Genomic DNA, 72,089 nt, shown 5'->3' with positions numbered 1-72,089 from the left:
GTTATTGTCTCTATTTAGGATGTTTGACAGAGTAGAGAAGCAGCAGTGTTGTGTGTTATTCATATATATTCATATACTCTGAATAATATATTCAGATTTTCACACCTGATAGAGCAAGTCTTTGATTTAGGGTGCTGTCAGGGTCTTCAGTGGCCCTATACAATCAGTATTTAAGGATGATCACTGGCAAAGAACAAGTAGTTTGATACTAATTGAATGCTTTTCAGAGAGAATCATGAGCCCTGTGGGACATCATGCCTAAGAAGAAGAGAAATCATAGGGTGAAAAAAACATGACTGTCCCCAAATTACCCATGTGGGAATAGAACTGTCAAGCAGAGTTTCCATTTTATTATGTTTTTTCTTTCCCAAGGGCAAAGCTGTTTGGAAATGGAGTAACACTAGGAATATTTATTTAATTAGGTGCTTTGAGAATTCAACCCTGGATGCCCCTGAAAGGATAAATTCTCCTTGTCTGTCCCTGTGCTCCCAGCTCACTGACCCCAGCCCAAGAAAAATATTGTCACCTTGCTGATCCCAGGTCTATTTGGATCTTATACCATTTTTCATTCTGGAGATCTTGCACCATCCTTTATCCTTCCATCCATCAGTGCAACCAGATATTCTTCCCTGCTATCATCTGAGTGATCCATTTGGGCTTAGTAAGTGCTCAGAAAGAGGAGTGTGTATTCATGCACATGGAGGAGGCTTTTGTGAGCAGCAAAGTAACTCCAGGGACATGGACAAAGTAGTGGCTAAGAGCTTCTAGTAAAAATTCCTAAAGAGTTTAAGTTTGTGGCTTCTAAGAGGAATCCAGACTCTGGAGTGAATTAAATGATGCTGATAATGAGACATTTTCTTTATAACTTCCATGTAATCTGACTGCCATTTCAGGGCTTGTATGATACAGCCTGTTTTTTGAGCTAATTTTCCTTATCATTTAGGGAATTAGTTTATCTTTCTTATGTGCTATAAGTGTTCTCCAACCACACATCTTGTATTATAGCCCCCTGCCCATTGGAGACACATTTATTTTATTTATTAATTTATTTTTTATACTTTAAAATTTACAAATGACCTTAAATTTTGGTAAATGGTTGTGTCATCATTTTCAGAATATATCTGTTTGAGGTATCTATGTATACATTTACAATATTTTCTTAATTTTAAGCAGTCTTCACTGTGAGGATAAATGCTTCTTTGTCATGTTGAATGCATTTTGATATTATTGGACTATATTTGGCTGATGTTTGTATTACTGTCATACAACACCATAAATGGAATGCCTGGAAAAATTTTACTATGCTTGGATGAATTTTTGAAAGCCATAGCAACCCAAAGAAATCATTTTGTCACTCTACTCATTTTCTCTTCATTGTCATATTTTATTTATATCAGAATGAATTTTGATGCTTCCTATTTTTAAGGAATATAATCTACTGAGTTCTCTCTTGAATCAAGTTATAGAATCCCAGTGAAAGCAGCTTCCATGAAAAGTGAAGATTAACAGAAAAGAACAAGCATATTTAAATAGAATACAGGGTTAGAAGGTGACAGCAGTCTTGAAAGCTGCTTCCACCCTGGAAAGCATCAGAACCAAGATCATCACTTCCATCTCTTTCCATTTCTCTCTCCTTCCCATATTTTTTAGCCAAGTATCTACACTATCCCATTCTAAGAACTTGTGTCACTGCATTCAGCTCCACAGACGTAATTCCCAAATCCTAAAATGTACTGAGCCATGGTTTCTCTATGTTTCCATAATATTCAGGCACTGTCTTTAAAACATCAACTCATTTATTTCTCACAACAATCCTCTGGAGTAGGTATCATTATAATCCCGTTTCACCAGGTAGGAAATGAGGAAGTGAGAAAGCAGAGAAATTGGCTAAGATCAGTGAGGGGTGGAGCAAGGGTTCAAGGTGGAGCAGAGAGATTCTAGGAATCCACCTTTTGACATGATACTTACTACCACACCTTAGCAGTTCAGTACAGTGATTCTGAAGTGCAAGCTGCCTTCTTTGCAAGCATAGTGATGGACAGTCCTAACACCCGATTCTAGGTTAACGTGTCTTATCAAGTCCATCCCTTCAATTATTAACTAAAATATGAATTTTATTTGGAAGTTTCTCCAGTGAAGCTCTTTGTCCAGATTGAGTGAGACACCACTCTCTTACCAAATTAGTTGGTGTCATGGGGCAGCGGGGCCAGAGCACACCCAATTACACATGACTGTGCTAGAGTACTAAGTAAATGAAGGAAAAGGCAAAATCATCCAAGGGGCAAGTTTCAGCATCACCAAAGGAAAAATGTTCAAACGATTGATGTGCAGAATCTAAAAGGGGCTGATGCTGAGCTGGACACCACAGAGGTTGGTGGTCTCTTGAGACAGATTTTGAGGGGCATGACCAATTTTTGATAAAGATCAGACGAAGGGAATATATTATCCCTTAAAATGATAACTGTATAAGATACTGATATCTGTAATCACTCCCAGTGAATGAAAACTAATTTGTTATCGAAAGTGTAGTTTTTTTTCCTGTGTGTTGGCTTGGGGGAGGTTGATTGTATGATAAAAATCTTTAATATTTGGGGACTCCTGTTTGTTTGTTTTATGGCAGAATTCTCAGCTCCATGGATGCAGGAAACCAAACATGGGTCTTGGAATTCCTCCTCCTGGGCCTCTCAGAGGATGCAGAACAGCAGCCCCTCTCTTTGGGTTGTTCTTGTCCATGTACCTGGTCTCCATGCTTGGGAACCTGCTCATCATCCTGGCTGTCAGCTCTGACTCCCGCCTCCACACCCCCATGTACTTCTTCCTCTCCCACCTCTCTTTTCTGATATTTGTTCAGTTCCACCATAGTTCCCCAAATGCTGGTGAACATCCAGACAGCGAGCAAAGCCATCACTATCAGCTGCATTACCCAGATGTATTTTTCCTCAGTTTTTTTGTGCTTGGACAACCTCCTCCTGACCGTGATGGCTTTTGACCGCTTTGGGCCATCTGTCACCCCCTGCACTACAGGATCATGATGAACCCACTCCTCTGTGACCTGCTGGCTCTATTCTCTTGGTCTGTCAGTATCCTTTTCCCCCTCATCCCATGTCTGATGGCACTGCATCTCTCATTCTGCACACACACGGAAATTCCCCACTTCTTCTGTGAACTGGCTGAGGTGCTCAAGTCTGCCTGTTCTGATGCTTTCAGGAATTATATTGCTATGTTTCTCTGACTGGCCTGCTGGCTATTCCTCCACTGACTGGAATCCTTGTTCTTACTCTAAGATTATTTACTCCATATTAAAATGTCCTCATTGGAGGGGAAGTACAAAAGCATTTTCCACCTGTGGGTTCACTTAACGGTCATTTCCTTATTCTACGGGACAGGGTTAGGTGTGTACCTCAGTTCTGCCTTCTCCGCCTCTCCTCAAAGGGGCAAGTGGCCTCAGTGATGTACACCGTGGTCACCCCCATGCTAAACCTTCATCTACAGCCTGAGGAACAGGGACTTGCAGGGGGCCCTGAGGAAATTTGTCAGCAGGTCTTCCTTCCCCCTGTGAATGATCATGGATGCTGTGAGAGGGTAGTTACTATGACAACCAAAGAACAATTCCCTGGCAGTCAGAAATACCAAATCTTGACTTCATTGTGGTGGTGACTTTCCCTCTTTATCTGAAATATCATCACGGGTTTTTCTGCGTTTATACATCCGTGAGAAACTGCTTTCCACAAACTTCCTTTAGACACATTTATGCCGTCTTTCCTGTGCATAAATTTTTATCTTTGGTCTTGTCTGCATTAGCAATAGATATAGCGTATCAATATAGTCATAAAGTCATCCTCCCGAAGGACCAAAAACCTTCTATATATGCTGTCCGTGATATGAAATGATCTTCCTAACCAGGATGAGATTAGAAGGATATTTCCAGGACAGCCGATTACTCCTCAATTTACCCACAATGTTACTAGATTTTCTTTCATATATATCTTCATATTTCTCAGCATCTTCAAATCTTGTTCCCCTCTCTGTGTTCAACTTGAATAGTTCAAACAAACTGCCAGAAGTCTCAAGGCTGTACTATCAGCCAGTGAATAGTGTTGTATTCAGTGACAAAGATAAGATTTTCACCAGAATACTTTGTTTAAAGAAGAAAATTAATATTCACAAGAGGGTTGTCTTATGCTAGAACAATTGAGTATATGTCCATGTCTGTGTCTGTATATCTATATGCTAGATTTCAGATTAAGCCACCAATAGGCCTCTGAGATCTTTTTTCTCAGTGTCTTCAAGAATAAGGAGGCTTTCAGGGGATGAAGATGAAGGGGTCATTTCTTGGAGTATGGGCAACCTGTGGGGCAAGGTGGAACATTTTCAGGGGCCAGTGATGGTGTGGTGATGGGAAAAGAATCTCATGGAAATATATGGGTGAGAGATGTGGAAATGGTAAAAGTGTAACATGTCTGAACCACTGAGCCACAACAGGAACTCTGTGGGCATGTGTACCTAATTCACTTTATGGTTTCAGAGAATTATTCCATGAGTGAATTGAAAGAGGTCTCACCACAGTTCATGTGACAGTGGGCTTATCCTGTTCTAGGCCTGTGCTTATGCCAATGCTCTGATCTTCTTTTTTATTAAATTTTTAAATTAATTATAGTTGATTTACAACATTCCTTCAATTTCTGATGTACAGCAAAGTGACCCAGTCATACGTATACAACCATTTTTCTTTTTCATACTATGTTCCATCATGTTCTAACACAAAAACCGGCCATAGTGCCTTGTGCTATATGTAGGACGTCATTGCTTATCCCTTCTAAATGTAAGAGTTTGCATCTACCAATCCCAAACTCCCAGTCTAGCCACTCCTCCCCTCCCCCAGAAACACAAGTCTGCTCTCCACATCCCTGATCTGTTTCTTCTGTAGATAGGATCATTTGCGCCCAAATTAGATTCCACATATAAGTGATATCATATGGTATTTGTCTCTCTCTTTCTGATTTACTTCATTAGTATGAGAATCTCTAGTTGTATCCATGTTGCTGAAATGGCATTATTTTGTCCTTTTTAATGCCTCAGTAGTATTCCATTGAATATATGTGCAACATCTTCTCAATCCATTCATCTGTCAATGGACATTTATGTCATTTCCATGTTCTTGGATAGTGTGAATAGGGCTGCAATGAATATAGGGATGCACGTATCTTTTTGAATGAAAGTTTTGTCTGGATATATGCCCAAGACCGAAGCCCTGATCTCAGTCAGCTGCCCATCATCTCTGGAGCTGTCCCATAGTCTACCTCTGTGCACTCCAAGATGGTAACCTCCAGCTACACATGACTATTCACCACATTCCAAGTGCTCACTCACTCATGTGCCTAGAACCATATTTGGGCACTGCAAATATAAAACATTTTCATTATTGCAAAAAAATTCTTTTAGAGGGCATTATGCTACCCATTTGTAGGGAAATAAAAAATTCCAGGATTTATTGGTGCTCTTGCTGTGAGAGCCCTAGCCTCCAAACCACTGCAAATTTTATGAAGGAAAGACAGAGCAATTCCCATCATGCCTCAGCGGTTAAGGAGCCTGACTAGTATCCACGAGGATGTGGGTTCAATCCCTGGCCTTGCTCAGTGAGTTAAGGATCCAGCATTGAGCACTATTCACATTAGCCAAGACATGGAAACCACCCACATGTCCATCGACAGATGATTGGATTAGGAAGATGTGGTAGATGTACACAACGGAATACTACTCAGCCATAAAAATGAAATGACATAATGCCATTTGCAGCAACATGGATGGAACTAGAGACTCTCATACTAAGTGAAATAAGTCAGAAAGACAAATATGAATACCGTATGATATCACTTATAACTGGAATCTAATATACAGCAACAATGAACATTTCCACAGAAAAGAAAATCTTGGACTTGGAGAATAGACTTGTGACTGCCCAGCGGGGAAAGGGAGGGAGTGGGAGGCATTGGGAGCTTGGGGTTATTGGATGCAAACTATTGGGCTTGGAATGGATTTACAATGAGATCCTGCTGTGTAGCACTGAGAACTGTCTAGATACTTACATCGCAACACAAAAATGGGAGGAAAAAAATGTATACATGTATGTGTAACTTGGTCCCCAAGCTGTACAAGCAGAAAAAAAACATTGCTCCTACTATCACTTCACCTTTCTTCATTGCCATTCCATTTTCAAAGTCTTTACATTTGTATTTTCATTTTGATCATCCAAGAGAAGAGAGGTTGGTGTTATGGTTATTTTGGTGGTAAAGACAAAGAAATTGAAGCAAAGAAAAGAATTAAGACACTTGCTTAATGTCACTAAATCCAGTAGCTTACCAGTATAATTTAGCACCCCATGAATTAGTAGTAGTGATCGTAACAATAAACTGGCTTCACAGCCTTTTTCACTGTAAGAATTCAGTCATTTTGGTATATAACTCAGTGGTTCAATTCCTGCAGAGCCATGCCTGAGATTCTTGCCTACACAAATTCATCATACCACAATAATTTAGTTTGTGTAACTGAAGAGATTGCTTAATAGCAATTTCCTTGCTAATCACTTTCTAATGACAAATTACTTTAATGCAATAGATTATAATAATTCTTCCACTACCTTAAGCAATGAATACATTACTATTTGCATATCAAAAAAAAAGTATCCAGCATTGCCATGTGCTGTGGTATAGGTTGCAGATGTGGTTGGGACCTCACGTTGCTATGGCTGTGGTGCAGGCCTGCAGCTATAGCTCTGATTCAATACCTAGCCTGGGAACCTCCATGCACCATAGGTGCAGCCCTAAACACACACACACACACACACACAGGAAAGAAAAGAAAAAGATAATCTTAGATTTCACTTCCCTCAGAAACGTTTTGCTCTTGTTATGTGAATGAACTAAAGATGGCCTCTGTGTATTGGCCCCAAGGATGTGTATAGCTTCCTGTGGGTTAAGATGACTCTTCAGTGCAAAAGCCTGTCAGCACCAAACTTAACTTTTCAAATATCCAGTTTTTAAAATTAGCCCAATCGCATTTGAATCCTTTTAGATTTGCCTGCTTTGCACACCCTGAAAAACTCACTGGAGAGCTGTTACCAATGGATGATATAAAGACCTTATGGATTTAAGGCCCCAAGCAGCACTGGCCCTTCCTTTCTATGGCTCTCTGACCCAGGGACCCTGTGTTGGCTTGAGAGACAGTGGGCTCAGGGTTTCCCACTCTGTCATCTTGGACACGTTTTACCTATGATTTATTTTGTTCAGTGGGATGTAGAGATCTATTTTTACCTTGTGACAACCACTTTGTTCCAATTCTTTACCAGTCTTGTACCCCCACCATGTCATAAATGCATCATTTTATTTTATTTCATTTCAGTGGTATCACCTGTGGCATATGACAGTTCCCAGGCCAGAGGCTGAATCCAAGCCTCAGCTGCAACCTACGCCAGGGTGGTGGTAAGTCCGATACTTTCTCCCACCCCATCAGGCTGGGATCAACCTGGGCCTCTGCAGTGATCCAAGCCACTGATGTCAGGTCCTTAACCCACAGAACCACAATGCAACTCCTGCAGGCCCCTTTTATTGTCAAATTCCCCTATCACAATTTTCTATTTATTGTAAAGTCAGGCATCTGACCCAATTCTGACTCTGCCACTTCCAGCCTATGATTGCATCGAATTGATCATCTACCCTACTATGATATTCATCCCTAAAATAGAGATAATAACCCTTGGGTCAGGGTTATGATTAGATAAACAAATAATAATAAAGAGTGTGGTATTCACTGTTCTTATTCTTGTTAAAGGTTTTATTAACAGTGACCACCAGGCTCTTAATTATTATTTGTTCATTTAATAATATCCTGGAACTAAGAGCTATTGTTTCTATTTAGGGATGAGTAACAAAGTAGGGAAGCAACAGTGTTATGTATTATTCACATATTGATATGAATATGAATAATATATTCATATATTCTGATAAATAAATTCATATACTCTGAATAATATATTCAGATATTCATAACTGGTAGAGCAAGTCTTTGATTTAGGGTGCTGTCAGGGTCTTAGTGGACCTATACAGTTGCTATTTAAGGCTGTTGACTGGCAAAGAACAAGCAGTTCAGATTCTAATGGGATATTTTTCAGGGAGAATCCTGAGCTATGTGGGACATCCTGTCTAAGGAGAAGAGAACTCCCAATGTGAAAAAAAATGACTGTTCACAAATTTCCCATGTGGGAGTAGAATTGTCAAGCACAGTTTCCATTTTTATTATGGTTCTTTCTTTCTCAAGGGCAAACCTGCTTAGAAATAGAGTCACACCAGGAACATTTATTTAATTAGGCACTTTGAGACTCCAAATCTGGATGTCCCCAAAAGGATAAATGCTCCTTGTCTGTCCCTGTGCTCCCAGCTCATTGACCCCAGACCAAGAAGAATATTGTCACCTTGCTGATCTCAGGTCTATTTGGATCTCATACCAATGTTCTTTCTGGAGATCTCTCACTATCCATCCTTCCATCCATCAGTGCAACCAGATATTCTTCCCTGCTGTCATCTGGATGATCCATTTGGGCTTAGTAAGTGCTTTCAGAAAGAGGAGTGCATATAAGTGCACATGGAAATTTTTTTGTGAGCAGTAAAATAATGCCAGGGGCAGGGACATTAATAGTGGCTGAGAGTGTCTAGTAAAATATTCCTAAATATTTTAGGTTTATGGTTCCTAAGAGGATTCCAGACTCTAGAGTGAATTAAATGATGTTAATGATGAGACTAGGTATACTTTTCTTACTGATAACTTCCATGGTAATCTGCCTTCCATTTCAACACTTCATATGATTCTGCCTGTTTGATTGAGCTAGGCTGTCCATATCATTTAAGGAAATAGTTTCTCTTTCTCTACGTGCTACAAGTGACCCTCCACGTGTAGCACATCTTGCATTAGAAACATCTTGCATTAGAAACCCTGAACTTTGATAGCATATTTATTCATTTTATTTTATTTACTTAATTTACTTTTTTGGCTATACCTGCAGTATGTGAAAGTTCCCGGGCCAGGGAACAAACCTGAGCCACAGCAATGACAATGCCAGATCTATAATCCTCTGAGCCACCAGGGACCTCCTGGAAGCACTTTTAAATTTTCAAATGACTTTCAATTTTGGTAAATGGTTCTGTCATCACTTTCAGAGTGTATCTATTTGTGTGAGGTATCTATGTATTATCTACAATATATTTCCTAACTTTAGCAGTCTTCCCCTGTGTGGATAAGCACTTCCTTGTCGCATGGAATTCACTTAAGTTTTCTTTTTGTACTATCTTTGGCAGCTGTTTGTATTACTATCACATAACATCAGAAAAGAATGCCCAGAAAAGTTTTCCTATGCTCAGAATAATTTTTTTTTATTATTATTATTTTCCCACTGTACAGCAAGGGGGTCAGGTCATCCTTAGATGTATACATTGCAGTTACAGTTTTTTCCCCCACCCTTTCTTCTGTTGCGACATGAGTATCTAGACATAGTTCTCAATGCTATTCAGCAGGATCTCCTTGTAAATCTATTCTAGGTTGTGTCTGATAAGCCCAAGCTCCCAATCCCTCCCACTCCCTCCCCCTCCCATCAGGCAGCCACAAGTCTCTTCTCCAAGTCCATGATTTTCTTTTCTGAGGAGATGTTCATTTGTGCTGGATATTAGATTCCAGTTATAAGTGATATCATATGGTATTTGTCTTTGTCTTTCTGGCTCATTTCACTCAGTATGAGATTCTCTAGTTCCATCCATGTTGCTGCAAATGGCATGATGTCATCCTTTTTTATGGCTGAGTAGTATTCCATTGTGTATATATACCACCTCTTCCGAATCCAATCCTCTGTCGATGGACATTTGGATTGTTTCCATGTCCTGGCTATTGTGAATAGGGCTGCAATGAACATGCGGGTGCATGTGTCTCTTTTAAGTAGAGCTTTGTCCGGATAGATGCCCAAGAGTGGGATTGCAGGGTCATATGGAAGTTCTATGTATAGATTTCTAAGGTATCTCCAAACTGTTCTCCATAGTGGCTGTACCAGTTTACATTCCCACCAGCAGTGCAGGAGGGTTCCCTTTTCTCCACAGCCCCTCCAGCACTTGTTATTTGTGGATTTATTAATGATGGCCGTTCTGACTGGTGTGAGGTGGTGCAAATCAAAACTACCATGAGATACCACCTCAGAATAATTTTTGAAGGCCATGACCACCCAAAGAAATCATTTTGTCAGTCCACTCGTTTTTCTTCGTCATTGATATATTTTATTTCAAATAATTTTTTTTGGTCTTTGTAGGGCCACACAGCACATGGAGGTTCCCAGGCTAGGTGTCCAGCCTTCCCCATACCCTCAGCAACACAGGATCCAAGCTGTATCTGAGACCTACACCACAGCTCACAGCAACGGCAGATCCTAAACCCACTGAGCGAGGCCAGGGATTGAACTCGTGTCCTCATGGATGCTAGTCAGGTTCATTAACAGCTGAGCCATGATGGGAGCTCTGCAGTCAAATGAATTTTTGACGCTTCTTTTTTTTAATGAAATAATCTAGTGAATGCTTTCTGGAATGCAAGTTATAGAAAGTAGGGGAAACCAGCTTCCATAGAAAATAGAAGATTACCAGAAAACACAAACATAGTTATCCAGAATGCAGGGGAAGAAGGTGACCAGAAGTCTTGAAGAGCTGCTCCCCAACCTGGAAAGCCTCAGAACCAAGGTCAGCAACTCTATCCCTTTCCATTTCTCTCTCCTTTCCATATTCTTTTATGCCAAGTGATCTACAATATTGAATTCTCTGTAAGTACTTCCCTCACTGCCTTCAGCTCTGCAGATCAAAATTCCCAAATTCTAAAATGTACCAAAACATGATTTATTTTGATTTCCACATCGTTCCAGGTACTGTTCTTTAAAACATCAGCTCATTTATTCCTCTAACAATCCCCTGGAGTAGGTACCATTAATAATCCAATATCATTCAATAGGAAACCAAGGTACTTAAGAATCAGAGAAATTGGCCAAGAACAATGAAATGTAGAGCCAGGATTCATGGCAGAGCCATCAGACTCTAGGATCCATCTCTGACATGACACTTACATCCACACTTAGCTTAGCATTTAGTACACTGGTTCTGAAGCATAGGCTGTCTTCTTTGCTAGCCTAGTGATGGCCAGCCCTATCCCCAGGCCCTCAGTGGATATGTCCCATCAAGTTCACACCCTCAGATTATTAACTAAAATATGAGTTTTATTTGTTAAGATTCTCAAGTGCAGCTCTTTCTCCAGATTGAGTGAGACACCACTCTCTTCTCAAATTAATTGTTGTCGGGGGCAGTAGGGCCAGAGCACTGCCAGCATATGTGGATCTGCTAGAGTGCTAAAGAAATGTGGGAAAAGGCAGAATCATCCAAGAGGCAAATTTCAGCACCTCCAAAGGAAGACTGTTCCAACCATTGATGTGCTCCATCTGAAAGGGGCTGATGCTGAGCTGGACACCCCAGAAGTTGATGGATTCTTGAGACATATTTTGAAGGTAAACACCAATTTGTGATAAAGATCAGGAGGAGGGAATATATTAACCCTGAAAATGATACCTGTATAAGATAATGACATTTGTAATCTCTCCCAGTGAGTGAACTCTAAATTGTTAGCTAAAATGTGTGTTTTCTTCTGTTGATGTATTCTTTCAGGGTGATCATTAATATGATAAAAATATTTTTATATTTGGGGAATCCTGTTTGTTTGTTTTCATTAGTATTGCCTTGTTGGTTACCTGGCAGAATTATCAGCACCATGGATGCAGGAAACCAAACATGGGTCTTGGAATTCCTCCTCCTGGGCCTCTCCGAGGATCCAGAACTGCAGCTCCTGCTCTTTGGGGTTTTCTTGTCCATGTTCCTGGTCTCCATGCTTGGGAACCTGCTCATCATCCTGGCTGTCAGCTCTGACTCCCGCCTCCACACCCCCATGTACTTCTTCCTCTCCCACCTCTCTTTTTCTGATATTTGTTTCAGATCCACCACTGTCCCCAAATGCTGCTGAACATCCAGACAGTGAGCAAAGCCATCATGTATGCTGGATGCATTACCCAGATGAATTTTTCCATAGTTTTTTTGTGTTTGGACAACATCCTCCTGACCATGATGGCCTATGACCGCTTTGTGGCCATCTGCCATTCCCTGCACTACATGATCATGATGAACCCACTCCTCTGTGACCTGCTGGCTCTAGTCTCTTGGTCTGTCAGTATCCTAGCCCCTCTCATCCACAGCCTGATGGTGCTGCATCTCTCGTTCTGCTCACACACGGATATTCCCCAATTCTTCTGTGAATTGTCTGAGGTGCTCATGTCCTCATGTTCAGATTCTGTCAGCAGTTACATTGCCCTGTATTCTCTGACCGGTCTGCTGGGTATTATTCCATTGACTGGGATCCTTTACTCTTACTCTAAGATTCTTTCCTCCATATTGAAAATGTCTTCAGCGGAGGGGAAGTACAAAGTGTTTTCCACCTGTGGGTCTCACTTAATGGTCATTGCCTTATTCTATGGGACAGGGTTAGGTGTGTACCTCAGTTCTGCCTTCTCTGCCTCCTCAAAGAGGGCAGTGGCCTCAGTGATGTACACCGTGGTCATCCCTATGCTGAACGCCTTCATCTACAGCCTGAGGAACAGGGACCTACAGGGGGCCCTGAGGACATTTGTCAGCAGGTCTTTCTTCCCCCTGTGAAGGGCCATAGGTGCTGTGAGTGGGGTGTTACCCTGATAACCAAAGAACAATACCCTGGCAGTCAGAAGTACAAAATCTTTGACTTCATTGTGAGTATGCCTTGTCCTCCTTTTCCTGAAATACCATTGATTGAGTTTCTTTTGAGTGTACACACCCATGTGCAACTGCTGTCCACTATCTTCCTTTGGTGACATTCATGCCCTATTTCCTGTGCAGAAATGTTTACCCTTGGTCTTCTCTGCATTATCACTAGACATATTGAGAGAGCCAACAGTTCATCCCCCAGAGTGGCTAAAACTCCAAAGATTGAAAACACCAAGTACCAGCACGAAACTGGAGTAATGGGAAATTTAACACACTACATGTTGATGGGTACATTGATTCTAGAGTGGAACTTGATGTAATTAGGTTGGCATTTCTACTAAGTCCAAACATATTCCTTCTCTATGCCATTGCTCTCCCTCTGTCAGGTGTACACTTGATAGAAATGGGTGCTATGTCCATGAAGCATGTCAAAAAATTTACAGCAATGGTTTTCATGATAGCATCAAACTGGAACCAATTCAAATGCCCATCCATGGTAGAATGGATAAATGGCATACCAATGCGCAGAAAAATCCCACACCATGATGAAAAGACCAAATTAGTGCCATGCACAACAGCATGGACAAGCCTCAAAGACAAAATTGTTAAAGGCGTGGATGTGTGTTTGTTATATGGTCTCTCTTTGATGGAATCTAAGAGCAGGCAAAGCCAACTGATGGAGAATGGAGTCAGGAGAGTGGGCACTTTGGGTGTGGGTATGTATTCATTGGGACAGGGCACAAAGGCACATTCTGGGGGATGAAAGTGTTTTGTATCTCGATCTAGGTAGGTAGCTACATGCGTGTATACATCATTCAAGTTCTTTATGTGTTTAAGATTGTGTGTGTCATTGTATAGTGTCTTACCTCAATTAAAATATAGAAGGAATACTGCCAGTCATATAAAGCAGTGGCATGGTGTTCAGAGAAAATTGCCTCCTCCAAGATTAATATATGTCATTCAAAAGGTAGCTTTCCTTTCCTAGATGAAATCTTGACCAAATAATGAATAGGTGTGAGTTCCTGGTGTGGTGCAGTGGGTTAAGGTCTGACTGCAGTGGCTCACATCACTTTGGAGGTGTGGGTTGGATCTCTGGCCTAGTGCAGTGGTTTAAAGGACCTGGCATTGCTCTAGCTGTGGCCTAGGGTGCAGCTGCAGCTCAGGATTGATCTCTGGACGAGGAACTTTCCCATAGTGGAGGTACAGCCATAAAATTTTAAAAAAAGTGTATAAAATTCTCAGGGAGGAAAATATGTTACCTGTGATTACATTGATAAGCAACTGTCTGAACTTCTTATTTAAACATATCTTCCAGTCCATTTCCTCACTGAGTCACTCTCGTCCCTTCTTTTGTCAAATCTTGACGGTATCTCTCTGGGAGCCATGAGCTGTATTTGGCCAAGTTTGGTTTGACTGTGTTTAGCAAGTCTGTACCACAGTGTGGGCTCTTGAATGCTAGTTAAAAGAAGAAAACCAAATCTGAGATCCTTTTTGGAAATAAGCTTAGACAATCAGATTTTAATCATGGAATCTTGGATCTGGAAAAGTCCTTTGTGTCATTAATGCAACTTCATGAGTTTTTTTTTTCCTCTCTCTCTTTTTTTTTAGGGGTGCACCATGGCATATGGAGATGCCCAGGTCAGGGATGAAAACAGAACTATAGCCACTGGCCTACACCACAGCCATAACAACTTGAGATCTGAGACCCATCTGTGACCTACACCACAGCTCACAGCAATGCTAGATCCTTAACCCATGGAGCAAGGCCAGGGATCAATTCCGTGTCCTCATGGATACTAGTCAAGTTCTTTAACCACTGAGCCATGATGGGAACTCCCCACTAGTTTTTTTCAAAAACAATTTTTATTGGAGTCTAGGTGGCTTAGAAAGTTGTGTTACATCCAGGTGTACAGCCAAGTAAATCAGTCATACATATGCATATATCCATGTCTTCCCATATAGGTTTTTACCCAGTATTGAGTAGATTAACCTATGCTATAAAGTAGGTCCTTGTTGCCTGTCTATGTTCTGTATGTTAGTGTGTATCTGTCAATGCCAAGCCTCTAGTTTCTCCCTCCCCATGATATTTCCCCTTTGGTAACTAATGGTATATTACTCAGCCATAAAAAATGAAATTGTGCCATTTGCAACAACATGGATAGGCCTAGAAACAATTACACTAAGTGAAGTAAGTCAGACAGAGAAAGACAAATATCATATGGGATCACTAATATATGGCATCCAACAAAAGTAAAACCATATGATGGTAAAGGAAAGTTTTAATTTTTATTTAATTGCTTCCTTTATTTTAGGTTCATTCTACATATTGGTAGTTTGATTTTTAATACATTATTGATTTCCGTGAGAGCCCCAAATCTTCATGGCATATTACTTAAATTTATCTTAGCAGTTCCCTGTTGGCACAGTTAAGGATCTGGTGTTCCCACCACTGGGGCATGGGTTCAGTCCCTGGCCCAAGGACTTCCACAGCCAAAAAAAAAAAAAAAAGAATAAAAAGAGACTGATCATCTTTAAAAATTTCCCTGCTTCTGTTGTTATTCTTAGATGACATATTTGTATAGTCTGTTTTTATTTCTTGATACAAATTTCCAGAAATTTGAGCATTTCCCCTTGATTTTATTGATCAAATGGATAGTTTGTTTATTTTTACCACAGTAAATTCTAGCTTTTGTTCCTTTGCCTCTCTTTAAATTGGTTTTGTAGTATTTTCTTCCTTTTCGTAAAGGTTTAATGTATAAAGCACTTTTCATTGATATATTTGTAAAAATAGCATAATTTTATTTTCTAATTTGAAAAATTTAAATGTATATTTTATTTTAGAAAGACTTTTTACTAAAATGTAGAAAAGCTAAAAATTATTTATGTAGGCTCATTTTACTCCAAATATGTAAGGGTTAACATTTGCCTATTTACTTTCTATATGTATGTTTTGAAAGTTGTGTATTTTGGGAGCTCCCGTTGTGGCTCAGTGGTTCACAAACCCAACTAGGATCTGTGAGGAGGTAGGTTTGATCCCTGGCCTTTCTCAGTGGTTTAAGGTTCCAGTGTTGATGTGAGCTGTGGTAAAGAGCTCAGACCCCACAATGCAGTGGTTGTTGTGTAGGCCTGCAGTTGTAGCTCTGAATCAACCCTTCATCTGGGAACTTCCACATGCCGCAAGTGTGACTCTAAAAGGAAAAAAAAAAAGAAAGAAAAAGAGAAAGTTTCATATTTTTATTTTATTATGCAAAATGAGAAAAAATTAGTCAATATACTCATACCAATAGAAAAAATCTGCAATATTTTACAGCAATTTGACATAATTAGTACATTGTTCAAGAAACTTCACTTATTTTATAAATAGAAAATTACTGCTCTTGGGCACTTTTTTCCCCTTTTTTAAAATATTGAAGAGTTCCCATCATGGCTCAGTGGTTAATGAGTGTGACTGGGAAACATGGAGTTGCATGTTTGACCCCTGGCCTCGCTCAGTGGGTTAAGGATCTGGTGTTGCCATCAGCTGTGGTGTAGGTCACAGACGAGGCTTGGATCCAGTGTTGCTGTGACTGTGGTGGAGGTTGGCAGCTAGAGCTCTGATTCAACTCCGACCCCGGGACCCTCCATGTGCCTCAGATGCCGCCCTAGGAAAAACAAAAAAAAGACAACCTCCCCCCCCAAAAAAAACCCAAAACAAATAACCTCTCCCTTTTCTAGATCATCATTAAAAAATAACATGAAATAAAATAAAATATTGACATTTTTGCTGTAAAATTCAAGAAAGTATATAGAGTACTATAGTCAGTATGCACATCCCCTCTCAGAAATAACTAATAGTAACGCTTAAAATATACTTGCTCCCTGTCATTTTATTTACTTAAGCATCCATGAAAATTACGTGATATGTGTGTGTGTAGTGTGTCCATAATGTGCGTCATTTTTTTTTTTTTGTCTTCTTAGGGCCACACCTGCAGTTTGGAAGTTCCCAGGCTAGAACTCAAATTAGAGCTGTAGCTGCAGGCACATGCCACAGCCACTGCAATGCTATATCCAAGCATCATCTGGGACCTACAGCACCGTTCAAGCCAATGCTGGATCCTTAACCTACTGAACAACAACATCGTCCCTAGGAGAGAACTGCCAAGATGAAAAGTGAAATTACTGTCTCCAAACTTCCCACGTGGGAATAGAATTGTCAGTCATAGCTTCCAGTTTTATTATGCTTCTTTCTTTTCCAAGGGTCAATGCTGTGTAGAAAGAGAGTCACACTAGGAACATGTATTTAATTAGGCACTTTGAAGATTCAACCCTGGAGGTCCTCGAAAGGATAAACATTCCATGTTTGTCCCTGTGCTCCCAGCACACTGACCCAAGATCAAGAATATTGCCACCTTGCTGACCCCTGGTCTGTTTGGATCTCAAACCAACTTTCTTCCTGGAGATCTCTCACCATCCATACTCCACTCCATCAGCTCAACCAGGGTTTCTTCCCTGCTGTCATCTGGGTGATCCATTTGGGCTTAGTAAGTGCTTTCAGAAAGAGGATGTGTATTCATACTCATGGAAGAGGCTTTTGTGAGCAGCAAAGTAACTCCAGGTAAAGGAATATGAATAGTGGCTAAGAGGTTCTAGAAAAAAACCTGAAAATTTTTTGTCTTTTGAAGACCTTCTGCATATGGGAGTTCCCAGGCTAGGGGTTGAATGAGCTGTGCCACAGCCCCATCACTGAGGGATCTGAGCTGCCTCTGCAACCTACACCACAGCTCAAGGTAATGCCAGATCCTTAACCCACTAAACAAGACCAGGTGTCGAACCCATGTCCTTATATTTTTTTCCACTGAGCCATGACAGAAACTCCCTTATTTTTCTTTTTTTGTACTATATGTGACTGCTCTTTGTATTATTGACATAGAGTATCACAAAATTAATGCCTAGAAAAGTTTTACCATGCTCAGAAGGGTTTGGCAAGGCTTTATGCCCCCCCCAAGAATTTTGTTACTCAGCTAATTTTTTCCTTTAAATGAATGTATTTTATTTATTATCAGAATATAAATCAGAATTTGATACTTCATATTTTTTCTAGAAAATCATCTTTGATATTTTAAACAACTATTTTTTGCAAATATTTTAAAGAAATATTTTTTGTGATCATCTCTTTTATTTTTCTTATTTTCTCTCCACCTGGTTTTCTATCCCAAATATCTTTCATTTGGTATGCTTGAACTCTCTGTTTTGCTTAGTCATTTTACTTTGAACATCTTCAAAACAATTGACAGTTTCTGTGAATGTCTATGAAAGCTTTCTAAATTTGAAAATTTAGGGCCAAGTAAAGGAAGTGCACAAATTGTAAAAGGAATTCCTAGCATAACAAAAATCATTTCCATCAAATAATAAACTTTAGGGAAGTTGTATTAAAGATAGGAATAGTTGATGGTATTTGGGGAAGCTTTGGGGATATGCCATCCTGCTGAAATAGCATGGTTTTGATTGCTGATGAATCTTGATTTCTCATGTTTATTTTTTATGTTTTTATTTCAAAAGTTTTCCTTTGAAAGGCATATGGAAGTTCCTGTGCTAGGGGTCGAATCAAAGCTGCAGGTGCCCATCTACACCACAGCCACAGAAATGCCGATCAGAGCCAAATCTTGTGACCTACACTGCAGCTTGGGGAAATGCTGGATCCTTAACCCACTGAGTGAGCCAGGGATTGAACCCTCATTGTCCTGGACACTAGGTTGGGTTCTCATCCTGCTGAACCAGGAGGGGAACTCCTGATTTCTCAGTGTAGAATTGGATTTGCCAGGAGTTGCCCTTGTGGTGCAGTAGTCACCAACTCGACTTGTATCCAGTGAGGAAGTGGCTTCAATCCCTGGTCTCACTCAGTGGGTTGAAGACCCAGCGCTGCAGTGAGATTAAGTGTAGGTCAGAGACAGTACTCCAGATCTGGTGTTGCTGTGGCTGTGGTGTAGGCCAGCAGCTGCAGGTCCGATTTGACTCCTAGGCACAAGCCTGGATGCTGGGCATTAAATCCCCACACTGTATCTTCCTGGCTGTGTGACCTTAGGCAGGTCACTTGACCTCCCTGTACCTCAGTTAACATGGAGGTTCAAATGGTAGCAGCTGCCTAGAGCTACAGTGAAGATTAAATGAGGTAATATCAGGAAAGAGTTTAAAAGAGTGTCTGTTACTGTTACCTAGGTGATGGCCATTGTTGTTGTCAGGCCAGAAGCAAGTTGTCTATTATTTATAGACCTCAAGTGCCAGACATGCCAAGGCCATGGTGGTAGGAGCCTGGCACATCTTACAGCATCCCTGAGGGAAGACAGTCAAGGGCACGCCTCAGGAGCTGCTCCTGGCCAAGTGGAGGTGGACCTGGAAGGGCAGTCTCCAAGCTTCATTTTCCTGTGCATCTCTTGCCATAACGGGGGTGGTGTTAGAGGCAGAAACACTCAGGGGAGTGGGAGGGTGTGTGCCCTCTCAGGGTCTTGGATGCCTACTCTGCTCAGCCCTGCCAGGTACTCTCTGCAAAGGTTGAACTTGAGAGGCAGTTCTCCCAGGCATCTACCACGCTGGGTGTGATCTGGGATGGACACTGTGCATTGCAAGGAAGCAAGCTGCCAACCTAAGGAGAGTGTGTGATATTCAAGTAGTTATGTGCTGGTGTTGGCATGGACTTACCCAAATTCTGAAGGTTTTAGGGGATAATGCTTTAGTTTCTGGGTCATTGGGAACACTTAGGGTACACAAGACAGCTGCTCTTTGCCAAAGTAGAGAAGTATTATTGTGACAGCAACCCACATCATGAAGCTTGATGGTCTATTAACATCGAGGCAATGGCTAATTTGTGATAAAGATCAGAGGAGGGGAATAGATATTCCCCCACATGATACATGTGTAAGATAATGGTGTTCATAATCCTCTCAGAGTGTGATTCTTGGTCAAAAATGTGTGTGTGTGTGTATTTTTTTTCTGAGGTGTCATTATTAGGATGAAATATTTTTATATTTGGGGACCCCCATATGTTTGATTTAATTCACATGGCATTGTTGCTTACCAGGCAGAATTATCAGCTCCATGGATGCAGGAAACCAAACAGGTGTCTTGGAATTCCACCTCTTGGGCCTTTCAGAGGATCCTGAACTGCAGCTCCTCTTCCTTTGGCTGTTCCAAAGTACCTGGTCTCTGTGCTTGGGTACCTGCTCATCATCCTGGCTGTCAGCTCTGACTCGCACCTCCACACCCCCATATACTTCTTCCTCTCCCACCTATCTTTTTCGGATATTTGTTTCAACTTCACTGTCATCCCCAAAATGCTGGTGAACATCCAGACAGCAAGCAACGCCTTCACCTAAGCAGGCTGCATCACCTAAATTTATTTTTACTTGTTTTTTTTGGACCTGGACCACTTCCTCCTGACTATTTTGGCTTATTATCACTTTGTGGACATCTGTCACCCCTGCACTATATGATCATGATGAACCCACACTTTTGCGGCCTGCTGACTCTAGTCTCTTTGTCCCTCAGTTTCGTAATTGTCCTTCTCTACAGTATGATGGTGCTGTGTCTCTCGTTCTACACACAGATGGAAATTCCTCACTTCTTCTGTGAGTTGACTGAGGTGCTCAAGTCCTCCTGTTCTGATGCTCTCAGCTATTACATTGTGCTGTTTTCTGTGACTGGTCTGCTGGGTATTCCTCCACTGACTGGGGTCCTTTATTCCTACTCTAAGATTCTTTCCTCCATATTGAAAATGTCTTCCACAGAGGGGAGGTACAAAGCATTTTCTACCTGTGGGGCTCACTTAACAGTCATTTCCTTATTGTACGGGACAGGGTTAGGCGTGTACCTCAGTTCTGCCTTCTCACCCTCCTCTTCAAAGGGGGCAGTGGCCTCAGTGATGTACACCGTGGTCACCCCCATGCTGAACCCCTTCATCTACAGCCTGAGGAACAGGGACATGCAGGGGGCCCTGAGGACATTTGTCAGCAGGTCTTTCTTCCCCTTGAGAAGAGCCATGGATGCTGCAACTGGGGAGTTACTATGAAAAAAAGAGTCAAATCCCGGCAGCCAGAAATACTGAATCTGTGCTTTCACTGAGCCTGTGCCTTGTCCCTTTTCCCCTGAAATACCATTGCTTAAGTTTTTTTCATGTTTTTACCTCCAAAAGCAAGTGCTTCCCAGGAACTTCCTTTTGTGACTTTGGTACCCCCTTTTCCCTGCACAAATGTTCATTCTTTGTCTCCTCTACCTAACGGCTAGACATATCAAGATAGTCATCAATTCACCCACCAGAATGGCAAAATTTACTTATTGTCCATTGAGGCCAAGGACTGTTTTGGGGAATGAGTGCCTCATAGACCTTATTCTGTATTTTAGATCTCTCTGGAAACAAACGTATCAGTGGTCTTAGTAATAGCCCTTCACATTCTCAATAAAAGCTTGCATTGCCCCATGCATCCTTATTCTGGACGGAATGTTTGGGCCCCCAACATTTGTGTTGAAACTCTACCCCCTCGTGTGATGGTATTGGGATGTGCGGAGGTAAGTAAGTTTTGATGAGGTCATGAGGATGGAGCCTTCATGATGGGAGGGGTACCATTGTGAGAGCATGAGAGAACTTGCCTTTTCTCTCTCTTTTCTGCTCAGTGAGGATGCAATGAGGAGTGGACAGTCTGAAACCCAGAAAAGCATCTTTACAAGAACTGGATCAGGCTGGCCTCCTGATCTCAGACGTCTGGCCTCCAGAACTGGGAGAAATATATTTTTGTTGCTTAAAATCCCCTTTGTTTGTTGTTGTTTTGTTACAGCAGTCCAAACTGACTAAGCACTCTTTTCTTCAAATAAATGGCAGAATTTGTGTTAGCCATCCATTTTATGATACAATCTAAAAAGTAACCCATATCCTCTCTATATGCTCTAATCTGTCATCCTTACTCTTTATCACATTTTTATTCCAAAATGTCTCCACGTTCTTTCTGCATAAAGGTCTCCCAATCCAGGTTTTTGCTATAATTGTTTTGTGATGTTAATCTTTTGAGCCTTCTTAGCCTGCTTAAAAATAATTATTTTTTATGGGTAATTTCAATGTTTAAATGCAACGAGGTTTTGAAAGTACAGACAGTGTAAAACACCTATGCCATCGAACTGAAGGAAGGAGCACAGGAAGGAAGGAGAAAATCTTCGAGTTTGTTCTCCGTTGAGCTGTCACTTCCTAAGGGAAGTCCCTCCCAGCTCCAGATCCCCAGGTGTCACAAATAAGCTCTCACAGGTCCCTGTACATACTGCTGCAGGTCATGTTCCCTGAAAAGCTGCTTCTGAGACAAGAACAGACTTTCAGGAAGTTTCTTGGGATAAAATAGATTTACCATATGGCTCAGCAATTACTTCCAATTAATCAAAAATGAAGACGGAATCTACTGGATATACATGCATGTTTATAGCAGCATATTCACAACAAGAGAATCATGGAAATAACCCCATTGTCCATTGATGGATGACTGGATAAACAAATTGTGGTCCATACATACAATGGATCATTATTCAGTCATAAGAAGGAATGGAGGGGTTGGGGTTGGCATATACACACTATTATCTATAAGATAGATGGGTAACTTGGAGTTCCCATCATGGCTGAGTGGTTCACACACCTGACTAGTATCCATGAGGATGTGGGTTAGATCCCTGATCTTGCCCTGTGGGTTAAGGATCCGGCATTGCTGTGAGCTGTGGTGTAGGTGGCAGATGTGGCTTGGATCTCATGTTCCTGTGGCTGTGGTGAAGGCTGACAGCTACATTTCTGATTTGACCCCTGTCCTGGGAACCTCCATATGCTGTGGATGCCACCCTAAAAAAAAAAAAGGCAATAAAACCTAGACAGGTAACAAGGACCTACTGTCTAGCACAGGGAAATTTACAACACTGTAATAACCTCTATGGGAAAAGAATCTGAAAAGGAACTTTTATATGTATAACTGATTTACTTTGCTCTATGCCTGAAATTAACACAACCTTGAAGGAAGGCAACTATACTCTAATAAAAATTTTTTAGAAAGGGATGGAGAAATTAAATGTTAAGCCAATAAACATTCAAAAGATTTTATTTTAATGGCTGCAACCATGGCACATGGACCTTCCTGGGCCTGGGAACAAATCAGAGCCACAGCTGCAATCTAAGCCACAGGTGAGGCAACCCCACACTTTTAACCGTTACTGCCCAGGGTGATGGGGGTCATACCCAAGCCTCTGCAGCAACCCTCACCACTGCAGTCTGATTCTTAACCAAGTGCACCAGAGCAGGAACTCCCAATAATCTTTTCAAGGAATGAAATATTAACACACATTAGAATGTGGGTGCCTCTCACCAAAATTATTCTCAATTAGTGATGCCAGAGAAAAAGGCCACACATTGTATGATCCCATTCATCAGAAATACCCATAATCAGTAAATCCATAGAGAAAGAAAGCACATTGGTGGTTTCCAGTACAGAGAGTAAAGTCGTACGTGCTTAATGGGAACCGAGTTTCCTTTTGGGGTTTAGAAATGTCTGTGTTATCCTTACTTGGTAGGACTTTCCTGCATTTTGACAGTATGTGGTCAAGTACAGCAGGCATGGTCTGAGAAAGAAATGATGCCCAGGGCTCAGAACCCTCAGGGCTGTGGATCAGGGTCACCCCACCAGGTGAGCCATCCAGTTGAGCAGAGATGTCATTCAAGGGTGAGGGGGATGGAGAATGGATAACACAGGAGGGAGAATCTGAGGATCCCTTGTGGCCTTGAGGCCCCTCCACGACCAGAAGCTATAGTTGGACCCATGGCTGCTCCTCTTACTAGTAGTTCCTTTCTCTCATCCTCTCCCCTCAAAATTACCCATGGAACTATGAAAGAGCCATTTCCAGAACACATGCAAAAAAATTTGTCCTGGAAAGGTAGACTGAGTGTTTGGGATTGGCATATGCACACTGAGGTATATGGAATGACTGGTCCATGGGGACCTGGCACATAGCCCAGGGGACTCGACCCCACATTCAGTGATAATGTATATAGAAAAAGAATCTGGAAAAGAATGGGTGTGTGTATATGTAAAAGTGAGTCTCTTTATTCTAGAACAATTATCACAAAGCTGAAAATCAAATATACTTCCATAAATCTTTCAGAAATGAAAGAAATAAAAATGCAAAAAAGTTGATCCAAGTAAAACCAACCGAAGCAAATATAAACTGGTGGGATTACAGTCAAGCAAAAAGCTTTTGCACTACAAAATAAACCAACACCAAACTCAAAAGCCCACCTACTGAATGAGAGAAAAATTTTGCAAGTCGGTTCTCTGATAAGGGGTTAATTTGCAAAGTATAGGAAGAACTCATACAAAAAATATAATAAAAGCAATCCAACTAAAATGGGCAAAAGATCCCAGTAGACATTTTCCAAAGAAGACACTGATATTCAACAGGTAATTTAAAGAATGCTCAACATCACTCTTCAGTAGAGAAGAAAAGAAAATCAAATCATTTATACTTCTGAAAATTTCATATTGATGTCTCCAATTTCCAACAGAGATTTTGATCTTTCCCTACCAATTCTTTGGAGTATATATATATTTTTTTGTCTTTTGTCTTTTCAGGGCTGCATTCACAGCACATGGAGGCTCCTAGGCTAGGGGTCTAATCAGAGCTAGAGCTGCTAGCCTATGCCACAGCCAGAGTAACACCAGCTCCTCAATGCACTGAGGGAGGCCAGGGATTGAATCCACAACCTCATGGTTCCTAGTTGGTTTTGTTTCTGCTGTGCCATGATGGGAACTCCTGAGTTTTTTTTTAATTTATATGTTCTAGACAGTACTCCTTTGCTATCTATATTTCAGTGTCTTCTTTCATCTTTGGCTTTTCCTTTAAATTTGTGGATGCTATATTTTGTCATACATTTTTATGCATTTATAGTGACCAGTTTTTCTCTTTATCAATTTCGATTTTCCATCATATTGTTAAAATCTTTGTCTCTGTCTTACAACATGGTTTTCAACCATTTCTTCTAATAGGTCAAAATATACATATTTATTTAAAAAATTCACTCCACCTATGAATGATTTTTGTTCAGTGGGATGTATAAACCTTTCAATTTGAAAAACCATTCTGTTCTGAGGCTATACTAGTCCTTCCTTTTGCATTGATATATAAGGGCCCTTTTTCATTTTCAAATTCCCATACCACAATTTCCTACCTCTTCTGAAGTCAGATTCTGTTCCACTCTCAACTCTGACATTTGCTGTTTGTAATTGCAGCAAGGTGGTCAGTTTCTCCCTACTCGGTTACTCATCTCTAAAAGAGAAATCATAACCCTTATGTCAGGGTTATTAATAAATTAGCTAATAATGATAAAGATGGTGGTATTCAGTATTTATTTATTTGTTTATTTATTTACTCTTTTGTTTCTTTTGGGGGCAGAACCCACAGCATATGAAAGTTCCCAGGCTACGGTTCCAAAGGAGCTGCAGCCGCCAGCCTACACCACAGCCACAGCAATGGGGGATTTGAATTGCATCCATGACCTATACCACAGCTCCGGGCAATGCCAGATTCCTGATCCACTTAATGAGGCCAGGGATGATACAGGAGTCTTCATGGATGCTAGGCATGTTTGTTACCACTGAACCACCAGGGAAACACCAATAGTTTAATTTTTAAATTTCTCTCATTTTTTATTTTTTAATTATTTATTTAATTTTATTTTTTTTGATTTTTGCCTTTTCTAGGGCTGCTCCCGTGGTATATGGAGGTTCCCAGGCTGGGGGTCAAATCAGAGATGTAGCCGCCAGCCTACGCCAGAGCCACAGCAACGTGGGATCCAAGCAGCATCTGCAAACTACACCACAGCTCACCACAATGCTGGATCCTTAATCCACTGAGCAAGGTGAGGGATCAAACCCAGGACCTCATGGTTTGTAGGTGGATTCACTAAACACTGAGCTATGATGGGAACTCCTAATTTTTTTCATTTTTAAATGGAAGTATAGTTGATTTACAAACCTGTGATAAGTTCTGCTGTACAACAATGTGATTCTGTTACACATGTACATATATCCATTCTGTTTCAGATTTTTCCCACATAGATTATCACAGAATTTTGGGTAGAATTCTCTTTCACCACTGACCAGTCATTCCATATACCACTGTGTGCATATGCCAATCACAAATTCCCATTCCATCCTTCCCCTCAGTGTTTTTATTAATAAGGTTTTTTTAAACAGCATCATGTATTATTAGATTTTTATCTGATAGGGCCAGTCTTTGATTTAAGGTGCTGTCAGAGATGTAGCAGGCCCTATACAATTGTATTTAAAGCTCTTGACTGGCAAAGAACACACAGCTCACGTTCTAACAGGATATAGTTCAGAGAGAATCCTGAACCGTGACATCATCCCTAAGGAGAGAACCACCACCATGAAAAAAGTTCACTGTCCCCAAACTCCCCACATGGAAATAGAATTGTCCTAGCTACCATTTCACAATGGTTCTCTCTCCCTTAAAGAGCTAGGCTGTTTAGAAATAGAGTCACCTTAGGAACATTAATTAGGAGCTTTGAGAATTCAACCCTGGATGCCTCTGAAAGGATAAATGCTCCTTGAATGTCCCTGTGTTCCCAGCTCACCCACCCCAGACCAAGAAGTATATTGTCATCTTGCTAATCCCAGGTCTGTTTGGATCTCATACCAACTTTCTTTCTGGCAATCTCTCCCCATGCATCCTTCCATCCATCCATCAGTGACTTCAGATTCGTCTTCCGTGCTGTCATCTGGGTGACTCATTTGGGCTTAGTACGTGCTTTCAGAAAGAGGGGTGTGTATATGTTCACATGTAAAGGGCTTTTGTGAGCAGGAAATAACTTCAGGGACAGGGAAACGAGTAATGGCTAAGAGGGTCTAGTAAAAAAAAAAAAAAAACCTACCGATTTTAGGTTTGTGGTTGCTAAGAGGACTCCAGACTCTAGAGTGAATTAAAGGGAATTGATGTGGAGCCTAGACACTCTGATATTACTGATAACTTCCTTGGTAATTTGACTGACATTTCAGGTATTGACACTGTCTGTTCGTTTGTGCTAGATCTTCCTTATCATTTAGGGAAATTTCTTCTCTTTCTCTATGTACTACAAGTGGTCCTCACACCACACACCTTGGGCTGTAACCCCCTGCTCTTTGGAAGCATTTTTAAATTTATGTATGATTTTGATTTTAAATTTTGTTAAGTGGAGTTTTCTTTTTTTTGCAGAATGTATCCCTTTGTGTGAGGTATGCATTTATTAATCTACAATGGATTTCTGAATTATTAATCCTTTCTCAACTCTCAGGGTACTCACTTCTTGTCCACATAGAATTCATTTTAGTTATCTTTTTTGTAGTGTCTTTGACAGGTCTTTGTATTATTGCTATGTCATATCATAAAATTAAAGCCTAGAGAAGTTTTAGTATTTTCAGAAGAGTTTTTAAAGGCTATGTGGCTCCCCTCAAAGGGTTGTGCTACTCTACTAATTTTTCAATTTCACAAGTATAGTTCATTTATTATCAGAATGATTTCTGATACTTCATAGTAACTTTTTCTAGATAGTCATATTTTTGATACTTTAAATAATTCAATATAAAGTTTTTTGTGATCATCTACTATAATTTTTATTATTTTTCTCTCGACCTGATTTTCTGTTCTACATATGTATGTTTGGTATCTCTCTTGCTTTACTTTTTAATTAAAAAATTTCCTTTTATATTTAAACATTTTTTTTATTAGAGTGGATTTGCTATGTTCTTTCAATTTCTGCTGTGCAACAAATTGACTCAGTCATACATGTATGTATATATATCTAGATTCTTTTTCTTTTTTTTTTTTTTGTCTTTTTGTCTTGTTGTTGTTGTTGTTGCTATTTCTTGGGCCGCTCCCGCGGCATATGGAGGTTCCCAGGCTAGGGGTTGAATCGGAGCTGTAGCCACCAGCCTACGCCAGAGCCACAGCAACGCGGGATCCGAGCCGCGTCTGCAACCTACACCACAGCTCACTGCAACACCAGATCGTTAACCACTGAGCAAGGGCAGGGACCGAACCCGCAACCTCATGGTTCCTAGTCGGATTCGTTAACCACTGCACCACGACGGGAACTCCTAGATTCTTTTTCTGACATTATCCTGTATCATGTTCCATTACAAGTGACAAGATAGAGTTCTCTTTGCTATGCAGCAGGAATATTCTCTTTTTATGATAGTTTTTATACTTTGAACATCATAAACAAAAAGGATTGATAGCTTGTTTGTATGTATACGAAGGATTTCCAGCATTTGAAAACTTAAAGCAAAACACAGGAAGTGTGGAAAATATATAAAAGGAATTCCTAGCATAACAAACATAACTTAAATAAAATAATAAACTTTAGGGGACTTGTATTACTGATGTGAACAGCTGTTGGGAGTCTAGGAAGTTTTGGGAAAATTTTTAAATACCACCCCACTGAACCAGCTTGGTTTTGATTGCTGATGAATATTGATTTCTCATTTTCAAATTTGATTTGACATCAGTTTGACCACTTATTGTTTATAAAAGAACAATCTTAATCATTATGAACATTTTCTTCTTTAAATTTTTTTATTTTTTTAAATTAAAACAAAATTAAAATGTTTTATTACTCAAATGAATTGATCACATCTGTAGTTGTATAATGGTCATCACAATCCGATTTCACAGGATTTCCACCCTACAACTTAAGCACATCACCACACCCCCCAAACTGTCTCCTCTGGAGACCAAAAGTTTTTCAGTGTCTGTGAGTCAGCATCTGTTCTGCAAAGAAATTCAGTCTGTCCTTTTTTCAGATTCCACCTGTCAGTGACAGCATTTGATGTTGGTGTCTCATGGTATGGCTGACTTCACTTAGCATGATAGATTCTAGGTCCATCCATGTTGCTAAAAATGCTGGTATTTTGTACTTTTACTGGCTGAGTAATATTCCATTGTGTATATGTACCACATCTTCTTGATCCACTCCTCTATTGATGGACATTTAGGCTGTTTCCATGTCTTGGCTATTGAAAGAAGTGCTGCCATGAGCTTAGATTAGATTGATCAATACAAACATTTTCTTATATTTTAAAATACACTGGTTTGTAGCTTTATTTTCCATATTTAAGGCCTGGTTCTTTAATTAGTGATGTGTTTCTAGTGATGTGTTCCAACATTTAAGACTCTTCCAGGCATTCCCGTCATGGCTCAACAGAAACAAATCTGACTAGTATTCATGAGGATGCAGGTTCCATCCCTGGCCTTGCTCAGTGGTTTAAGGATCCGGCATTGCCATGAGCCGTGGTGTAGGTTGTGGACACAGCCTGGACCCATGTTGCTATGGCTGTGGTGTGGGCCAGTAGCCATAGCTCTGATTGAACCCTTAGCCTGGAAAACTCAACCTCCATATGCCATGGGCACAGCCCTAAAAGCCAAAAAAAAGACTCTTCTAACACATTAGTGCTTGGTAATGCAAAATGAAGGCAGAACTCTTAGAAAATGCAGATGTGAGACATGAGAGGAAATCTATAGGATAACAAGGTGTGTCTTGATGAATTTGCTTGTGGCCGCTTATTCATATGTAGTTTTGTTACATACAAAACATTATTTCCAGATTTGACTGGTTCAGATTTGACTGGTTTAACAAGAGTTTGCCCACCAGAAACTAGATCGACTTATTTTATTACTGTCACATTTTAACATAGTATACTTTCATAGGTGAAAAAGTCACATTGATTGTGTTCTATCACAGTTATTTTTAGTGAAATTGCACAATGTTGACTACTTTGGGAACTTTGGAATGTCCACTCAGAGAAGGCCCAAGCCTGGGTGTTGGGCATTAAATCCCCACACTGTATCTTCCTGGCTGTGTGACCTTAGGCAGGTCACTTGACCTCCCTGTACCTCAGTTAACATGAAGGTTCAAAGGGTACCTCCTGCCTAGAGCTGTGGTGAAGAGTCTATGAGATAATGTCAGGGAAGTGCTTAAGAGTGTGCCTGTTGCTGTTACCTAGGTGATAGCCATTGGTGGGTTTTGTTGTTGTTGTTGTTAAACACTTCAGGTCTCTAAACAACAAAGAGGTTGTTGTTTAGAGACCTGAAGTGTTGAAAAGCCAAGGCCACTCTGGTAGGAGCTTGGCACAGGGATAAATATCTTTCAGTATCCTTGATGGACCTCAGTCAAAGGCAAGCCTCAGGAGCTGCTCCTGGCCATGTAGAAGTGAACCTGTAAGTGCAACCCCCAAGCTTCTCTTTTCTGTCCATCTCTTCCCTCACCAGGGGTGGTGGGAGAGGCAGAAACACTCAGGGGAGTGGACGGGTGTGCGCCCTCTTAGGGTCTTGGATGACTACTCTGCTCAGCCCTGCCAGCTACTCTCTGTAAAGGTGGAACCGGAGAGGCAGCACTTCCAGGCATCCACCAGGCTGGGCGAGATCTGGGAAGGACCGTGTAGATTATCAGAAAGCAAGCTGCCACCCTAAGGAGAGTGTGTGATAGTCAACTAGGTAGCAACTCGGCATGGGCACAGGCCCATGCAGGTTCTAAAGGTTTCAGGTAATAATTGTTTCGTTTCTGGGTCATGGGGAATCTTTATGGTACACACAGCAGCTGTTCTTTACTAAAGTACAAAGGTATTATGGTGCACAGGGACACTGTGTTTTTCCAGACCAGATGAATATCCCTTAGGCTTGTTTGTCTCTGATCCTTTATGGAGGAAAATGCTGATTTAGAAAGAAGAATCTAGACAGAAACTCACCATGGTGTTAATACCATTTGCCAAAGAGAAATGAGAGGAAAATGAAGATGATGTGCATTTGACTTGTATTTTATAAGTTCTGTATTAAAATTTTTTTTTACTGTAGCATATACTATTGAGTATTATTTTAGTCAATGAAAATAACAAAGTATTCAAAAGAGGTGAGGAGGAGTTCCTGTTGTGGCCCAGTAGGTTAAGGATCTGGTGTTGTTGCAGTTGGGTAATAGGTCCCAGGTCCAGATCCCTGGCCCAGGAACTTCCATATGCTGTTGGGGGTGGCTGAAGAAGGAAAAAAAAAGATGAGGAGAAAGCAATAAGCAGTTCTCAAGTGGAAATTGCTTTGTGTTTGAACAATTGACATATACACATGACTATCTATAAACTAGACACATAACAAGGACCTACTGTCTATCACAGGGAAGTTTCCTCAACCCTGTGTAATAACCTCTATGGGAAAAGAATTTGAAAAGGAACAGATAGATGTATCGGTATAACTGATTTAAATTGCTGTATACCTGATGTTACCACAACTTTTTAAGACAACTATTCTCCATTGAAAATTTTTACGAAAGGAATAGAGGAATTGAATATCAGGAAAATAACCATTCTAAACCCTAGCTGCTGCAGTCTGATTCTTAACCCAGTGCACCACAGCAGGACTTCCTAATAATATTTGTATTAATGAAGTATTAATTCATATCCCAATGTGGATGCATCTCACAAACCCAACACCAGACACAAAAGTCACACTTTGTATGATTCCTTTTATCTGAAATATCCAGAATAAGTAAATCCATGGAGAAGGAAAGCTCATTGGTGGTTTCCAGTAGAGAGAGTAAATAGTAACTGCTTAATGGGAGCCAAGTTTCCTATTGGGATGATGGAAATGTCTGTGGGGCATTCCTTGATAGTACCTTTCCCAATTTTGACAGTAAGTGGTCAAGTACAGGAGTCATGCTCTGAGAAAGAAATGATGACCAGCGCTCAGAACTCTCAGAGTTGAGGATCAGGTCTCCCCCAGCAAGGAAGCCATCGAGTCTAGCAGAGGTGTCATTTAAGGAGAGGCGGATGGAGAATGGATAGTCCAGGAGGGAGACAATGAGGATCGCTTGTGGCCTCAAGGCACCCCTATAACCAGAATATATAGTTTGACCCCTGGATGCTCCTCTTACTAGTAGTTCATCTCACTCACACTATCCTTTAAAATGAAGCCTTGGGAACTATGAAAGAACCTTTTCCAGAACCTATGCAAAAAAGTTGATCCATGTAGTGATGGGCTAGGGTTATGGGATTGGCATATGCACATGAGATTTATGAATGCCCGGAGAATGTGGACCTGGTGTATAGCCCAGTGACCTCAACCCAGCATTCTGTGTTGATCTATATGGGAAAAGGATCTGCAAAAGTACAGATGTGTGTATATGAATAACTAAATCACATTCTTGTACAGCAGAAATAATCACAACATTGTATGTCAACTCTACTTCCAGAAAACTTAAAGAAATGAAAAAAAAATAGGAGTTCCCATCATGGTGCAGAGGAAATGAATCCACCTATGAACCATGAGGTTGCAGGTTTGTTCCATGACCTCACTCAGTGGGTAAGGATCTGGCATTGACGTGAGCTGTGGTGTAGGTTGCAGATGCTGCTTGGATCCCACATTTCTGTTGCTGTGGTGTAGGCTGGCAGCTGTAGCTCCAATTAGACCCTTAGCCCGGGAGACTCCATATGCCACTGATTTGGCCCTAAAAATTCAAAAGACCAAAACACAAAAAAATAAAAAATATAAAATTGAACCATGGAAACTATAAAAGGGCCGTCTCCAGAATCTATACCAAAATGTTGATCCAAGTAACAGAACATAAACCAAAAGAAACAAGTGGGACTATGACCAATAAAAAGCTTTTGCACAATAAAGGAAATCAACAACAAAATAAAAAGACAACCTGCTGAATGGGATAACGTTTTTGCAAGTCATTTATCTGGTATGGGGTTTATATTCCAAACATATGAAATATTCATACCAATAAATATTACGATAAAGAACTATCCAACTAAAAAAGGGCAGAGGATTTTTGCAGACATTTTCCCAAGGAAGACATACAGCTGACCAACAGGTAATTCCAAATGTGCTCAACATCACTATTCGGCAGAGAAGAGCAAATCACAACCACAAAGATATCACCTCATACCTGTTAGAATGGCCAGTATCAAAATACAGGGACTGGTGTTTCCTGGTAGCCCAGAGGTTAAGGATCTGGCATTGCCACTGCTGTGATAAGGGTTCAATTGCTGGTCTGGGAACTTCCTCTTGCCCAGGACATTGCCCCCACACCCCCAAAATTCAGGGCTTATCAAATGTTGGTGAGGGTGTGGAAGAAAGGGAAGCCTTGTGCACTGCTCCTTGGAATGTCAGTTGTTGCAGCCACTGTGGAGAACAGGATGGAGGACCTCCCAAAAGTAAAACTAGAACGACCACACAGTTCAGCAATTCTACTGCTGGGTATTTATATGAAAGAAAGAGAAAAACTACTTCAAAAAGATATCTGCTTCCCCATGTTCATTGCAGCATTGATTATAATAGCCAAGACTTGGAAACACCTGTGTTTACTGATGGATAAATGGGCAAAGAAAATTTGGCATATATATTTATATGTATAATTCCCTAACATATTATAAATCCACATTGTATATACATCTATATATATAATTCCTTATATATTATAAATCCTCATTGTATATACATACATAAATCAGCTGGGAGAAGGAAGCAAATCCTGCCATTTGTGACAACAGGAATGAATCTTGAGGGTATTATGCTAAGCGAAGTACGTTAGAGACAGAAAAGTACCATATGACCTCATTTTATGTGGAATGAAACAAAAATCTCATCAATATGGGAAGCAGATTGGTGGTCGCCAGAGGCAAGGTGTGGAGGGTGGGTTACATGTGTAAAAGTGGTCAATATGACCAAATGCCCAGTTTACGAAGTAATGTCCACCTGAGGGACTATGGCTCATAATACTGTTTTGTATATATAAAAGTTAGTGAAACAGTAGATCTGAAGAAAACCTCATCATAAAAATCCAATTTTTAGCCATGTATGTTTATGGAAGTAACTAGACATGCTGTGATGGTCACCATTTTAATTGAAGTGTAATTGGTATAGAGTATTATTTTATAATAACAACATATTTCAACACAGTGATTCAATATTTTTTGTAGAGTATACTTCATTTAAAGTTATGACTTCCTTGGAGTACCTGCTGTGGTGCCGTGGGTTAAGAATCTGACTGGAGTGGCTGGGGTCCCTGTAGAAGCGTGGGTTCAATCCCTGGCCTGGTGCAGTGGGTTAAAGGATCTGGCTTTGTGCCATCAGAGGTCACAGCTGCAGCTGGAATTCCACCCCTGGCCTGTGAATTTCCACAGGCCATGGGTGTGGCCATTAAAAAATAATAACAAAGTTATTATCACCTTGGAACTTGTATGAGGGGAGAGGGTCTGATGATTGAATCAATCACCCATGGTCAAAGATGTCATTAATTCTGCCCATGTAATGATGTCTCCATAACAATCCAGGACAGGGCTCAGAAAGCTTCCAGGTTGGTGAACCTGCAGACATATGGGGGAAGGATGGTGCTGGGAGAGGGCGTGGCAGCTCCTTCTCTGTTCCTTGCCTGATGCATTGTGTTTATGTTTTATCCTGATAGATATGCTTTTGTACTAAACTGGCAATCTAGGAAAAAGTTATTGTATTAACCTATTTGGGAAAAGAACCCCCCAAAGAATGGGTTTATATGTCCATGGAACAACAGACTCCTTTGATGTACACCTGAAATTATCACAACATTGTAAGGAAACCATACGCCACTAAAATTTTTGAAAAGTGACACAACATTGGGCATGTTGTTTGTGCTATGTGAAATATCCTTGTAGATTATTTGATTTTACTTATTCTTTTGTTGATGGGCCCCTGGCTTGTGGAAGTTCCTGGGCCAGGTACCAAAACTACAGCGCAGCTGTAATCAGAGCCACAGCAGTGACAACGTTGGCTCCTTAACCTGATGAGTCATGAGAGAACTCCTGAATTGTTTTATACATAGTAGTTGATGAGTCTAAATCCCCCACCCTTACCTCACCCTTCCTGCCTTTCCTCTCCGCAATGGTTTGATGTTTGTATCTGTGAGTTTGTTTCCTTTATGTTGTATTTATTCATGTACTTTTTAGATTCCCCATGGAAGTGATAACATACAGTATTTGTCATTCTTTATCTATCTTATTCACCAGGATTAATAACCTCTAGGTCCACTCATATTGTAGCAAAGAGGTAGAACTTCCTTGATTTTTTTTGGCTGAGTAGTATTTCATTATATTTATATACCTTCCATTATATACACATATATAGAAATCCCTTTGACATGTACACCTATATTGAATGCCTTTTATACCTGAAACAAATATAATGTTATAAGACGATTGTATCTGACTTTAAAATAAAGTTGACCCAAAGGCCCCATAGCTCAGACTACAGTAAATGCTGTACTTTGTTGTCTGTATTCTGCCTCAGACTATCATCCAGGTACAGACAGTGCAGCCCTATGATAGCTCATCCATCCTTTAGCTGTCTTTGTGAACTCTCCTCAGCTAACGGAAGCTGCCTCTCCCAGGGTTGCAGCACTCAGATCTCTTGCTGTGGGAGCACAACTGACCCATAGCCATCTGGATCCACCACTGTGTTTTCACTAACATTGGTCCTGGCAGCTCCCAGCCATTGACTGGGCACAGCAGAGTACCAGTGCCTGCACACTGCCATGATCACAAAATGACATTGATGTCAAGGGTCAGTCACACCTGCCCAGAGGGTGACTCCTCTTCTTGGCATAAAGGACCTGAAGTCCCAGGCAGTAGCATAGCTTCAAGTTCAATGGGCCTTTTCCACTGTCTCTGAAAGTATGTCCCCTTCACAGAGTCAAGTCCTCTAAACTTGCAGAGGCCAGAGTAGTAGAGACAAGAGCACAGATGCCAAATTGTATGTGATGGTAAATGGGCCTGCTTCTCTTCTGAACCCTTGATATATGGATCCATGCATTCTATAAATTGGGAGAATGTCACATCATGATTGTCCTTGATTTAGAAGGAATACTGCATCCTACAAATTATGGATCCAGAATAGCGTATGCATTCCAATGCCTGCACCAGATATAATTATTCTCTTTTAAATGAAATGTCATCCTTAATCATCTATTGATTTTTTTACACTCCCTTATTTTATTTATTTTATTTTATTTATTTTTATTTATTTGGCTGTCCTGTGACATTTGGAGTTCCAGGGCCAGGGATCAGATCTGAGCTGCTGTTGCAAGCTGTGCTGCAGCTCAACCCAGTATACTGGGCTGGGGCTTGTGCCACAGCAGGGATCTCCTCTTCCTTAGTTTTATTCCTTTCAACCCAGACCTTACTCTCTCTTTCATTTCCCAGACAACCTTTTTTTTCTTTTTGTCTTTTTTCCTTTTCTAGGTCCTCTCCTGCAGCATATGGAGGTTCCCAGGCCAGGGGTTGAATTGGAGCTATTGCTGCAGGCCTATGCCAAAGCCACAGCAATGAGGGATCCAAGCCATGTCTGCAACCTACACCACAGCTCAGGGCAATGTCAGATCCTTAACGCACTGAACGAGAACAGGGATCAAACCCAGACTCTCATGGTTCCTACACGGATTGGTTAAACACTGAGCCATGATGAGAAGTCCCCCAGGCAACCTTTTTATGTAGTTTACACTTGCCAGCTAGATTTCCTTAATAACTCTTCAATCCACTCTACCTGGGGTTATTTAGAGCCCTGTCAAATATCAACAAATGCTTCCATGGTACCAGCCAATATGAAGGAATATTGTTCAGTACACTTTTTTGGGGGGGCATCACCTGGGGCACACGGAAATTCCTGGGCCAGGCTTGGAACCCACCCCACAGCAGTGACCCAAGCTACAGCAGCCACAACACCAGAACCTTAACCCACTGCTCAATAAGAGAACTCCTTTTCCTCCTCCTTGTGAAGGTCCTTTGAAGAAAATGAAACTATTAACCACTGTGCTGTTCTTCAGAAAGGACCTCTTGGCCTCCATGACATTGTGGATACAAGCAATTCATGAAATCTCCAAAGAGTTTTCAAGGGCAGAGCATCCCAGAGAGGTGGTTCTTGGGTCTGGTACATGTAGAAATTAAATGTTCTCTGGGGGACACCTTGTCATTTAAAGCCAAACCAAAGAAAGAAGAGTTTCTTCTGGAGGAAGGAAATTCATCTCTCTCCAAGGCTGCTGGCTGAAAATTGTCCATTTTGGCTGAAAAACTTCCACTCTCTCATGTCTGTGCCCCAAAGGAGTGGCATTGTTTGTAGGATGGAAAGACAATGGAAAAGTTTATTTAATGAGCACCTCTGGGAATCCACCCCTTGAGATGCTGGCAACTTGAGACATGTGCCCAATGCCCCTTTCCTATAATTCTCTGAGCCCAGCCAAGTGCAAACAGAACTGGGCTTCCCAAGGACAGTCCCCGGAAAACAGAAGGCTGTAGGGATAACTTTTGGAAAGAAGGTTCCAGGAAGGGTTGGGGTAGTAAGAAAGAAAAGAGGGGAGAAAAGGGGAGCTGGGCTTATCCTCTAGAACAGTGATATGTGAAGTCCCATATTCATTTATTCCATGACAGTGAAGTCCCTGTACTTTGAAGGTGCTTTAGTTTCTGTGGAAACAAGTCTTTTCCAGCTCTTGCGTTTTTTTTTTCTCTTTCTTCATGGAATCTAGAGCTTCTCTCCAATAATTTTTCTCCTGGGTCTACACCCCTGCCCTACTCCTCCACAATCACAGGCTCCTGTTGGATTGCCTGTGTCCAATCATTTATTCATCAAGTAGTCAGTGGAGATTGAATATGCACAAGGTATGGTTGGATTTATTACTCATGTGATTGGATTATTCCACTCAGCTGGTTGGTTTGTTTTGGTCACACTCGTGACATGGAGAAGTTCGTAGGCTGAGGATGGCACCTGAGCCACAGCAGTAACCAAAGCCACAACAGTGACAAAGGCAGATCTTTTACCTTCCAAGCCATCAGGGAACTCCTGTTGTATTCTGCACCTAGTGTGCAGTACTGTTAGCACTTAATGGTTTTGTATTGATTGCTGTTGTCTCACTTGAGTGTCCACAATATCAGCTACAGTTAATGTAACTCTTTCTGATACTCTGTATTCACACAGTCCCTGTTCTCATTGAACCAGTCTCCTTAAATATTCTGGAGACTATTGACATATTGATGTTAGACTAATCTGCCTTACCCTGTTCATAAATTTACTGCACATATTTTAAGCATGTGGTATGCAATATCCGGCTGGACATAGCTGTTATCAAAGCATTTTGTATTAGGTTAAGAAATTGTCCTTGGTTTCCTGCCTTAGTGAGAGGCTCTGTCCTGGCTCTCAAGGGTCAGTACTGCCACTTACGTTTCCTCAAATGCAGTTTCCAGTGTGATTTCAGCTATGTTTTCTCTTCATCCACCTATTTTGGTGATGAATTCTGTGAAGGTCCTAGTACTGAGCCAGCTCTTCATTCTTAGACTAGGTATTACTTGTATAGGATATATAATTTTCCTAAAAGAGATTTGAATGCATTTTATATAATATGAATACTCAATTTTGTTTCAGTGTTCAAGCATGTGATGACCTTGAAATTTTCCTTTTTGTGTTATTATTTATCCCTTTGGTTCCAATCTTTTTTTGCTTTTTGTATGCACTTGAGGCCTACAGAAGATGATGGGCCAGGTATTGAACCCACACCACAGCTTCACCCCAAGCCATGGAAGTGACAATACTGGATCCTCAAACCACTGAGCCACATGGGAACTCCTGGTCTCAGCCTTTATTACATGTCTATCATTTGCAGGAATTGAGCACCTGCTATGTGCCAGGCAGCCTGTAAGTCCCTGGAAAGATCCTGGTGAGCAAAGCCAGTCACAACGTCTGACCCACAAATAAATACAGAATTACCAACATGAGAGAACATCAAGAATAGCACAGGAAGGAGTTCCTTATGGCATAGGAGGTTAAGGATCTGGTCACTGCTGTGACACGTGTTTGATCCCTGACCCTAGAACTTCCACATGAAGAGAGTGCATCCAAAAAGTGATAGAACAAGAATATATTTTTTTCAAAAGTTCATTCCACCCACACCACTCCCAGTGGGACAAGAATAAAATGTTAAAGAAAAAGAATAGTACAGGAAGCTCCACTTGTGGACTTCACCCTCTGTCCTCCTGACCCTCACCCTCTGTTCTCCATCTCACTGGCTTCTCAACTACCTTCAACAACCTGCCCTTACCAAGCTCACCAACCCACAGGGCAAGTGTGAACTCTGTTCTCTCAGCCCAACATGCTTGTCCTTCCCCTATCTCCTCTGATTTACAATCACCCATCTTCCCTCTCACAGTTCAATATTCATATTTCAGAGAGCCCTCTCCCACACACCTCCCCAGAGCCAATTATCCCTCAATGGTTTTTCTTTCCTCATTTTTTCATTCTCTCAGCATTGCTAATGCCAAACATTTTTACTATGGAGAATGCATACATTTATTTTCATCTGAAATTGGCCTTTCAATTTTTAGGGTGGTTTGATCTATAGGAGCTTTGAATATTTTTTTTAATCAAAACTTTCTCTTATTTTGTAGTGAACTCCACTGATTTTTACTGCAGTACATTTCTACTTCTGAGCATGAACTAATGAGCTCAAATTCTCATACATTTTGATTTTATTTTTAAAGTTTTGTGATTTGTTTCCTCTTCTTATCTATGAGTTTATATGCTTTCCCTCCTCTTGGAAGAATGCACCTGTCAGCTGGTACCTGAAAGCAAGAGCCATAAGGATGGATCATCACTAAGTAGAAATGCTACACAGCAGTCCAGAGAGGTAACAGTCCTGTTGTGTTTGCAATTGGAATTCCATTTTGTTATGGTACTTCTGCCTTTTCTAGGGCCGCTCCCATGGCATGTGGAGGTTCCCAGTCTAGCGGTGGAGTTGGAGCTGTTGCTGCTGGACTACACCAGAGCAACAACAATGTGCGATCCAAGCCTTCTCTGTAACCTACACAGCAGCTCAGAGCAATGCCGGATCCTTAATCCACTGAGTAAAGCCAGGAATCAAACCCACAACCTCATGGTGGCTAGTCGGATTTGTTAACCGATGAGCCATTACGGGAACTCCTGGAATTCCATTTATGATGGCCATCCTTGTTCAAGGGGAATGTTGATCACTGATAGAGACTTCGTAAGACAAATTTATTTTTTTGAACAAGTTCTCATTGATGAAGTGTCTGCTGTATGTGTCAGAAGAATCACACTAGAAAAATTGTATCATCCCACTTAACTCACTCATTAGTCTTATAGTCTATGGAATGTTACCCCCACAGTAGAGATGAGGCATCTGCCCTGAGAAAGATTAAATAACTTTGTCTTGAGGTCACACAGATGGAAGCTGGTGGACCAAAATTCTATTCAAGGAAGACTGACTCAAGATCCCATTTTCTTGTTTTACTTTCTGAACCCGTGCAACAGCATTGATAATGATGAATACTTAACTGCTGGGCTATCAGAGAACTTCTAAGATCACATGTTCTAAACAGCAATTCTGTACTATACAGTGGGAGATTTATGTATCAACAATAATTATCTTAAAAATGGATGAATAATGATACTAATAATAGCTATCATATATTGAGATCTCACCATGTACAAAGGCATGTTCAGACCTCACAAAGGATGTAATGAGAGGACCCACAATGAGCAATGAGATCCTGCTGTTAAGCACTGAGAACTATGTCTGATCACTTATGATGGGGCTGGATAATGAGAGAAAAATGAATCTATACATGTATGAGTAACTTGGTCACTATGCTGTACAGTAGGAAGAAAAGGTATTGGGGCAATGCCAATAATAAAAAATATCAGTTTTAGAATTAAAAAAAGGTAAGTGAGAGTTAACTGTGACATCAAATCAGATCATAGACTTGAGGTTGTTGGAAGTGAAAATCCATGACTTAATCACCACGAAAAGACTTCTTTGAACAAGGGATATGTGGAGATTATTGAAGAAAAGGACTCAAATGTCTTCAATCATTTTGGAGGGGTGTTATCTGAGAAGAAATTGGTTTATGTTTATCAATTTGAACAGGAGAATTTGTACCTGTTGCGTGGGTGATAAAAAGAGAGAGAGTGATTTCTTCTTAATTAATGTCTGAATAATTACACACATTTAAAATGGAAATGGGCTACCCCTTGAATGAGAGAATCACTGGTAATGGAGGGACAAAGAGGGGGTGCAGGATGTCCATGAAAAGGTGGAACAAAAGGTGGTGGCTACCTCAGGTGCCAGTTGGCTGTTCACTGAAAGTTGCTTTTGCCTCCTTCCCCAGCAGGCACACCAGCTACATGGAAGCAGGAAACCACACAGGAGTATCAAAACTGTTCCTCCTCCTGGGTCTCTCAGATGACCCTGAACTGCAGCCCTTAGTCTTTGGGCTCTTCTTATCCATGTACCTGGTCTCCCTGCTTGGGAACCTGCTCATCATCCTGGCTGTCAGTTCAGACTCCCGCCTCCACACCCCCATGTACTTCTTCCTCTCCAACCTGTCTTTTGTTGACATCTGTTTCGTCTCTACCACTGTCCCAAAGATGCTAGTGAACATCCAGGCACACACCAAAGACATCTCCTACATAGGATGCCTCACCCAGGTGTATTTTTTTGTCGTTTTTGCTGGAATGGACAATTTCCTCCTGGCCGTGATGGCTTATGACCGGTTTGTGGCCATCTGCCACCCCTTGCACTACATGGTCATCATGAATGCCCGCCTCTGTGTCCTCCTGGTTCTGATGTGTTGGTTTGTCTTTTTCTGTGTTGCTCTTGTTCATCTTCTACTGTTGATGCAGCTGACATTCTGTGTAGGCACTGAAATCCCACATTTCTCCTGTGAACTGGATCAGATTCTCAAGGTGGCCTGCTCAGACACCTTCATCAATGAGGTCTGTATGTATGTGGCCACTGCCCTGCTGTGTATGCTTCCTCTCACTGGGATCCTCTTTTCTTACTCTCAGATTGTCTCCTCCTTAATGAAAATGGCATCCACTGAGGGCAAGTACAAAGCCTTTTCCACCTGTGGGTCTCACCTCTCTGTGGTCTCCTTGTTCTATGGGACGAGTCTAGGGGTCTACCTCACTTCTGCTGTTACCCATTCTCCCCATAGAATCTCCATTGCCTCAGTGATGTACACCGTGGTCTCTCCCATGCTGAACCCTTTCATATACAGCCTGAGGAACAAGGATGTGAAGGGGGCCTTGGGAAGGCTCCTCAGCTGAGTCCCTTGCTAGTGATGGGCCACTGGCCTCAGAACTAAGTGAACATGGTGGGCTCAAAAGACAAATGATACAAAGTTCAATATCTTGTTTCTTTTCTCCCCTCAAAACCTGCTTGACTTCTTTTTGTAAAGCATGTGTGACTTAACATGTCTTTGTTTTTGGATTGGTGTTTCTCAAACAGCCCTCTCAGCAATTCCCTTTTGACATTTCTCCTTTATATCTTGTCCATATATTCCATGTTTCTTCAGCATTTTGCAGTCATTCTCATGGACTGATTGACTGAGTGTGTTTTCTTCCCTGTGTTCACTTCTCCTCTCTCCCACCCATGTTCCTTGCTCCTTCATATAAAGTGCTTGAAGATGCAACCTTGGTTCAGTATCAGCTTCTGAGAGAATCAAAACTATTACATGCAAGCTGTTCCTGTCTTGGCCAGAGGGTTAAGACCCAAGGACGAGGGTTCCATCCCTGCCTTGATCAGTGTGATAAGGATGCTGCATTGTGTGAGCTGTGGTTTAAGTCACAGATGCAGTTCAGATCTGGCATTGCTGTGACTGTGGTGTAGGCTGGCAGTTGCATCTCTGATTTCACCCGTATACTGGAAACTTCCATAAGCCATGGGTGTGGTCCAAAAAAGCCAAAAAAAAAAAAAAAAGAGTGGGAATATAGTTTTGAGTGCCAGCTTGTTCAGTTGATTGATAGCTATATATTGTGTAAGAAAACTCTCAAACACTGCTTCATTGTCTTTTTTGGGCTTCCTGTGTATACAGAATATCCCCAGCTAGGGATTGAAATAGAGATGTAGCTGCCAGAGTACACTGCAGCCACAACAAAGGTGGGATCCAGGAGGCCTCTGTGACCTACACCTCATCTCACAGCAATGCCATATCATGAAAACACTAAGTGAGGCCAGGGATCAAACACACATCCTCATGGATCCTATTTGGGTCCATGAATGCTGTGCCATGATGGGAAATCCACACTGCTTCATTCTTTGCCTTCCTTCTTCCTCTTCCTCTTTCCTTTTCTTGTTTCATTGGACATTTATTTCCCATCAGGGCAGTATTCAGATGCACACCAAGTTTCTGACATCTAATAATGGATATAATAGATGAATAAAACATTTTGTTACATGGATGATTTTAGGCGAGGGAACGTTCTGGAGGTGCCACTAGGAGTGGTAGTTACACACGTGTGGAATGTATTCAGAAAGTAATTCAACTTGTGAGAAGACTATTGATAGAATTGAGTCTGCAGTGAAAGATGGGTGGCAGAATCTGTCAACATTTCCCCTACTTCCCCTGGGATCCCTTCCCCATGTCCATTGCAATCTGGCCTGACTGCCCCTGTCAGTACCAGGTGGAACCGACCTTTTGCATGCTTGATGGCAGACCTGACTGTGAATTATGCCCCACCAGGGACAGCTCTTGATGGAGAGTCATGGGGGATACCATCTTCTTCACCCTTTGGTCGTGTGTTAATTCTGACCTTTGGATGTTGTGCCATTTCCTAGAATTTCCCTACAGGATGAAAACTCTGCTCACTCGTGTGGGGGATGACTTAAGTTAAGCTTGATTGGATGTACTCTCTTCCCTGTATCACTTCTCCTCACTCTAACCCATGTTTCATGGTCCTTACTCCTTCCAATAAAGTGCTTACACGTGAATCCTTGGCTGGGCATCTGCTTCTGTTGAACCAAAGCTAAGACAGGTGATAAAGACCATGAAGAGAAAATGATACCATGAATGATACCAAGGACTTCTGGGGCAAAACCAAGCAGACACAGAAACAAACAAGTATTGGGTATATACAAAGATCTCCAAATTCCTGCAAAATCATAACTTGTTAGGTAGGAATAACATATTCAGTGTGGCTTTAACTCAACTTGATTCCACTAAGTTTAATCCATAATGTATTTATCATCTGCTTCATACAAACACAACTGGGGACTAAAGAGGTAAATGTGATTGCAGTAAACAGTGGCCACCATAAAAATACTGGTGTGTCATAAAGAATGTTGATAACAAAGATACAGGTTTTCAATACTCCTTGGATAATTCTAGAAAAAGACTTTTTAAAATTTATTAATAGATTTCTTGAGGGATAATTTATATACCATGAAGTTCAGCCATTGAGATGATAAATTCTATTGTTTTGGTTAGTGTAGCATTGTTCAATGATCATTATAGGTCGTTCTAGAACATTTCTATCACCCTAGAGCGTTCCTTTTTGCTCATTCACAGTTAATATCTGTAACATACCACGTGATATCACTTATGTGGAATCTAAAATAATAGTAGAGTAGTTCTCTTGTGGCACAGCAGGTTGAGGATCTCACATTGTCACTGTAGCGGCTTGGGTCACTGCTGTGGTGTATGATCATTCCATGGCCCATGAACTTCTACAGGCCATGGGCACAGCCCTGCCCTGCCCCGAACGTATTTACAAAACAGAAAACATTGTGTAGATTTTCCTTTGCCCTTCCCAAACCCCCAATCCATCCCTCCTTTCTCATCCTTCCCCTTTGGTAACCATACCTTTGTTTTCAAGGTCTGTGCTTCTGTCTCTGTTTTGTAAATAAATTCACTTATATAATTTTTTAAATTCAAACTATATGATAGCATACAGTATTTGTTTTTCTCTGTCTGAGTCCCTTCACTTAGTATGATAATTTCTAGGTGCTGATTTTTTAATTAAAGTATAGTTGATTTAGAATTTTTTCAATTTCTGGTACACAGCACATTGATCCAGTCATATACATATATATATTCTTTTTCTCCTATGTTCTTCCATCATGTTCTACCCAAAGAGAGTTCATATAGTTCCCTGTGCTATACAGTAGGACCTCAATGCTTATCCATTTCAAGGGTAACAGTTTGTATCTACCAGCCCCAAACTCCCCATCCATCACACTCCTGCCCCCTTTCCCCTTGGTAATCACAATCTATTCTCTATGTCTGTGAGTCTGTTTCTGTTTTTCAACACAACACATTTCCACTCAAGAGCAGTTATGGGAGTTCTCTGGTGCCTCAAAAAATTAAGGATCCAGTCTTGTCACTTTTGTGGTTTGGGTCACGGCAGTGGAACTAGTTTGATCACTGGCCCAAGAACTTCTGCATTCCAGGAGTGTCACCAAATAATTAAAAAAAGATATGAAAAGGAAAAAGCATGTATACATGAGCTCACACCCACAGACATGCTTTGCATTTTATCTTAAAGGCTTTGCCATCTTGTTTCCCCTTCTTCTCTGTGTGGCCCACATACTTCCTCACAAGGGACATCCTACTTTTCCCTCTTCTGGAGGATTCCACCAGGCAGGCAACATCTGAACGAGGGAGCCATAGTGATCAGCATTAATACCATCCACTTATCTGTGACAACTTCCTTGCTGGGTGTGTTTCCCCTCACTGGAATCTTTTTCTCTTACTTTCAAATTGTCTCCTCTTTAGTGAGAATGTCCTCTATGAGGGAAAATAGAAAGTCTTCTCCACCTGTGGGCCTCCCCGCTCTGTGGTCTCCTGGTACAATGGGACAAGCCTGGCAGTCTACCTCAGTTGTGATGTGATCCATTCTCCCCAGAGAAGCTCCATGGCCTTCATCTCTGTTGAGGAGCCCCTTGTGCGTGATGGGCCACTGGCCTCAGAACTAAGTGGCATTGTGATGCCCAAGGGAGAATGTTGTGCATTTAAACGTCCTGAGTCTTTTGTGATACTAAAGGACAGGCTTCAGTTCTTGTCTTCGCAAAGCACTGATGCCTTTCCTTTTAATGTTTTTCTATTAGTTTGTCCTCAACGATCTCCTCAGTAATTCCTATTTAATTTTCTTTCTTATTTGCAAACCATAAAGGTCTATCTGGGGCAATATTTTTTTACAGCCATTCCATTAATTCTCAACACCATATTTGCAGCAGTTATATCAAGTGTGGCATGATTTTCCCGCAAATACCCTCTCAAATGTTGACGTTATTCACCTTAGTTTGGGTGTGTGTTTAACTCTGGATGAGATGGAATGAAAATCATACTACAGTCATAAACAAACACATCAAATATGAAGACTGTTCAGATCCCTCTGTGGAGCAGTGGGTTAAGAATCCAACTTCAGCAGCTCGGGTTGCTGCAGAGGCATGGGTTTGACCCTCAGCCTGGTGCAGTGGGTTATGGATCTGGCTTGCTACAGTTCCCTGGTCTGGGAACATCCATATGCTGTGGGTGCACCCCCCCCCAAAAAAAAAAGAAAGAAAGAAAAGAGAGAGATAGAGAGAGAATGTTCTTCTTGTTTTATGTGTATGATATGGTATCTTGACAAAAATTTTTTTTAATTTTTTCTTTTCGGGGCTGTACTTGTGGCATATGGAAGTTCACAGTCCAGGGGTTGAATTGGAGCTGCAACTGCTGGCCTATGACACAGCCACAGCAAAGCCCGATCCAAGCACCATCTGCGACCTATGCTGAAGCTTGCAGCAATGTTGGTTTCTTAACCCACTTAAGGAGGCTGAGGATTGAATCCCCATCCTTATGGATACTAGTCAGTTTTCTTACCTGGTGAGCCCCAATTGGTACTCCTGACAACATTTTAAAAAAGTATTTTCTCTACATTTTTCAAAAAGATTGAGATTGGGATGGACTCTAGGCAGGAACTCTGACATTCAGCCCACATTCCTAAGTTTGTCATCATACTTCTCCTGACAAAGCATTAGCTTTATCTTTTCAGACTGGCCACCCCCACATGGGAAGAGACATGGAAGCCAGCAGCCGTCACTGCTCCCACCTGGTAGCTTCACTACCAAAGAGCCACTGGATGTATTTTAGCTGTTGAGGTGTTTAACAAATCTCAGGAAAGGATTCTGATTGGTACAATCATGTGCTCTTTCCCCCTTGGAGCAGTCAACTGGGGTCAAGAGACAATGTGACTGGTAGCCTATTCAGAATCACATTCATTTATTCAGCTTATCAAACCTATTTTTACTGAGGATTTACTATGTGCCTGTGTTTGATTTAGACTCACCCACTGCGGGGTAAAGAGGATCAGGAGCCTGGAGAGGGCAATTTGTCCCAATAAAAAGGATGATCTTTTATACCTCACAGAGAAATTAACTTTATTTTATTTTTTCCTTTTTAGGTCTGTGACAATGGCATATGGAGATTCCCAGGTTAGGGGTGGAATTGGAGCTACCGCTGCCATCCAATGCCACAGCCACAGCACCACATTTGTGACATATACCACAGCTCAGGACAATGCCAGATCCTTAACCCACTGGGGAAGGCCAGGGATTGAGCCCACAACCTCATGGTTCTTTGTTGGATTATTTTCAACTATGCCATGACGGGAACTCCAAGAAAGTTACTTTTGTGAGGATAGTGAATGGCTTAGGTGAGTAGTATCTGGTGATAGAGTGCCCCAATCAGAGGGTAAGGTTAATACAAAGACCCTGAGGCGGGAGTTTGCCCTGGGTGTGGAGCAATGTGGGGGTGGAATGTAGCTGGATCAGAAAGTGAGGGGAGCACAAGAGAAGAGGTAGACATGTATTGGGCTGGTCACATGAGGCTTCACCTGTCACTGAAGGGGTTTTACTTTCATTTATTTTGAGTGACATGGGTAGTCATTGCAGAGACTTGAGCAGAAACATTACATGACCTACCTTAGCAGTGTTATTTTCTTTTTTTGGCTGGAATTGCTGCATGTGGGATTTCCCAGGCCAGGGGCTGAATCAGAGCAATAGTTGTGACTTATGCTGTAGCTGTAGCAAAGCTGGATCCTTAACCCACTGTGCCATAGCAGGACATCGTGCCTGGTTTTTAGAGATGATTCTGGGTGTTCCCATAATGGCGCAGTTGTGAACGAATCCAAGTAGGAATGATGAGGTTGCAGGTTCAGTCCATGGCATTGCTCAGTGAGTTAATGATCTGGCATTTCCGTGAGCCGTGGTGTAGTTTGCAGATATGGCTTGGATCCAGTGTTGCTGTGGCTCTGGCATAGGCTGGCTGCTGCAGCTCTGATTCAACCCCTAGCCTGGGAACCTCCGTATGCCCCGAGAGCGGCTTAATAAATAGCAAAAAAAAAAAAAAAAAAAAAAAAAAAAAAAAAAATAAAGAGATGATTCTGGCTTCCTGGTTCAATTCTAGGGTGCAAGGAAGTCTGTCAGTTGGGCTTTATTTTGAAGCCAGAGGAAGAGGATTCTTTATAAGTCAGCATATTGGTATGTGAGAAAGTGATGAGTCAAAATGTCTCCAGGGTTTGAGGCCTGAACAACTGAACTATTGGACTTTCATCTATTGAGACATTGACGGTGGTGGTTGTAGCACATTAGGAAAGAAAGAGGATATCAGAAGTCCAGGTATTGAAATGCCAAAAAGGAGATAGTCTAACTTGATGAATATTTATAGGGTTCCACTTAGTTGAATAACTGGATTCATCAAATTCATAGAGACAGAAAGGGGACTAGAGAGTCCTAGATTCTGGGGAGGGGGAGTGGGGCAGGGGTGTTAATGTTTCTTGTATGTGAATACATTTCAATCTAAAAAGGAACCAGGGACATATATACAATGGAATACAACTCATCCATAAAAAGGAGGAAATAATGTGTATTTGCAGCAGCATGGATCTGACTAGAGATTCTCATACTAAGTTAAGTCAGAAAGAGAAAGACAAATACTATATGACATCAGTTTTATATGGACTCTAAAATATGGTAAAAATGAATTTACCTGCAAAACAGAGACAGACTCACAGACCTAGAGAACAGACTTGGTTGCCAAGGGGAAGAGGGCAGGGAGTGTGATGACCAGGAGTTTGGGGTTAGTGGATGCAAATGATTACATTTAGAGCGGGTAAACCACTAGGTTCTATTGTATAGCACAGGGAATTATAACCAATCTCCTGGGACAGACCATGTGGAAAGTAATAAAATATATATATATATATATACACACACACACACACCGACATACACATATGTATGACTGGGTCACTTTGCTGTACAGCAGAAATTGGCCCATTATAAATCAACTATACCTTAATAAAAAATGTTAAATATCCAAAAATCTAAAAATACAAGGTGTAAAATTCACAAGGGGAGGGAGTGGGAGGGATCGGGAGCTTGGGCTTATCAGACACAATTTAGAATAGATTTACAAGGATATCCTGCTGAATAGCATTGAGAACTTTGTCTAGATACTCATGTTGCAACAGAAGAAAGGGTGGGGGAAAAATGTAATTGTAATGTATACATGTAAGGATAACCTGACCCCCTCGCTGTACAGTGGGAAAATAAAAAATAAAAAAAAAATTCACATGTCCACTTATTTAAAAAACAGCCACAATGTGAACATTTTTATCCATTTAGAATCAGCCTGCTTTGTGTAATCTGAAAATCTGCACTGGATGCTGTGACTTCTTGAAGAGACAGGGCCTGGTCCTATCAGGTTCAGTGGTTCAACCAGAAGGACCCCAAGCCTGGTCCTTGTGGTTGAAGCACTGTTCTGATGCAGTGACTTCCTGTGCTGTTGAAAGATGTCACCTGGATACATATGTCCCCTCCCTGTGCAGGAGTTCCTTTCTGCAGCCTGTTCAAAGACCTGCTATGAAGGGCTTCTGCCAGATGCTTTCCAGTCTAGGAATTACATGTCAAAAGTTATGCCTACCACTCCCTATGGTTTTATCTTTTTCATGGATCATCATCCCGATACCTTGAACCCCTACAGATCTTCACGTGATATGAGAATTAGATCTGTAGTCATTTCTTTCAGTTAGCTACTCTCAGCTAAATGGATAATAAAACTACTTTTATCTCTCTGAGAAGCCCAGATAGTTAAGGTTGGACGAGATCCCAAAGTGATGTCCCAGGGTCCCAGGGAGGCTGGAACAGTTCTCCCTCATGATGTCATGAAAGGATGAAGTTCATAACAGATGGCTCTGCAGATCTGAGAAAATGTTGGCCCGGTCATTGAGGTGTTCTGGAGCACAGACTCACCTTTGGAGGAGTCCCACCCCAGGTAGAATGAGCAGGTCCTGTGGTCCCAGGAAGAGCGTGGCTTCAAAAGCTCAGGCATTAACCTTATGCTATGTAAAATAAGTCACGTGTAGAATGACAAATACTGCCTGATATCCCTTATATGTGGAATCTAGAGAATACAACACTTTTAGTGACTCTAACTAAAAAGAAGCAGGCTCACAGATCCAGAGAACAAACTAGTGGTTACCAGTAGGGAGAGGGGAGTGGAGGGGTCAACAGCGGGGTATGGGGGGAAAAGGTACCAACTATTAAGTATAAAATAAGCTGTAGGAGTTCCCACTGTGGCACAGTGGGATTGTGGCATTGTTGCAGTGCTGGCACACAGGCTCGATGCTGGGTCTGGCGCAGTGGGTTAAGGATCTGACATTGCACAGCCGTGGTGTAGGTGGCAGCTGTGGCTTATATCTGATTCCTGGCCCTGGAACTCCATATGCTGTGGGGTGACCAAAAACCAAACCAAAACAAAACAGGCTATGAGGATCTACTGTATAACACAGGGAATATAGCTTATATTTCACAATAACTATAAATGGAATATAACCTTAAGAAAAAAGGAGGCTGCACTAGCTACACCAGAAGAAAATTCTGACAATTGGAGAAAACAAGAAACAAGCAAAGCAAAAAATGCTCAGGCAGATCCTGAGAGTGGTAACAGCTAAAGGCTGTCATGAACCAGATTTCTTGACCCTCAATGACAAGGCTTTTCTTGGAAAGAGATCCAGGAATCCTACCTCTTTAGTTGCCACATTTATTGTACTGGCTCTTCTAGAAGAATGACCAGTGTCAGACTTCATCATTTTTTATTGACTAAGTCTTTTATTTGTTTCTAAAAAGTATGACTAATTCTATCAGATAAAATCATATGGTGGTACAGGTAAGTTTTAATTTTTATTAATTGCTTCCTTTATTTTAGGTTCATTCTACATATTGGTAGTTTGATTTTTACTACGTTATTGATTTCCATGAGATCCCCAAATCTTCATAGCATATTACTTAAAATTATCTTGGCAGTTCCCTGTTGGCACAGTTAAGGATCTGGTGTTCTCACCACTGTGGCATGGGTTTAGTCCCTGGCCCAAGAACTTCCACAGCCAGAAAAAAAAAAAAAAAAAAAAAAGAAAAAAAAAAAGAAAAAAATGAGATTGATCATCTTTAAAAATTTCCCTGCTTTTCTTATTATTCTTAGATGACATACTTGTATAGTCTGTTTTCATTTCTTGATAAGAATTTCCAGCAGTTTGAGCATTTCCCTTCCATTTTATTGATCAAATGGATAGTTTGTTTATTTTTACCACAATAAACTCTAGTTTTTGTTCCTTTGCCTCGTTTTAAATTGGTTTTGTAGTATTTTCTTCCTTTTCGTAAATGTTTAATGTGTAAAGCATTTTTCATTGATATATTTGTAAAAATAGCATAATTTTATTTTCTAATTTGAAACAATTAAAATGCATATTTTATTTTAGAATGCCTTTTTACTAAAATGTAGAAAGGCCAAAAATTATTTATGTTGGCTCTTTTACTCCAAAGTTGTAACTGTGAACATCTGCCTATTTACTTTCTATATGTATGTTTTAAAAGTTTTGTATATTGGGAGCTCCCGTTGTGGCTCAGTGGTTCACAAACCCAACTAGGATCTGTGAGGAGGCGGGTTTGATCCCTGGCCTTTCTCAGTGGGTTAAGGTTCCAGTGTTGCTGTGAGCTCTGGTATAGGTTGCAGACTGGGCTCTGATCCCACATTGTGGTGGCTGTGGTGTAGGCCTGCAGTTGTAACTCCAATCAACCCCTCGTCTGGGAACTTCCACATGCTGCAAGTGTAGCTCTAAGAGGCAAAAGAAAAAAAGAAAGTTTCATATTTTATTTTTTATTCAATGAGAAAAATTGTAATATATTACACCAGTAGAAAATATCTGCAATATTTTACAGCAATTTGAAATATTTGGTACATTTTTCAGGCAACTTCACTTATTTTATTAGTAGTAGAAAAGTATTGCTCCTGGACAGATTTTTTTTTTTTTTTTTTCCTTTTTTTTTATTTAAATTTTTGAGATCTTGCCTGTAAAATTGGAAGAAAGAAATATAGAGTACTATATTAAGTATGCACATCTTCCTCTCAGAATAACCAATATTAACACTTAAAGATACTTGCTTCCAGTCATTTTCCTTACTTATGTATTCATGAAAATTACATAGTAGTGTGTTTGTGTCCATAATGTGCACCTTTTTTTTTTTTTGTCTTAAGGCTGCACCTTCAGCATATGGAAGTTCCCACCCATGCTAGGACTCAGATGAGAGCTGTAGCTGCAGGCTTCACCACAGCCACAGCAATGCCATATCCAAGCATCATCTTGACCACAGCACAGCTCAAGGCAATGCTGGATCCTCAACCCACTGAGCGAGGACACGGATTGAATCCAAGTCCTCATGGATACTGGCTGGGTTTGTTACCACTGAGCCCTGATGGGAACTCCCTATTATTTTTTTTTCATTTTTCTTTGTTTATTTTTAATTTTTTTCCCAAAGTGAACTTATTGGCTTTGTTGATTCTCTTCTATTTTGATTTTACATGCCGTGTAGGGGAAATAGGTGTCTTTAATATATAGCAATGTTGATTTTCCTACTACAAATGTTTTCCATTTATTTCACTTTAAATGCATTTTTTTCACTTTTAAAGTTTTGTTGAAGTACAGTGGACTTATAGTGTTGTGATTATTTCTGCTGTACAACAATATGATTCAGTAATACATGTACAAATATTCATTATCTTTCAGAGTCTTGCCAAATATATAATCACAATACTGGGTAGAATTCTCTGTCACTACTGGCCAATCATTCCATATACCACTCTGTGCATATGCCAATCCCAAACTCCCTGTCCATCCTTCCCCCCACTATTTGTATTAATGTTTTTTTAACAGTTTCATGTATTATTAGATTCTTATCTGAGAGGGCCAGTCTTTGATTCAAGGTGCTGTCAGAGATGTAGCAGGCCCTATACAATTGTATTTAAGGCATTTGACTGGCAAAGAACATGCAGTTCAGATTCTAACAGGATATTTTTCAGAGAGAATCCTGAACTGTGACATCAACCCCAAGGAGACAACTGCCAAGATGAAAACAAAATTACTGTCTCTAAACTTCCATGTGGGAATAGAATTGTCAGTCATAGTTTCCAGTTTTATTATGTTCTTTCTTTTCCAAGGGCCAATGCTGTTTAGAAATAGAGTCACACTAGGAACATGTATTTAATTAGGCACTTTGAGGATTCAACCAGGATGTCCTTGAAAGGATAAACTTCCATATTTGTCCCTGTGCTCCCAGCACACTGACCAAGATGAAGAATATTGTCACCTTGCTGACCCCTGGTCTGTTTGGATCAAACCAACTTTCTTTCTAGAGATCTCTCACCATCCATACTTCGCTCCATCAGCTCAACCAGGGTTTCTTCCCTGCTGTCATCTGGGTGATCCATTTGGGCTTAGTAAGTGCTTTCAGAAAGAGGAGTGTGTATTCATGCTCAGGGAAGAGGCTTTTGTGAGCAGCAAAGTAACTCCAGGTAAGAGGTTCTATGAAAAAATCCTAAAGATTTTTTGTCTTTTTAGGACATCCCCTATATGGGAGTTCTGAGGATAGGGGTCAAATGAGCTGTAGCTACCGGCCTATGCCCCAGCCACAGCAATGAGGGATCTGAGCTGCATCTGTGACCTAGACCACAGCTCAATGCAATGCCAGATCCTTAACCCACTAAACAAGGCCAGGGATTGAACCTGTGTCCTCATGGATCCTAGTCATATTTGTTTCTGCTGAGCCATGAGAGGAACTCCCTTATTTTCCTTTTTTTGTGGTATATTTGACTGCTCTTTGTACTATTGACATGTAGTATCATGCCTAGAAAAGTTTTACTATACTCAGAAGGGTTTGTCAAGGCCTTGTGCTTCCCCCAAGAGTTTTGTTACTCTAATATTTTCCTGTAAATGAATGTATTTTATTTATTATCAGAATAAATTTTGACACTTCATATTTTTTTCTGGAAAATCATCTATCTTTGATATTTTAAACAAATATTCTTTACAAATATTTTAAACAAATATTTTCTGTGATCATCTCATAATTTTTCTTATTTTCTCTCCACCTGGTTTTCTATTCCATATATCTTTCATATTATATGCTTGAAGTCTCTGTTTTTGTTAGTCATTTTACTCTGAACATCATTAAACAATTGATAGTTTCAGCAAATGCCTATGAAAGATTTCTAAATTGGAAAATTTAGGGCCGAGTGAAGGAAGTGCGAAAAAAATGTTAAAGGAATTCCTAGCATAAGAAAAATCATTTCCATCAAATAATAAACTTTAGGGAAGATGTATTAAAGATTGGAATAGTTGATGGGATTTGGGGAAGCTTTGGGAATATGCCATCCTGCTGAAATAGCATGGTTTTGATTGCTGATGAATCTTGATTTCTCATGTTTATTTTTTGTGTTTTTATTTCAACAGTTTTCCTTTGAAAGGCATATGGAAGTTCCCGTGCTAGGGGTTGAATCAAAGCTGCAGGTGCCCATCTGCACTACAGCCATAGCCACACTGTTCTGAGCCAAATCTTGTGACCTACACTGCAGCTTGGGGAAATGCTGAATCCTTAACCCACTGAGTGAGCCAGGGATTGAACCCTCATTGTCCTGGACACTAGGTTGGGTTCTCATCCTGCTGAACCAGGAGGGAAACTCCTGATTTCTCAGTGTAGAATTGGATTTGCCAGGAGTTGCCCTTGTGGTACAGTAGTCACAAACTCAACTTGTATCCAGTGAGGAAGTGGCTTCAGTCCCTGGTCTCACTCAGTGGGTTCAAGACCCAGCGTTGCAGTGAGATTCAGTGTAGGTCAGAGACAGTACTCCAGATCTGGTGTTGCTGTGGCTGTGGTGTAGGCCAGCAGCTGCAGGTCTGATTTGACTCCTGGCCTGGAAACTTCCTTATGCCACAGGTGTGGCCTTATTTTTTTTTTTTTTTGATTTGTGATCAATTTTACCAATTAATGTGTATAAAAGAGTAAAATTGGATTAATCACTATAAACAGTTTCTTGTTTGTAAAAATTCATTCATTTATGGTTTTACTTTCAATATTTATACCGGATTTTTCATTAGATTTATTAGTCATTTGTTCCAATATTTACAACTTTTAAAACTCTTCTAAATTATTGTGCTTGGTTAAAAGGAAATGCAAAATGATGATAGAAATCTTACAAAATGTGGATAACATGACCTGAGAGGAAACACATAGGATAGCAATTTATATCTTCATACATTTACTTGTGGCCACTTATCCATGTGTACTTATGTTACACATAAAATATTATTTCCATATTTGACTCTTTCAGGCTGAAACTGGTTTCACAAGGTACTCCACCAGAAATGAGGCCATCATAATTGTCTATTGTTATATTTTATAATACTGTACTTTCAGAGGTGAGAAATGTCACTTTGGTTGTGTTTGCCACAGTTATTGTTATTGAAATTTTGTAGTGTTGAACTTCAGCAGCTTTGGAATGTCCAGCCATAGAAGGCACAAGCCGGGGTGCTGGGCATTAAATCCCCACACTGTATCTTCCTGGCCGTGTGACCTTAGGCAGGTCACTTGACCTCCCTGTACCTCAGTTAACATGGAGGTTCAGATGGTAGCAGCTGCCTAGAGCTGCAGTGAAGATTAAATGAGGTAATATCAGGAAGGAGCTTAAAAGAGTGTCTGTTACTGTAACCTAGGTGATGGCCATTGTTGTGTCAGGCCAGAAGCAAGTTGTCTATTATTTATAGACCTCAAGTGCCAGACATGCCAAGGCCATGGTGGTAGGAGCCTGGCACATCTTACAGCATCCCTGAGGGGAGACAGTCAAGGGCACACCTCAGGAGCTGCTCCTGGCCAAGTGGAGGTGGACCTGGAAGGCAGTCTCCAAGCTTCATTTTCCTGTGCATCTCTTGCCATAGCAGGGGTAGTTGGAGAGGCAGAAACACTCAGGGGAGTGGGAGGGTGTGTGCCCTCTCAGGGTCTTGGATGCCTACTCTGCTCAGCCCTGCCAGGTACTCTCTGCAAAGGTTGAATTTGAGAGGCAGTTATCCCAGGCATCTACCATGCTGGGTGTGATCTGGAATGGACACTGTGCATCGCGAGGAAGCAAGCTGCCAACCTAAGGAGAGTGTGTGATATTCAAGTAGTTATGTCCCGGTGTGGGCATGGACTTACCCAAGTTCTGAAGTTTTAGGGGATAATGCTTTAGTTTCTGGGCCATTGGGAACACTTAGGGTACACAAGACAGCTGCTCTTTGCCAAAGTAGAGAAGTATTATTGTGACAGCAACCCACATCATGAAGCTTGATGGTCTATTAACATCGAGGCAATGGCTAATTTGTGATAAAGGTCAGAAGAGCGGAATAGGTTTTCCCCCACATGATACATCAGTAAGATAATGGTGTTTATAATCCACTCAGAGTGTGATTCTTGGTCAAAAATGTGTGTGTGTGTGTATTTTTTTTTCTGAGGTGTCATTAATAGGATGAAACATTTTCATATTTGGGGACTCCCATATGTTTGTTTTAATTCACATGGCTTTGTTGCTTACCTGGCAGAATTATCTGCTCCATGGATGCAGGGAACCAAACAGGTGTCTTGGAATTCCTCCTCCTGGGCCTCTCCAAGGATCCAGAACTGCAGCCCCTCCTCTTTGGGCTGTTCCTGCCCATGTACCTGGTCTCCGTGCTTTGGAACCTGCTCATCATCCTGGCTGTCAGCTCTGACTCCCGCCTCCACACCCCCATGTACTTCTTCCTCTCCCACCTCTCCTTTTCTGATATTTGTTTCAACTTCACCATCATCCCCAAAATGCTGGTGAACATCTAGACAGCCAACAAAGCCATCACCTATGGAGGCTACATCACCCAGATGTATTTTTACTTGGTCTTTTTGTACCTGGACCACTTACTCCTGACTGTGATGGCTTATGTCCACTTTGTGGCCAGCTGTCACCCTCTGGCCATCTGTCACCCTCTTAACTACGTGATCATGATGAACTCACACCTTTGTTGCCTGCTGGCTCTAGTCTCTTTGTCTCTATGCTTCCTAATTGCCCTCCTCTACAGTCTGATGGTGCTGTGTCTCTCGTTCTGCACACACATTGAAATTCCCCACTTCTTCTGTGAATTGACTGAGGTGCTCCAGTCCTCCTGTTCTGATGCTCTCAGCTATTACATTGTACTGTTTTCTGTGACTGGTCTGCTGGGTATTCCTCCACTGACTGGGGTCCTTTATTCCTACTCTAGGATTATTTCCTCCATATTGAAAATGTCCTCAGTGGATGGGAAGTACAAAGCATTTTCCACCTGTGGGTCTCACGTAATGGTCATTTCCTCATTGTATGTTTCAGGGTAAGAGTGTATCTCAGTTCTGCCTTCTCCCCGTCCTCCTCAAAGGGGACAGTTGCCTCAGTGATGTACACCATTCTGAACACCTTCATTTACAGCCTGAGGAACAGGGACATGCAGGGGGCCCTGAGAGCATTTGTCAGCAGGTCTTTCTCCCCCTCGTGACGAGCCATGGATGCTACAACTGGGGAGTTACTATAGAAGCAGGAGTCAAATCCCCATCAGTCAGAAGTACCGAATCTATGCTTTCACAGAGCCTGTGACTTGTCCCTTTTCTTCCAAAATACCATTGCTTAAGTTTCTTTCATGTTTTCACCTCCAAAAGCAGGTGCTCCTAAGAACTTCCTTTTGTGACTTTTTTTTTTCTTTAGGAGATCTATATTTATTTATTTATTTATTTATTTTTATTACTCACATGAATTTATCACATCTGTAGTTGTATAGTGATCATAACAATCTGATTTCACAGGATTTCCATCCCACAACCCAAGCACATCCCACCACCCCCCAAACTGTCTCCTCCAGAGACCATAAGTTTTTCAATATCTGTGAGTCAGCATTTGTTCTGCAAAGATGTTCAGTCTGTCCTTTTTTCAGGTTCCACATGTCAGTGAAAGCATTTGATGTTGGTGTCTCATTCTATGGCTGACTTCACCTAGCATGATAGTTTCTAGGTCCATCCATGTTGCTAAAAATTCTGGTATTTTGTTCTTTTTAATGGTTGAGTAATATTCCCTTGTGTATATGTACCACATCTTCTGGATCCACTCTACTGATGGACATTTAGGTTGTTTCCATGTTTTGGCAATTGTAAATAGTGCTGCAATGAACATTGGAGTTCATGTGTCTTTGCGAGTCACGGTTTTCTCTGGATAGATGCCAGGAGTTGGACTGCTGGATCAAATGCTACTTCTATGTTTAGTTTTCTGAGGAATCTCCATACTGCTTTCCATAGTGGTTGCAGCAATTTACAATCCCACCACCAGTATACTAGGGTTCCTTTTTCTCCTCACCCTCTCCAGCACTTCTTGTTTGTAGACTTTTGGATGCTGGCCATTCTGGCTGGTGTAACGTTGTACTTCATCGTGGTTTTGATTTGCATCTCTCTAATAATGAGGGATGTTGAACATCTTTTTATGTGTTTCTTGGCCATTTGTATGTCTTCTTTGGGGAACAGTCTGTTTAGATCTTCTGCCCATTTTTGGATGGGGTTGTGTGTTTTTTTGGTATGGAGCTGCAGAAGGTGTTTATAAATTTTGGAGAGTAATCCCTTGTCAGTCGATTCACTTGCAAAGGTTTTCTCCCATTCTGTGGGTTGTCTTTTCGTGTTGTTTAGGGTTTCCTTTGCTGTGCAGAAACTTTTCAGTTTGATTAGGTCCCATTTGTTATTTTTGTTTTTGTGGTCAATACTGTGAGAGGTGGATATGAGAAGATGTTGCTGTCATTTATGTCAGAGAGTGTTTGGCCTATATTTTCCTCTAAGAGTTTGATAATGTCTGGTCTTATATCTAGGTCTTTAATCCATTTGGAGCTGATTTTGGTGTATGGTGTTAGGGAGTGTTCTAATTTCCTTCTTTTCCATGTGGCTGTCCAGTTTTCCCAGCACCACTAATTGAACAAGCTGTCCTTTCTCCATTGTATATTCTTGCCTCTTTGTCATAGATGAGATGGCTGTAGGTGTGTGGGTTTCATTCTTGGCTTTCTATTCTGTTCCAGTGATCTATGTTTCTGTCTTTGTGTCAGCACCATGTGGTTTTGATGATTGTTGCTTTGTAGTATAGTCTGAAGTCCGGGAGCCTGATTCCTCCAGCTCCATTTTTCTTTTTCAGGATGTCTTTGGCTATTCTGGGTCTTTTGTGCTTCCAAGCAAACTTTAAAATACATTGTTCAAGTTCTGTGAAAAATGTCCTTGGTAATTTGAGAGGGATTGCATTGAATCTGTAGACTGCCTTAGGTAGTTTAGTCATTTTGATAATGTTAACTCTTCCAATCCACAAGCATGGTATATCTTTCCATCTCTTTGTGTCATCTTTGATTTCTTTCATCAGTAGCTTATAGTTTTCAGAGTACAGGTCTTTTGTCTCTTTAGGTAGGTTTGTCTCCTAGGTATTTTATTCTTTTGGATGTGATGGTCAATGGGATTGCTTCCCTAATTTCTTTTTCTGCTCTTTCATTGTTAGTGTATAGAAATGCCGTCAATTTCTGTGTATCCTGCGACTTTGCCAAATTTGTGGATGAGCTCTAATAGTTTTCTGGTAGTCTTTAGGATTCTCTAGGTATAGCATCATTTCATCTGCAAATAGTGATAGTTTTACTTCTTCCTTTCCAATTTGGATTCCTTTTATTTCTTCTATTTCTCTGATTCCTGTGGCTAGGACTTCCAGAACCATGTTGAAGAGTAGTGGTGAGAGTGGACATCCTTGTCTTGTTCCTGATCTCAGTGGGAATTCTTTCAGCTTTTCATCATTGAGAATGATGTTTGCTGTAGGTTTGTTGTATATAGCCTTTATCATGTTGAGGTAGGTTCCCGTTATGCCCACTTTCTGAAGGGTTTTTATCAGAAATGGTTGTTGGATTTTGTCAAAGGCTTTTTCCATGTCTATTGAAAGGATCATATGGTTTTTATTCTTCAGTTTGTTAATGTGGTGTATCACACTGATGGATTTGCAGATATTGAAGAAGCCTTGCATCCCTGGGATAAATCCCACTTGATCACGATGTATAATCCTTTTAATGTATTATTGGATGCGGTTTGATAGGATTTTGTTGAGGATTTTTGCATCGATGTTCATCAGTGAAATTGGACTGTAGTTTTCTTTTTTTTTTGTGGAATCTTTGTCTGGTTTTGGTATCAGGGTGATGGTGGCCTCACAAAATGAGTTTGGGAGTATCCCTTCCTCTGCAATTTTTTGAAGTAATTTCAGAAGTAGAGGTGTTAGCTCCTCTCTAAATGTTTGATAGAATTCGCCTGTGAAGCCATCTGGTCCTAGACTTTTGTTTGTTGGAAGTTTTTAAATCACAGTTTCAATTTTGGTTCTTGGGATAGGTCCATTCATCTTTTCTATTTCATCTTGGTTTAGTCTTGGAAGATTGTACTTTTCTAAGAATTCATCCATTTCTTCTAGGTTTTCCATTTTATTGGCATGTAGTTGCATATAGTAGTCTCTTATGATCCTTTGTATTTCTGTGATGTCCGTTGTGACTTCTCCTTTTTCATTTCTAATTTTATTGATTTGAGTCCTCTCTCTTTTTTGCTTGAGAAGTCTGGCTAGGGGTTTATCAATTTTGTTGATCTTTTCGTTTCATTGATCTTTTCTATGGTTTTCTTTGTTTCTACTTCATTGATTTCTGCTCTGATCTTGATGATTTCTTTCCTTCTGCTAACTTTAGGTCTTGTCTGTTCTCTCTCGAGCTGCTTTAGATGTCAAGTTAGCTTGTTTATTTCAGCTTTTTCTTGTTTCCGGAGGTGGGCTCTTATTTTTCCTCTTAGAAATGCTTTTGCTGCATCCCATAGGTTTTGGAGTGTCATATCTTTGTTGCCATTTGCTGCCAGGTATTTTTTAATTTCCTCTTTGATTTCTTCCGTGATCCATTGGTTGTTTTGTAGCATGTTGTTGAGTCTCCACGTATTTGTGTTTTTTGCAGGTTTTTTTCTTGTTGTTGATTTCCAGTTGTATAGCGTTGTGGTGGGAGAAGATGCTTGATATGATTTCAATTTTCTTAAAGTTACTGAGGTTGGATTTGTAGCCCAGGATGTGGTCAATCTTAGAGAATGTTCCATGTGAACTTGAAAAGAATGTGTATTCTGTTACTTTTGGATGAAATGTCCTGTAAATATCTATTAAGTCCATCTGGTTTAATGCTTCATTCAGGGCCTGTGTTTCCTTATTGATTTTCTGTCTGGTTGATCTGTCCATTGCTTTAAGTGGGGTGTTAACGTCCCCCACTATGATTGTGTTATTGTGACTGTCTCCCTTTAAGGTTGTTAGCAGTTGCCTTATATATTGTGGGGAACCTGTGTTGGGTGTGTAGATATTTAAAATTTTTATATCATCTTCTTGGATTGATCCTTTGATCATTATGCCATTTCCTTCTTTGTCCCTTAAAATATTCTTCATTTTAAAGTCTATTTTGTCTGATATGAGTATTGCTACTCCAGCTTTCTTTTGATCCTCGTTTGCATGAAATATTTTCTTCCATCCTCTCCCTTTCAAATTGTATATGTCCCTAGAAGTGAAGTGGGTGTCTTGAGGACAGCATATATATGGGTTTTATTTTTGTATCCATTCAGCCAGTCTATGTCTTTTGGTTGGGGCATTTAGTCCATTCACATTTAAGGTAATTATTGATATGTATGTTCTTATTGCCATTTTATTAATTGCTTTGGATTTGTTTTTGCTGCTCTTTTTTCTTTCCTTCTTCTCTTGTTCTTTTCTGCCTAGAGAAGTTCCTTTAGTATTTGTTGTAAGGCTTGTTTAGTGTTGCTGAATTCTCTCAGTTTTGCTTACCTGTGAAGGTTTTGAGTTCTTCAAATCTGAATGAGAGCCTTGCTGGGTAGAGTAATCTTGGTTGGAGGTTTTTTCCTTTCATCACATTAAGTATATCATGCCACTCCCTTCTGGCCTGCAGAGTTTCTGTTGAAAAATTTGCCGATAACCTTATTGGGTTTCCTTTGTGTGTGATTTGTTTCTTTTCCCTAGCTGCTTTCAAGATTTTCTATGTCTTTAATTTTGGTCAGTTTGATTACTATGTGTCTCGGGGTGTTCCTCCTTGGGTTTATTTGATATGGTTCTCGTTGTGCTTCCTGGATTTGAGTGAGTGATTCCTTCCCGATGTTAGGGAATATTTCAGCTATTATCTCTTGGAGTATTTTTTTCTGTCTCCTTCTCTCTCTTCTCCTTCTGGCACCCCTATAATACAGATGTTGGTGTGTTTAACGTTGCCCCAGAGTTCTCTGAGATTCTCTTCATTTCTTTTCAGTCTTTTTTCTCTTTTCTGTTCTGCCTTCATAATTTCCACTAATCTGCCCTCCAACTCGCTTATTTGTTCTCCTGCCTCCTGTATTTTGTTGTAGGCTGCTTCTAGCGAATTATTGTATTTTGCATCTCTTCTTAAGTTTAATATCTTGCATCTCTTTGGTCAGTGTGTCCTGTGAGTTATCCATCTTTGCCCCCAGTTTATTTCCAATGTCTTGCTTCATCTTCAGCATCAACAGTCTAAAGTCTCTTTCCTGGAGGCTACGAATCTCCTCCTCACTTAGCTGATTTTCTGGGGTTTTTCCTTTTTTCCTCATCTGAGTTATAGTCCTCTGTCTTTTATTTTTATAGGTTTTTGGTGTGGTGACCTTTTGACAGATAATAGAGTTGTAGCCTCTCTTACTTCTGCTGTGTGCCCCCCTTGTGGCTGAGGTCGGTATAGGGGGCTTGCTGTAGACTTCCTGATGGGAAGGGCTGATGTCTGTTCACTGGTAGTTGGAGCTGATTCTAATCGCTCTGATGGGTGGGGCTGAGTCTCTGGATGGGATTAGAGGCAGCCATGTGCCTGAGGGGTCTTAAGGTGGCCTGTTTATGGGGGGGTGGGGTTGTTTCCCTCCTGGGTTGTTGTTTGCCCTGAGGCTTCTCAGAAGCTGACTGAGAAGGGTGGGGCCATATTTTCCCAAAATGGCCACCTCCAGAGAAAGGCACAGCTGCTGCAGCTTTGCTTTCAATGTTCTTCCCTCACAACAAGCCACATTCACCCCTCTTTTCCCAGGATGTCCTCCAAGAACTGTGGTCAGGTTTGACCCAGATTCCCATGGAGACTTTGCTTTGCCCTGGGACCCAGTGCACGTGAAAGTCTGTGTGTGCCTTTTAAGAATGGGGTCTCCGTTTCCCCCAGTCCTGTTGAGTTCCTGCACACAAGCCTCGCTGGCCTTCAATGCCAGATGCTCCGGGGCTCATTCTCCCCATGCCAGATCCCCACACGTGAGAGTTTGATGTGGGGCTCAGAACTCTCACTCCTGTAGGTGAGTCTCTGTGAACCAGTTAGTTTCCAGTCTGTGGGGCTTCCCACCCAGGAGGTATGGGGTTTTTTATATCACACAATCACCCCTCCTATCTCTTGATGTGCCCTCCTCTTTTTCTTCTGGAGTAGGGTATCCTTTTTAAGGGTTCCGGTCCATTTGGGTGAAGAGTGCTCAGTGTTTACTTGTGAATTTTGTTGTTTTTAGGAGAGAAGTTGAGCTCCAGTCCTTCTATTCTGCCATCTTAATCCCCCTTCTTTCGACTCTTGTTTCCCTTTTTCTCTGCACAAATGTTCATTTTTTGTCTCCTCTACCTAATGGTTAGACATATCAAGATAGTCATCAATTCACTCAACAGAATGGCAAAATTTATTTATTGTCCATTGAGGCCAAGGACTGTTTTGGGGAATAAAGATGAATCTAGTCTGTGAGTGCCTCATAGACCTTATTCTGTATTTCAGATCTCTCTGGAAACAAACATAACATTGGCCTAAGTAACAGCCCTTCACATTCTCAATAAAAGCTCGCATTGCCCCATGCATATTTATTCTGGACTGAATGTTTGGGCCCCCAACATTTGTGTTGAAACTCTACCCCCTCATGTGATGGTATTGGGACATGGGGCTTTTGGGAAGTAACTAAGATTTGATGAGTGGTCCATTTCTCTCTACTCTGTTACTCATCTCTGAAACATAAATCATAACCTTTATGTCAGGGTTATTAATAAATGAGCTAATCATGATAAAGAGTGTGGCATTCAGTATGAATTTATGTATTTATTTATGTATGTATGTATGTATTTTTTTATTTATTTTTAGGTCTGAACCCACAGTATATGGAAGTTCCCAGGCTAAGGTTCCAAAGGAGCTGCAGCTGCCAGCCTACACCACGGCCATGGCAATGGGGGACTTGAATTGCATCTGTGACCTATATCAGAGCTCCTGGCAATGCCAGATCCCTGATCCACTCAGTGAGGCCAGAGATGATACAGGAGTCTTCATGGATGCTAGGCATGTTTGTTACCACTGAACCACCAGGGAAACTCCAATATTTTAATTTTTTAATTTCTTTCATTTTTTATTTTTAAAATTTTGAAGTTTTAATTTAATTTAATTTATTTGTTTTTGTCTTTTTGCTTTTGCAGGACGACTCCTGCAGCATATGGAAGTTCCCAGGGAGGGGTTGAATCAGAGCTGTAGCCACTGGCCTATGACACAGCTATAGCAATACAGGATTCAAACCTCATCTGTGACCTACAACAGAGCTCACAGCAATGCTGGATCCTTAACCCATTGATCAAGGCCAGAGATGGAACGTTCAATCTCATGGTTCATAGTTGGATTCGCTAACAACTGAGCCATGATGGGAACTCCTAATTTTTTTCATTTTTAAATGGAAGTATAGCTGACTTACAAACCTGTGGTAATCTCTGCTGTACAACAATGTGATTCTGTTACACATGCACATATATCCATTCTGTTTCAGATTTTTCCCACATAGATTATCACAGAATTTTGGGTAGAATTCTCTTTCACCACTGACCAGTCATTCCATATACCACTGTGTGCATATGCCAATCACAAACTCCCATTCCATCCTTCCCCTCAGTGTTTTTATTAATAAGGTTTTTTTAAACAGCATCATGTATTATTAGATTTTTATCTGATAGGGGCAGTCTTTGATTTAAGGTGCTGTCAGAGATGTAGCAGGCCCTATACAATTGTATTTAAAGCTCTTGACTGGCAAAGAACACACAGTTCACGTTCTAACAGGATATAGTTCAGAGAGAATCCTGAACCATGACATCATCCCTAAGGAGAGAACCACCACCATGAAAAAAGTTCACTGTCCCCAAACTCCCCACATGGAAATAGAATTGTCCTAGCTACCATTTCACAATGGTTCTCTCTCCCTTAAAGAGCTAGGCTGTTTAGAAATAGAGTCACCTTAGGAACATTAATTAGGAGCTTTGAGAATTCAACCCTGGATGCCCCTGAAAGGATAAATGCTCCTTGAATGTCCCTGTGTTCCCAGCTCACCCACCCCAGACCAAGAAGTATATTGTCACCTTGCTAATCCCAGGTCTGTTTGGATCTCATACCAACTTTCTTTCTGGCAATCTCTCCCCATGCATCCTTCCATCCATCCATCAGTGACTTCAGATTCGTCTTCGGTGCTGTCATCTGGGTGACTCATTTGGGCTTAGTACATGCTTTCAGAAAGAGGGGTGTGTATATGTTCACATGTAAAGGGCTTTTGTGAGCAGGAAATAACTTCAGGGACAGGGAAATGAGTAGTGGCTAAGATGGTCTAGTAAAAAAAAATCCTACCGATTTTAGGTTTGTGGTTGCTAAGAGGACTCCAGACTCTAGAGTGAATTAAAGGGAATTGATGTGGAGCCTAGACACTCTGATATTACTGATAACTTCCTTGGTAATTTGACTGACATTTCAGGTATTGACACTGTCTGTTCGTTTGTGCTAGATCTTCCTTATCATTTAGGGAAATCGCTTCTCTTTCTCTATGTACTACAAGTGGTCCTCACACCACACACCTTGGGCTGTAACCCCCTGCTCTTTGGAAGCATTTTTTAAATTTATGTATGATTTTGATTTTAAATTTTGTTAAGTGGAGTTGTCTTTTTTTTGCAGAATGTATCTCTTTGTGTGAGGTATGCATTTATTAATCTACAATAGATTTCTGAATTATTAATCCTTTCTCAACTCTCAGGGTACTCACTTCTTGTCCACATAGAATTCATTTTAATTATCTTTTTTGTAGTGTCTTTGACAGGTCTTTGTATTATTGTTATGTCATATCATAAAATTAAAGCCTAGGGAAGTTTTAGTATTTTCAGAAGAGTTTTTAAAGGCTATGTGGCTCCCCTCAAAGGGTTGTGCTACTCTACTAATTTTTCAGTTTCACAAGTATAGTTCATTTATTATCAGAATGATTTCTGATACTTCATAGTAACTTTTTCTAGATAGTCATATTTTTGATACTTTAAATAATTCAATATAAAGTTTTTTGTGATCATCTACTATAATTTTTATTATTTTTCTCTCGACCTGATTTTCTGTTCTACATATGTATGTTTGGTATCTCTCTTGCTTTACTTTTTAATTAAAAAATTTCCTTTTATATTTAAACATTTTTTATTAGAGTGGATTTGCTATGTTCTTTCAATTTCTGCTGTGCAACAAATTGACTCAGTCATACATGTATGTATATATATCTAGATTCTTTTTCTTTTTTTTTTTTTTGTCTTTTTGTCTTGTTGTTGTTGTTGTTGTTGTTGCTGTTTCTTGGGCCGCTCCCGCGGCATATGGAGGTTCCCTGGCTAGGGGTTGAATCGGAGCTGTAGCTACCGGCCTATGCCAGAGCCACAGCAACACGGGATCCGAGCCGCGTCTGCAACATACACCACAGCTCACTGCAACGCCAGATCGTTAACCACTGAGCAAGGGCAGGGACCGAACCCGCAACCTCATGGTTCCTAGTTGGATTCGTTAACCACTGCACCACGACGGGAACTCCTAGATTCTTTTTCTGACATTATCCTGTATCATATTCCATTACAAGTGACAAGATAGAGTTCTCTTTGCTATGCAGCAGGAATATTCTCTTTTTATGATAGTTTTTATACTTTGAACATCATAAACAAAAGGATTGATAGCTTGTTTGTATGTATACGAAGGATTTCCAGCATTTGAAAACTTAAAGCAAAACACAGGAAGTGTGGAAAATATATAAAAGGAATTCCTAGCATAACAAACATAACTTAAATAAAATAATAAACTTTAGGGGACTTGTATTACTGATGTGAACAGCTGTTGGGAGTCTAGGAAGTTTTGGGAAAATTTTTAAATACCACCCCACTGAACCAGCTTGGTTTTGATTGCTGATGAATATTGATTTCTCATTTTCAAATTTGATTTGACATCAGTTTGACCACTTATTGTTTATAAAAGAACAATCTTAATCATTATGAACATTTTCTTCTTTAATTTTTTTATTTTTTTAAATTAAAACAAAATTAAAATGTTTTATTACTCAAATGAATTGATCACATCTGTAGTTGTATAATGGTCATCACAATCTGATTTCACAGGATTTCCACCCTACAACTTAAGCACATCACCACACCCCCCAAACTGTCTCCTCTGGAGACCAAAAGTTTTTCAATGTCTGTGAGTCAGCATCTGTTCTGCAAAGAAATTCAGTCTGTCCTTTTTTCAGATTCCACATGTCAGTGACAGCATTTGATGTCTCATGGTATGGCTGACTTCACTTAGCATTATAGATTCTAGATCCATCCATGTTGCTAAAAATGCTGGTATTTTGTTCTTTTACTGGCTGAGTAATATTCCATTGTGTATATGTACCACATCTTCTTGATCCACTCCTCTATTGATGGACATTTAGGCTGTTTCCATGTCTTGGCTATTGAAAGAAGTGCTGCCATGAGCTTAGATTAGATTGATCAATACAAACGTTTTCTTATATTTTAAAATACACTGGTTTTTAGCTTTATTTTCCATATTTAAGGCCTGGTTCTTTAATTAGTGATGTGTTTCTAGTGATGTGTTCCAACATTTAAGACTCTTCTAGGCATTCCCATCATGGCTCAACAGAAACAAATCTGACTAGTATTCATGAGGATGCAGGTTCCATCCCTGGCCTTGCTCAGTGGTTTAAGGATCCGGCATTGCCATGAGCCGTGGTGTAGGTTGCGGACACAGCCTGGACCCATGTTGCTATGGCTGTGTGTGGGCCAGCAGCCACAGCTCTGATTGAACCCTTAGCCTGGAAAACTCAACCTCCATATGCCATGGGCACAGCCCTAAAAGCCAAAAAAAAAGACTCTTCTAACACATAGTGCTTGGTAATGCAAAATGAAGGCAGAACTCTTACAAAATGCATATGTGAGACATGAGAGGAAATCTATAGGATAACAAGGTGTGTCTTGATGAATTTGCTTGTGGCCGCTTATTCATATGTAGTTTTGTTACATACAAAACATTATTTCCAGATTTGACTGGTTCAGATTTGACTGGTTTAACAAGAGTTTGCCCACCAGAAACTAGATCGACTTATTTTATTACTGTCACATTTTAACATAGTATACTTTCATAGGTGAAAAAGTCACATTGATTGTGTTCTATCACAGTTATTTTTAGTGAAATTGCACAATGTTGACTACTTTGGGAACTTTGGAATGTCCACTCAGAGAAGGCCCAAGCCTGGGTGTTGGGCATTAAATCCCCACACTGTATCTTCCTGGCTGTGTGACCTTAGGCAGGTCACTTGACCTCCCTGTACCTCAGTTAACATGAAGGTTCAAAGGGTACCTCCTGCCTAGAGCTGTGGTGAAGAGTCTATGAGGTAATGTCAGGGAAGTGCTTAAGAGTGTGCCTGTTGCTGTTACCTAGGTGATAGCCATTGGTGGGTTTTGTTGTTGTTGTTGTTAAACACTTCAGGTCTCTAAACAACAAAGAGGTTGTTGTTTAGAGACCTGAAGTGTTGAAAAGCCAAGGCCACTCTGGTAGGAGCTTGGCACAGGGATAAATATCTTACAGTATCCTTGAGGGACCTCAGTCAAAGGCAAGCCTCAGGAACTGCTCCTGGCCATGTAGAAGTGAACCTGTAAGTGCAACCCCCAAGCTTCTCTTTTCTGTCCATCTCTCCTCTCACCAGGGGTGGTGGGAGAGGCAGAAACACTCAGGGGAGTGGGCAGGTGTGTGCCCTCTTAGGGTCTTGGATGACTACTCTGCTCAGCCCTGCCAGCTACTCTCTGTAAAGGTGGAACCGGAGAGGCAGCACTTCCAGGCATCCACCAGGCTGGGCATGATCTGGTATGGACCTCGTAGCTTATCAGAAAGCAAGCTGCCACCCTAAGGAGAGTGTGTGATAGTTAACTAGTTAGCAACTCGGCATGGGCACAGGCCCATGCAGGTTCTAAAGGTTTCAGGTAATAATTGTTTAGTTTCTGGGTCATGGGGAATCTTTATGGTACACACAGCTGCTGTTCTTTACTAAAGTACAAAAGTATTATGGTGCACAGGGACACTGTGTTTTTCCAGACCAGACGAATATCCCTTAGGCTTGTTTGTCTCTGATCCTTTATGGAGGAAAATGCTGATTTAGAAAGAAGAATCTAGACAGAAACTCACCATGGTGTTAATACCATTTGCCAAAGAGAAATGAGAGGAAAATGAAGATGATGTCCATTTAACTTCTATTTTATAAGTTCTGTATTAAAATTTTTTTTTACTGTAGCATATACTATTGAGTATTATTTTAGTCAATGAAAATAACAAAGTATTCAAAAGAGGTGAGGAGGAGTTCCTGTTGTGGCCCAGTGGGTTAAGGATCTGGTGTTGTTGCAGTTGGGTCATAGGTCCCAGGTCCAGATCCCTGGCCCAGGAACTTCCATATGCTGTTGGGGGTGGCTGAAGAAGGAAAAAAAATGATGAGGAGAAAGCAATAAGCAGTTCTCAAGTGGAAATTGCTTTGTGTTTGAACAATTGACATATACACATGACTATCTATAAACTAGACACATAACAAGGACCTACTGTCTATCACAGGGAAGTTTCCTCAACCCTGTGTAATAACCTCTATGGGAAAAGAATTTGAAAAGGAACAGATAGATGTATCGGTATAACTGATTTAAATTGCTGTATACCTGATGTTACCACAACTTTTTAAGACAACTATTCTCCATTGAAAATTTTTAAGAAAGGAATAGAGGAATTGAATATCAGGAAAATAACCATTCTAAACCCTAGCTGCTGCAGTCTGATTCTTAACCCAGTGCACCACAGCAGGACCTCCTAATAATATTTGTATTAATGACATATTAATTCATATCCCAATGTGGATGCATCTCACAAACCCAACACCAGACACAAAAGTCACACTTTGTGTGACTCCATTTATGTGAAATATCCAGAATAAGTAAATCCATGGAGAAGGAAAGCTCATTGGTGGTTTCCAGTAGAGAGAGTAAATAGTAACTGCTTAATGGGAGCCAAGTTTCCTATTGGGATGATGGAAATGTCTGTGGGGCATTCCTTGATAGTACCTTTCCCAATTTTGACAGTAAGTGGTCAAGTACAGGAGTCATGCTCTGAGAAAGAAATGATGACCAGGGCTCAGAACTCTCAGGGTTGAGGATCAGGTCTCCCCCAGCAAGGAAGCCATCGAGTCTAGCAGAGATGTCATTTAAGGAGAGGCGGATGGAGAATGGATAGTCCAGGAGGGAGACAATGAGGATCGCTTGTGGCCTCAAGGCACCCCTATAACCAGAAGATATAGTTTGACCCCTGGATGCTCCTCTTACTAGTAGTTCATCTCACTCACACTATCCTTTAAAATGAAGCCTTGGGAACTATGAAAGAACCTTTTCCAGAACCTATGCAAAAAAGCTGATCCATGTAGTGATGGGCTAGGGGTATGGGATTGGCATATGCACATGAGATTTATGAATGCCCGGAGAATGTGGACCTGGTGTATAGCCCAGTGACCTCAACCCAGCATTCTGTGTTGATCTATATGGGAAAAGGATCTGCAAAAGTACAGATGTGTGTATATGAATAACTAAATCACATTCTTGTACAGCAGAAATAATCACAATATTGTATGTCAACTCTATTTCCAGAAAACTTAAAGAAATGAAAAAAAATAGGAGTTCCCATCATGGTGCAGAGGAAATGAATCCACCTATGAACCATGAGGTTGCAGGTTTGTTCCATGACCTCACTCAGTGGGTAACGATCTGGCATTGACGTGAGCTGTGGTGTAGGTTGCAGATGCTGCTTGGATCCCACATTTCTGTTGCTGTGGTGTAGGCTGGCAGCTGTAGCTCCAATTAGACCCTTAGCCCGGGAGACTCCATATGCCACTGATTTGGCCCTAAAAATTCAAAAGACCAAAACACAAAAAAATAAAAAATATAAAATTGAACCATGGAAACTATAAAAGGGCCGTCTCCAGAATCTATACCAAAATGTTGATCCAAGTAACAGAACATAAGCCAAAAGAAACAAGTGGGACTATGACCAATAAAAAGCTTTTGCACAATAAAGGAAATCAACAACAAAATAAAAAGACAACCCACCAAATTGGAGAAAGTTTTTGCAAGTCATGTATCTGATATGGTGTTAATACTCCAAATATATGAAGTATTCATACCAATAAATATTAGGAAAAAGAACTATCGAACTAAAAAAGGGCAGAGGATTTTTACAGACACTTTCCCAAGGAAGACATACAGCTGGCCAACAGGTAATTCGAAATGTGCTCAACATCACTATTCGGCAGAGAAGAGCAAATCACAACCACAAAGATATCACCTCATACCTGTTAGAATGGCCACTATCAAAATACAGGGACTGGTGTTTCCTGGTAGCCCAGAGGTTAAGGATCTGGCATTGCCACTGCTGTGATAAGGGTTCAATCGCTGGTCTGGGAACTTCCTCTTGCCCAGGACATTGCCCCCACACCCCCAAAATTCAGGGCTTATCAAATGTTGGTGAGGGTGTGGAAGAAAGGGAAGCCTTGTGCACTGTTGCTTGGAATGCCACTTGTTGCAGCCACTGTGGAGAACAGGATGGAGGACCTCCCAAAAGTAAAACTAGAATGACCAC

At 40.8% G+C, this 72,089-nt stretch overlaps 1 protein-coding gene and 3 pseudogenes across 1 annotated transcript; all 4 read left to right on the top strand.

Annotated features, from left to right (window-relative positions):
- LOC110259652 lies at positions 11,836 to 12,770 on the top strand (annotated as a pseudogene).
- On the top strand, positions 20,120 to 20,895 carry LOC110259651 (annotated as a pseudogene).
- Positions 40,281 to 42,026, top strand: LOC100514628 (olfactory receptor 7D4-like). Its single transcript, XM_021085512.1, has 2 exons — positions 40,281 to 40,327; positions 41,087 to 42,026. The coding sequence occupies exon 2, from the start codon at positions 41,103 to 41,105 to the stop codon at positions 42,024 to 42,026; it is 924 nt and encodes a 307-aa protein (XP_020941171.1). The 5' UTR covers positions 40,281 to 40,327; positions 41,087 to 41,102.
- On the top strand, positions 56,659 to 57,602 carry LOC100519645 (annotated as a pseudogene).

The sequence above is a fragment of the Sus scrofa genome, chromosome 2 (genome assembly GCF_000003025.6).
Source record: "Sus scrofa isolate TJ Tabasco breed Duroc chromosome 2, Sscrofa11.1, whole genome shotgun sequence".
Lineage (NCBI taxonomy): Eukaryota > Metazoa > Chordata > Mammalia > Artiodactyla > Suidae > Sus > Sus scrofa.
This window is presented reverse-complemented; position numbering and strand designations above follow the sequence as displayed.

Coding starts and splice junctions, on each gene's coding strand:
- LOC100514628 (XM_021085512.1), top strand. CDS start 41,103: ATGGAAGCAGGAAACCACACAGGAGTATCAAAACTGTTCCTCCTCCTG.